This window comes from Ruditapes philippinarum, unplaced genomic scaffold (genome assembly GCF_026571515.1).
Source record: "Ruditapes philippinarum isolate M1 unplaced genomic scaffold, ASM2657151v2 ctg1716_1_1_1_1, whole genome shotgun sequence".
In the NCBI taxonomy this organism is placed as follows: domain Eukaryota; kingdom Metazoa; phylum Mollusca; class Bivalvia; order Venerida; family Veneridae; genus Ruditapes; species Ruditapes philippinarum.
In genome coordinates, this window is record NW_026863550.1 from 27,604 (window position 1) to 99,692 (window position 72,089).

A 72,089-nucleotide genomic window follows, 5' to 3' on the forward strand; every position below is an offset into this window, starting at 1 on the left:
CAATTTAAAATTGAAAACTGTTCGCGGCATTCATTAATTTTTAAAGCATGAAAAACTTATATGTCGTGTCAAAAGTTTTGTTATTTCCAGTCGATGGTCAGTGGGCATATTGGTCCAGTTGGACCTCGTGTAGCGTCTCGTGTGGCACTGGAATGATACTACGGACAAGAAGATGTACAAACCCAATGCTCGAAAATAATGGAAAAGATTGTTTTGGACAAAGTTTACAGAGTAGTAGATGTTATAAACCATCCTGTTCAGGTAAAGAATTATAGGAAAAAAACATTCTAGTTGTGATTGCTTCAAAAATTGAAAAGTGGTTTCTGTTTCTAAACCAAACGTCTGTTTTTAGCACTTTTTTGTTCACTCTGTTTCTTTTAGGAAATTGAAACTATTTAGAAAAAAATATCAACCATAATATAAAAATGATCAGAGCATGGGTTTGAGCTTTTATAAACATAGCATTTAATTTTTGATTATTGTCGGGTAATATGTTGTGCTTTTAAAACACTGGTGTAATATTTTATAGTTGTTTCTATTAATTCTATCATTTAAAAAAAAATCATAATATTAAAAAAGATATCTCTGCGTAAAGCATATTTTAGTATCTCTATTTAGTCGTCTTATATCAAAAGCACCATCCAGTTAACTCAATTAGTAGACCGTTGGACTGTGTATCGGGAGACATGAGTTCGATTCCAGGACTCGGCATGTCACTTTCATTGTGATCGATCACGAAATTTTTCTTACATTCTCTAACGTTGCCCTGGTATTTACAGAAGTACAATCAGTTCCTTGCGAATGTGAAGGCACTAGCTAGTACTAGTTAACTGCTTTACAGCTTCTCCGGGAACTATGCAATGACTGAGATTTTCTCTGGTATATTTAAAATTGCTTACTGACCTGAATCATCATCACCATCTTTAGACCAGAGAATTATTACTTAACGTGGATCAACATAGATCTCATCAAAAGTTAAATGAAATAATCGTGATTTAATGGGTTTTAATGTCCCTGCGATTGGAGTCACTTCGTATTATAATTTTTATTAATTAAAACATGTTCTATACATGTGTAATGGATGGGTCTCTTCTCATATTATAAGGCTTATTTGATATTCGGGCGAATTTTGCCAAGCTTATGTGGTGCTTCTGATGTAGGAAATGAGACATTTCATTTCCAATGGTTATTTTTGACTATGTACTCTATTTTCGGACAATCCATAGAATCTACTCTTAATGTTGTTTGTTTGATTAGCTCAGTGGTCTTAAATATTATTTCCGAATTATTACATATAGTATTTATATCATTTATTATTTGCCAAAAAATATTTGTATAATATATATTTTATTTTAGCCGGAATGTCTGCTTTCTCTGTAAAAGAGCCTAAGTCCTACACTAAGATAGACCGCGTTGATAGACTGACTTTTTCAAGATACATTTACCAAATTGGAAATGATTTTAGTCCCTCAACTGGAACTTTTACTTGTTCTATACCTGGTGTATACTACTTTTCTGCAACATTGGTGAAAAAACGGGAATCATTTAGGGTTGACCGAGTTTATTGTAGACTGTACAATGGTGGAGAGCATCTGGCTACCATATCACTCGATCCAACTGACGATGATACAGACAAAGGAAATGCTGCTATAACCCAGTCTGTCGTAACTCATCTTAAAGTTGGGAACAAAGTGTATCTTACTGATTGCATCAGTCAACCAAGCAGAAATATGGAAGATTGGACCACTTTTACCGGATTCCTTATATTTCATACCGATTAACTTTTGAATTCCGTTTTAAAATAAAATATTAATATTGCTTTTGTTATCAAGCTGTGCACTTAATGTCATTACAACATATTTAGTCCCATTTGTAATAATACCAGGTATTAGCCAATGTAGATAAACAATTATTGCGTATGCTGAATGATATGTCTAGTCAAATTAATAAACCAAAATTCTAAAGAGTAAATTCATGTTAGTGTTAAATCGCTCTTTTGTGAAACCTATGAACAAATGTGCAAGAACAAGACTTATCATTATAATTAAGTATTATACATGTGTGTATTATTTTACTTTAGAGTAGATTGAACTCATTAAAGGGCAATGATGCTCTTTTTTAAGTCTCGCCAATACACAAACTGTTCAACTTTCACTATATCTGGCCTAGGCGCTTAGGTACCTTACAAGTAGTAGATTTGTCTTGTCTTGAGTATTCATATGTTTATCAATATGTTTAGTTTGATGTTTATATCTAGTTTATTGTAATACTTATTTTGTAAAACTAAATAAAAACTTAAACTTTGTTCAAAATCTAAATTAAAAGTATCCTGCGCATTACTAGATTAAAAAAATTAAGTTAGATATCATATGGTTTTGGTGAGATGAGAAAATACCTGTTTTACTAATGGTATAATTGTTAACAATATTATGCTACATTATAAGTGGTTAGTATTGTTTATCATCTGTTATTCTGTTATACCAATTTTTCTGATAATTGTATTTAACATAGTAGTGTTACTGATTCTGTACTAAAACATTGGACATTAAAAGTAAAATTTATAATTTATTCAATAATAAGTTGGTGTTCTTTTTCAAGAAATGTTTTGTAAAGAAAGTGATAAAGAAAATTCAAATAAAGTGTTATATGAATAGTGATATAGTGTTATATGAATAGTGATTGAGAATATCTAAAGTGTAAAAGCCGAAATGCATAACACGCAGTGTGAAATCAAGCATCTGAGAAATAAATCAATAAACCGTGCATATGAAAAACAAAATATAAAATCGTGCATCTGGGAAACAGATCAAATAAAAGTGACAAAATCTAGTGCTAAGACATTGGGCGCTATGACCATTTCCGGCACTTGTGCCAGCTCACTAGTAACCATATACATGATGAAAAAAGAAGACCAATGATGAAAGAGAGAATAACATTATAAATGGTTACTATGTTATAATATTATAATAACATTACTCTCTCCAGAAAAAGACATTTTAATTATTATATTATCATTGTTCTATATTTACACAATGTAAAGATTATATTGAAATATAATTTTGTTTCCATGTTATATGGGATTAATGATAATTGATTATAACTTGTATGTTTTTTTTATCTTTTTTATTCATTTTAAGTAGATTTCCTAGTAAATTGTTTTATACTTTACAATTTCATTCATATATCATATTGACGTGAACATTTTTACTATGATAATATGCTATTTCTATGAGATATCTTTAATACAGTTGAAAAAAGTGTGTATTGCAATATTGTTTTTCCGAAAAGCGATGTGTCGTAAAGTTGCATTTCACTTACAACTTTTGACATAATTGTTATGTTACATTGTATATTATTTTAAGAATTACTGGACATAAAAGTGATTAAAAGAAGCAATTGTTTTAAAATACACTATTCATAAACATTTACTTTTACTCAGAAATGAGGGCTTAAACGGTATTATTTTATATTAGAGTAGATCGAACTTATTTATTGACAATGATGGTATAATTCCCTTAGCCTGGCCAATACACAAATTGTTCAACTTTCAGAGTAGCTGACCTCGAAACTTAGATACCTTACAAGTAGTTGTCTTTTGCCTTAATATGTTTATAAATATGTTTTGTTTAATATTTACTTTCTAGTCTATTGTTATATTTATTTTGTAAATCTGTACTATTTTTATAATCATTGTAAATGATGCTGCTGCAAATTTGTAATGAATCATAATCAATTTTAGAATTGTAAAGGAATGACATGAAACACCTTAAGAATTTGTAAAGTAAATTCTGGTTGGTTGTCCGCAGACAAATCAGATAAGTTGTTGCATACATTGCTACCTGTATGTAGATGTGAGCTTCCTTTGGGATTCAGAAGTGCATTTAATCAGGCATCTCAAAGAGTTTTGACATTCTGCTTCTAATTTTTGAAACATTGACGTCTCTAAAAGTTGTCATAGATTAATTATTAATTTAATTTATTTTAAGCACTTATGCATATTTATAAATAAACATTCGAGATTGTCTCAATTGAATAAAACAGTGTTGATATTTTTTTTTACAGAAGTAATAGACGTCCTGCAGAATCGTAGGTCAATTTAAGGTCACTCATGTTTAATCTTTTTTTATTCAGGTTTATTTTTTTATTAATATTAAGCATATTAGTGTATGGTGAATAAATAGAGGATAAGTTTAATACTAAATTTATTGAACGAGTTGAATAAATGTATATAATGCGAGACTCTGGCGAGCATAATATTATTTCATTCAACGAGTTCAATAAATTTAGAAATGAACTTTTGAATTTAATATTCTCTTTTTATCACAAACCAAAAAAGACCGTTTGGAGTGATCAAGAAACATTTTTCATTGACGCGCCTATAGTATAATGCTAACATTTAGAGCGTCTTAACGCTATGTTTATATCACGCAAGTGACGTCACGTCAAAATATATGCGGTGTCGCAAAATCGGCACGAGTATGTGATAAAATAGTTAACGTTTATATAAAATTTAAACATATTATGTTGCTACTTTAATGTGACATTATGCTCATCCAAAGGTATGTATTGAGTGAAAAGGTGAATGTCATAACACGTTTACATTAAGCCATAATTCAATTTAATTTTATAATTTAATAAGCATAAAAATTAATGACTCATGCGGATAAAGGACATTTCTTTCAATTTCATTTCAATTTACATTAAAAAGTTCAATTTAAAAAATAAAAAGAGCGTGGCAGATTTTTATTTTAACCAAAACATTTTTCAGTATCAACTGTTGCTCAATCGCCGTTATTTCAGTTAATGTTTTGAATTATATAATCAATTCAGCTTGACTTAAAAAAAAAAGCATAACGTCACTTTAAGCACTATAAGTATGTATTTAAAAAGTACCAACATATCTATATAGTATGGGCTAATTATTCTTTATTATTTATGTTGTTTGCTTAAAAAGGCAATACACAGAAAACACAGTGTCATTACTTAGATTCCTAGATACTTATTTTGGAGAAGGGAAGCATGGACGAAAGCTTTAAAACGATTGGACCAGGACACTAAAAGCTCTGGCAACAAGAAATAATTATGTCTATGTATTATACATTTAATACCGTGACAAATGATTTGCCTCATGGTCTTGACTATGTTTCATGACAGAATAGATTATCAAGTATATAGTGGGTTTGGTAATTTCTCCATTCCACATTGTAAAGAAATGAAGTTTTTCTTTTGACAGGCGTTTATGCAGAAGTCCAACTATTTAAAATGACTAGGATATGCATTTCAGAAATAGAAAATATGTGTATAATTTGGATAACTGTTACAAAAATATATGATTGACTGAATTGTAGTCATGAAACTTCGTGCATGCCTTAGGTTACATATAAAGGTAACATAAAATACATCTTTGACAATTTAGTTTGCATGGATTTGAGCATATTTTACACTATCAAGTAAGCCTTGTAAAGTTTGTTGTATGTAATGCTTGCCAACATTTGTGTGTTTCTCGTAACAGAACTGGCTGCACATGTCCATGTACGGTACCCATCCATCTATTTCATAAGCGCATTTGAAAAGAAAATGGCACATAATAATTATAATAATAATAATAATAATAATAATAATTATCATCATCAACGCATCATTATCATCATAAATACTTTATTCTAGCGGCAACATAGTTAGGCAAGTCCAGACTTCCTTTTGAGCCTCTATCAAAATGAACATACAATTACACACAAAAGATTTATATAAAGTTTATAAACAAAAGAATACTTAATGTATACAACATAGAAAAGTAAAGTTATTAACTGAATCAAATGAAAATAAACATTTAAAGCATAAAATTGTCGATTTTATAAGATATACATGTACAATTATGTGTGATAATTAGAACATAGCTAGAAGTGTTTGATGCCCACTAGAGAACCACCATTTGAAATTATTATTTTTAAATGTTGTAAATTGGTGGAATGTCTTAATTTAAAGGGTGGGAGTTCCAATGTGTTATTGTACCAGTACATAAGAAAGGTGATAAGAATGATGTTAACAATTATAGGGGTATTACACTAGTTAGTTGCTTTTCTAACTTATTCACTATAATCTTAAATAAACGTATCACGTCCTTTTGTGAAAATAATAATGTTATATCTGATGCACAGTTTGGATTAAGAAAGGGTAAATCAACTGTAAATGCTTTATTTATACTGTTTAATATAGTGCAATATTATCTAAATGAAAATAAAAGATTATACTGCGTATATATTTGTTGATTTAAACAAATGTTTTGATACTATATATAGAAATGCTGTATGTGGAATTGTATAACTTAGGAGTACAAGTTTAATTATTAAGAATTATAAGGGACATGTATACTAAAGTTAATTCTTGTGTTAGGCCATGTAAAGATTATTCCTCGTATTTTGAGTATGCTATAGGCTTACGACAAGGGAAGATAATGTCTCCAGTATTTTTTTTCTCTATTTGTAGAAGATCTAGAATTGTTTTTACAGGAAAATATCAACTCCGGACTTGATGTAGAAGAAATTGTTTTACTTTTACTTTTATTTGCTGATGATATGGTGATATAAGGTAAAACCCCTCTGGAATTACAAATGCATTTAGATAAATTATATGAATATTGTCAAAATTGGGAATTAGAAGTAAATACAGATAAAACTAAAATTATTGTTTTTAGAAAAAGAGGGCGTGTATTAGAAAACGAGTTTTGGTCATATAATGGTAATGTATTTGAAGAACTGAATGATTTTAATTATCTTGGAACAGTTTTCAATTAAACTGGTAATTTTACACTAAATCAGGAAACATTACAGGTAAAGGGTTAAAAGTGCTGAATGTTTTGCTTTTAAATTGTAAAAGTATGATTTTAAACCCAAGTTATTATGTCAGTTATTTGATTCTGTTGTTGGCTCAATTATGAATTATTCTTCAGAAACATGGAGCTTCACAAAATCAAAACAGATTGAAAGAATACATTCGAAATTTTGTAAAATGATTTTGTCAATAAGAAATACTACCTGTACTGTTGGTGTATATGGAGAGTTAGGAAAATATCCTTTGTTCATATCCCGTTATTTACGCATTATTAAATATTGGTTTGAGTTGCTGTATACAGACAATATTTTTGTACGCTCAGTTTACCATAGCATTAAATGATTGTAATAAAAGATTATGTAACTGGGTAACATATGTTAAAAAGCTTTTGTGTGACTATGGTTTTACAGATGATAATTGATGTTAAAAACATTATTCCAGTATTTAGACAACGAATTGTTGATTGCTTTATACAATGATGGCATGTATCGAAAGAATCAAGTTCTGTACTAGATTTATATAATGTGTGTAAGCTAAACTTTTATTACGCAGAATATCTTGATTTGATGCTTACTCACTTGAGACGATTTTCTTCTGGATGAAGAACTTCTGCACATAGCCTAAGAATACAAACTGGAAGATATGCTAGAAATAAAATACAAAGAAATGAACGTTATTGCCAATGTTGTTTTGTAAGAGACCTGGAAGGTGAATTTCATTTTATTCTCATATGTCAATGTTATTCAAGTATTCGTAGAATTTATATTAAAATATACTATTTTGTAAATCCAAGTATGTTTAAATGTATAGCGCTGTTACAAAGTAAAAATAGGAATGAGCTTTGCAAATAAGCAGTTTATTATAAAAAGCTATGACTATTAGAAATTCAATAGATCTAATAAATTATGTTCAATGATAAAACAAAATATTTGTTGATATCTTCATCCTCGTTTAACTGAGGCTTAACAACATATTGTGTTTGTATATTAGCATCATTTTTGTCTTTAATATTATTGCATTGATTGCTCGCACTGAAATGTATTTGTTTCTCTATAATTATATGATGTATATGATGATGTATTATGTACAAATCAAAGAAATAAAAGTTCTGTTCTGGTCACACTTACAATGCAAATAGAAATTAATACCTAATAGATTTGTTTGTAAAATCAGGTGAATGAAAAATGCCATATAAATAGGACATGTCCGAATAAAGGATTGTTAAATTACAGGGGTCAGTTGTTTTAATTCGTAAATTGGGTCTATTATGTTATATGGATTTGAGCTTTAGGGCTTTCAGCACCAGCAATGTAGAGGAACATAAACAATACAAAAAATTGCTTAAATATTATTCAGATTGAATGTATTCATGCAAAGATGCTATTGAAACATCTTGAACATTTATGCTTGAATATACCATAAAGAACAAAACGCAACAATTATTCTTTAATGTGTACGCGTAATTAACAGTTAACGAAGCTAGTCATAAAATATTAGTCTCAATCTATTTTTAGATTGGTAACATCCAATTTTCCCTGTGAATATGATACTACATCCAGTAAATATGATTTGATTTATTGACTACTGTTTGCGACGGCTAGAAACATAATTTCGCACTGTAATATTTCTTAATAAATAATCTAAAGCATAAATAGAGTATATATGGGACTTAGATTTATGTGTAAGTTTATTAAAACAAATCTTTACTTTCTAATACTTACACGCAATTACCTACATACCTACAAAAAACAAAGAAAATAAATGCTTCGTCCAATTTTAGTTTTTCGTCATTCTTACTAAATGGCAGTCATTTACCCTGTAAAATATCTCCAATATGACCGTAAAACATGTATGCCCGCTATCGGCAGCCACTTAGTCATGTGATAAGGTAATACTGAATGACTTTTTACTTAGTGACCAAAAAATCAATAAGGGTAATGTACTAGTCACTAGCTATTGTGACCGCAAAGGTTGTGTGCAGCAATTTTATCACAAAGTTAAGCCAAGTTGTTTATATTACATAATACTTTGAAATGTGTATACCAAAAGCAGTTTTAGTTTAATAAATAAATATCAACCAAGGCAACTTGAGTTTTTTAGTTATTGGTATTTACGTACAAGGTCAATATGACATTGACCTTGACCCTTAAATTATAGGGGTTATCTACTGGCCAAGACCAATGCACCTGTGCAATTTGAAGGTAAAGGGCCCATGAGTTGTTGGGGTTTTAATCTAAAAACGTTTTCACCTATAAGGTCAATGTGATCTTGACCTCTGACCCCTTAACCCCAAATATCCATTGAGGTCATCTTCTGACCAACAGCAATACATCTGTAAAGCTTGAAGGTCAAGGGTCAATGGGTTTTCCAGTTTTTGATAGAAAACCGTTTGGACTAACAAGGTCAATGACAATTTGACTATTGATCCTATGACTAAAAAATCAACAAGGGTCATTAACTGACCAATACCAAGGCACCTACAAAGTTTAAGGGCCAACAGCCCATAGCTTGTCAAGTTATTGATCGGAAAACGTTTTTACCTACAAAGTCAATATGACCTTGACCCTTGACCCAAAATCAATAGGGTCATCTAATGGTTAAGTTTAATGCACCTACGACGTTTAAAGGGAGACACAGGCAAATTTTTCATTCCTTAGTTTTGAATATTCTGTAAATGCCCTCAAAATGAATATATTAGACTGTCAAAAAGGAAAAAAACTTTACTCCATAATAAAAGAATAAAATGGTGATTTCCTAACTTGACCCGCGTGGGTCAGGTTAGAGTGCTAGGATTTCACAATAGTTATCAAAATAAACACGGGAAACGTTAAAGAACAAGTCAAATGAATGACTTAGACTTGTTTCAATCATACAATATCCACAATATCTGTCATTGTAACTTCAAGGGTTTGTTCAAGTCACCTGACTTGTTTTAAAACTGTTTGGAGATTCGATTGGTGTCTAAATCTTGTTCAACATATATAGATATATTTACGCCTCAAACCCAAAATATATAAAATTTAAACAGAAACACATGCTGAAACTTCAAGAAATGTCATTTTAGCGTAATATGAGTACATAAGATCATTTTAATATGTTTGTCATTATTTTGCCTGAATATCCCTTTAAGGGCCAACAGCCCATAGCTTGTCAAGTTATTGATTGGAAACCTCAATAATGGTATAGGTCATCTACTGGTCATGAGCAATCATCATTCCAAGTTTAATGTTCCTAGACCTAAGCGTTCTATTGTCATTGATCGGAAACTGTTTTACCTACAAGGTCAATGTGACCTGTCAATGTGACCTTGACCTTTGGCTCTCGATTCCACATCACTACGGGTCATCTACTGGTCATTTTTCATTTGTGCAAACTGTTTTATTATTATGTAGAACTTTACTTCTTAAAGATTGAAGAGCTGGACGTGTTGTTTCCTTATTCCGTCAACAAAGTTTCAGTTTCCGTACTCACTGCCATTTGACTTATAGGTTCCGAATTCTAAGCTCTTTGTTACATATACTTAAAATGAAATCATTGAATATGAATGCAAAATGAAATGGCCCTTATAGGTTTCCGTTTACAAATCGTAACACACAAGTTGTTGTCTGACACAAGAATGTTTGGAAAATAATTTGTCTTTATATCATTCTGAAAATCTGTAATTTAAAACAATCGGGTATTTTGTTTTGTCTTAACCTTATTGCTTTAAGAAAGATATAAAGATTAAATACTAATGTTCCAACTCCAAATAATTTTTTAATATCAAATTTAGTGTAGGTTAAATTTATAATCCTGCAAAATCCAAATGGAACTGAGTGATATTGAAATGGACATTACTAGATGAAACGATGAAATGTAAATGAGAACTTTAGAAATTGCTGCCGAAAGTTGTTCTACCGAATCACAGTCAAAGAAAATTGAAGAGGACCATTATGAGACATTACAATTTGATGATTCTGATAAAAGAAAAGTTGAAAGTGGAGATGACGATACTGTGAAGCGACTGAAATGTGTGATTTATGTATTGATAGTGTTGATAAGTGTTCTTTACATCACTCTTATCACGTTGGTCATTGTACTGTTCGTTCCGAAGACACCAGGTACTTTTATTGTATTTTATATTTGTAGCACTGTCACAAATATCAAAAGCTTAAACAATTTATGATGATTTAGTTCAAAAACAATTGCAATAATTTTTAATTTATGCTTGCTTAAGTGTTTTTTATCTAGCTGTATACATTGAATATGTTTTTTATTATTATACAAATCTAGCCGACGGTCGTTGAGCACAATGGTCAAGCTGGACCTCCTGTGACGTAACGTGTGGTAACGGAACACAACTACGAACGAGAACATGTACGAATCCAGTGCTTGCGAATAAGGGAAGTTACTGTATTGGAGAAAGTTTGCAGAGCAGTGAATGCTCAAAAGACAACTGTCCAGGTGTTTACTTAAAATCATATAATATAAAACATAAACAAAATTTTAGAGACGGAGAAGAAAAAGCATATCATTTTAAATTCACTTTACTTGAGAATTTTTAAAATAATGCTAAGTTGCTGTACTGAAATTTAACCATTGCACATACAAAATTGTATAGTTTCAGTTGCTTTGCGGTTTCCGGTTAATGTTTATCTATTATTGTCATCATAACATATTATTACAAATTGTACACATTACTAGTATTTTAAAATATATCATGTATATATGAAAGCTCATAGATCTTTTCGATATATTATTTATTGTTTTCCTTGAAATACAATTTGCTTATTTGTTTTGGGTGAAAAAAAACACTTAAGAGCAATTAAGTTTAAATGTCTCCAGTAGATATCAAAAAAACAAGTTTTATTTTTCATAAAACAACTTTCACATTTATTTTCACAAAACAAACACATTCTAAATCATATTTAGTCGATGGTCAATGGTCACATTGGTCAGGCTGGACATCTTGTGACGCCACTTGTGGACGTGGTACTCATCTACGTTCAAGGACATGCACAAATCCAGTTCCGACTTATAATGGAATGGATTGTACTGGAGAGAATTTACAACGTGCTGAATGCTCAAAAGGAAGCTGTCAAGCTATTTGTATTATAAAATTATAAAATATAAGAATACAAAAATTGCTTTGGGTGTGTTTGAATTTGATCTTTAAATTATTTATTTTGGGAAAGATAGGAATGATATACATTTACTGGATGAAAAGACTGAAATTTGATTTGAAATAGGCACAGTCTGTTTCAACATTGTTCAGAAATATTATTTCAAACGGTAACATCCAAGGCATAAAAAATTCGTATATACGATAGTTATTTATAGGTCACCTTTTTGATTGATAACGTTTAAGGGCATGAATGGTGATATGTCCGTGGTCCGTACTCACAGTGCCTGAAAGGGCTGATGGACCCTCATTAAGCCTAGAACAGCCTCCGGAATAAGTTTGCAAATCCGGAAATTTCGCAAACTCAACTACCCTTTTTATAATATAGTTTCAATCAAACAGTAATTTTGATAAAAATAGACGAGTATTGGCCGTTAATAGAAAAATAGCGCAATAATTAAAAACCATTTGAACAAAACAGTGGGAGGAAAAAGTTTTTTTTTCTAAATATTTTTACATGTGTTGAATATATAATACTTATAATAAACTTATAAGTATTCGAGGAATGGGAGGCTAACATAATGGGAGAATTGACATTACGCCAGAGAAGAGATTGCTCCGCCCACTGGTTCACGTGATCCGGTCATTCAGAACCTTAGACAAAAGACGGTGCCGACGTTTACGCAAAACTGTCATGCCACTTAAGTGACTAATGAATTTACCTTATATAATTTGGTATATATAAAACTGTAATGCTTTTATTGAATAGTTCAATGTATTATGGTATTCAAAAAAGTAACAAATAACTGCATTCACGCATTAATGATGAATAAAACGTTTGGCAAAGATTTTGTTATATTTCTCGCTGACTTCAAGGAAGATGTTACTAACAAAACATAATTTTAGTTTACAAATTCAAAGATAGTTAAAATTGATGTAGCGGAACATATAAAAGTAAAGTTATATCAATGAAACAGTAACATTTACAAATGTTTTTGGGATTTTATGTGCAAAATCACTTATATGTAATGCATGAAAAATCTGCAAAAGGTAAAAGACAACTTATTATGTATTCATGATAATATTTTAAAGATACGCAAGCAATTGTTACATATTTATTGTCGACTTTTTAAAATATTATCAATATATATTGTTTATAGTTTTGGCCAAGACATATATTCATTATTCGAACGTTTCAGGTCAGCAAGCTAAGTACCATCTTGCAGGAAATGGGCAATGCGTGATTAACTAATGGTTCTTTTGCCCAATAAAACGGATGAAGCTAATGCACACTTGTTCACCTACAGTTTTTAGGCTATACATATCCATATTCAATCACATCATGTATCTTTGAAAGCTAGCAGATTTTGTATAAACAATATACTACTAAACTTTGCATAGACCAAGTCTATAAGCATAAAACTTCATATTAATTGTGAAAACTTCATGGGCATATCTTGACATCCAAATAGAAATAAACTTATAACATTGTTAACATTGACATAGAATGTTTCCAGTCAATGGTCAATGGGCACACTGGTCAAGCTGGACTTCATGTGATGTCACATGATTGTGGAAAAGGAACTCGGCAACGTTCGAGAACATGTACAAATCCAGTTCCAGCTAATGGTGGACTCGATTGTACAGGAACGATAAGAGAAACAGATGAATGTTCCAATGACGCATGTCCAGGTCGTTGAATTTAATAATAATAATAATAATAATAACTTTAAACAAAAAAGTTCGAAACTGTTTTTATGAAGTTCTGTTTAATAATGTTGCCTTCGTGAAAATATCTATTACAATCAAATACAGAATATACATTTTAAATATATTAAAACAGAATGTCGATCGACAATCATAGGACAAGCTTGAACTTATGTAACGTCACGTGTGGAAATAAATATCTATATATATGAAAGAATATATAAAGTGTACTTTCCTAATACCATACTATTAATTCTTGTCTACCCCTCTTATTAGCAAACTTGAAAGTCTAAATGTAAAGTAATGTTGTTATTCATTACAATGAAAGATGATAAAATTGAAAAGTTCTTTTAAGTCCGAGATAAAATTGATGAAAAGTAGTTATTTACAATCGCCGATAATAATCTGAAAAAAAAGTAAAATGAAATCGCGTTGTCCGTCCGTACTTTCCCCCGGAACCATACATTAAAACTGGTCGGTTAATTTTTTAATGAAAAAAAGGAATTGTTATGAATGTAAACAATATAGAAATTAGGCTGATCAACAGGATCTATCTATAAGGGTTTTAACGTAACTTGGTTTAAGAAAAATGTCTATCTTGAGAACATAGATAAATGTAGTTAAAAGAAGTAATGATTATCAAATACCATCAAAATAAAAACTATGCATAAATTCGAAATTGCCATTTTAAACCTGTTAATATGCATTTACAATGGGAAATTGTCATTGTTAATGTGCTAATGTGTGATAATAATAGATCTATCTCTGCAAGTATGTGAATTTCAATAACGAGTTAATTCATATTAATTTTCATTTTTAAGTTCATTTCTGTTTAACTGTCTGCTTGAAATTGAAAGAGACAGGAACATAAAAGTTTATTATCTTTATTGTACTTTCAAGAAAACTGAAATGAGTTAAACACATTCAGCAAAAGAAACAACTCAAGCATATGTAGCAATATTTGAAAATAGTATTGTAATAGCATCAAACTTTTTTATTTCAAGTCGATGGTCAATGGGCATATTGGTCAAGTTGGACATCGTGTGACGTCACCTGTGGACTACGGACAAGGAGATGTACGAATCCAATGCCCGAGAATAAAGGAAAGGACTGTATTGGAGAAAGTTTACAGAGTCAGCCATGCTCAACAGGAAACTGTTCAAGTACATAATTAGAGATTAAATAATGACTAGTTTAAATAAATAGGGTCAAATTTACATCAATTACATAGCGATTTCCAATTAATTGCTCTTACATTTGACGCAATGTTGTGGCAAGGTAGACACTTAATTTCAAATGGTGTTTGGTATAAGTTTTAAGTTTACTGACAAAATCCTTTATTCATTTGTAATCATAAATGTTAATGTTTTTGCTCTTATATCATGATGCACCTTTTAGATGTTAACTTTACAACCATCATTACCAGTTTAACAGTTTTTCCTTTATACTCTTTGTATTACATTTAATATACAGTGTATATACATGTAGTTTGTTTAAGACTATTCAGTGTTGCCAACACTATGCATGTGTATTATATATTTTCAGCATTCAAGTCTGCATTTTCTGTCAATCATCCAAATACCTACAGGAACATTAATGGAACTGTGAAACTGATATTTTTAAGTACCATTTACCAGTATGGCAATGATTTTAATATTTCGACAGGAACTTACACCTGTAGCAAATCCGGTGTTTACCATTTTTCTGTTACATTGGTAAAGAAGCGGTCAGATTCAAGGGTTGATCTTGTTTCTTGTCATCTTCGCAAGAATAGTCTGAAGCTGATTGGCATACGAACTGATCCAACTGACGATGATGCAGACAAAGGAAATGCTGCTGTTTCTCAGTCTATCGTGATTAATCTTGATGTTGGGGACACTGTGTACCTAACTGGATGCAGCAGTCCAAGTTCAAGCATGGAGCATTGGTCTTCGTTTACCGGATTTCTTCTATATGACAATAATTAAAATATGTGTCAGTCCACAAAATATTGTTCTTTGCTCGATTAATCTTATTTTCAATACAGTGTTTAGGGAAATAATTTTTTTCGACATTGATGTCAGACATTTGATGGATCGATGTTTATTTCACACTAATTGTGTTTGTCATAATGTTATTGGAGAGCATGTGTATTAATCAAATAACACATTTGAGAACAAGATTTCAACCACAGAATTTGGTTTACAGCTGTAACAATATCACTACACATAATAGTTAACACCAAGTGATAAACCAGTTATGTAACTACACCTATGCTCCAATATCGTAATGATATTAGGTTATCTATTTCACTTTGTCTTTACTTTTTTTCCTCTGAAACATGTATCTTATTATTATATTGAACTATAATATAGTGTACCTGTTTTTTGTTAAGTTGACAGCATTGCCATACGGTAGTTAGGTTGTCACATTTCTTAAGACATTTATGTGGACAGTCGTTTATTGCTTTTGCTTCGTTTACATGGACTTACCGCGTTTCTTGTTAGATTATATGTTACACAAGGTCGGCGTTGCTATTTCAAAATTCCTGCGTTGTAACACATTCCTGCGTTGCTTGATGTTGTTACACTGTTCACACTCGGTAATATACATGAAGTAAAATAAGCACGTTTACATGTATTAGAAATGCTAACGGTGTAGCGAGTGTTTTCCGTTTACTTCATGCAGATAAACAAAGGAAGTAAAACTGTACAAAAAAAGTTATTTAACCTCTGCATGAGTTTTCACATAACTGAAAATTAATTTTTTAAGCGAAGGAAATGGGGACAACTTTGCACTTAAAGGACAAAAATGGCTAAAACATCGTACAAAATGAAAAATTGGAAGGAGACAGTAGCCGTAAGCAAATAAGGAAGATAGGGGAAAATACTTCAACTATATTTCCGCTTAATGTTTTGTAGAAACTTTTTTACAGATTTTTTTGAATTCAAATTAATCATATCATGACACCACTATTTTATAAATGTCTAACTGACTTTGTATTTTATCATTGTCCATATCTAAAGTGTCATGTATCCAACTGATTGTTATGGATAAAAATGACAGTTATCAACCTACATTGTTACAAAAAGGAGGAACGTTATGTTTTAACTTTTAATAGCGGGGAAACTTAGCTTCTTATTTTCTATTTATCTTTGTCATCGGAAATGGAAAATGATGCTGCAGAATGGATATCAGAGAACCCAGTGAATGCGACAAAGCTTGTATATTTAAAAACACAATCTTTCTAATGGGAGAGCCTGTCGAATATCTGACGCATAAGTGATAAAGAGGAATGTTATGTGAATCAATAGAACATGGAAATTCACAAAAAAATGAAACTGAAATGAAGAACGATGTTTGAAGCGGCTGGAAGACGTGATATATATCATGGCAGCGCTTATTATTATTATTATTATTATTATTATAATGTTCTTAGCACGTGGAAAAGCATACCACTGGAAATGTGGTGTTTTATGGACATGTGCTTTCACTTAAACGTATACAAGCAGCAAGACTTCTTTCATTTTATTGTAAAATTATATTCGAAATTAACAAACTATGGCAAATCGACAGGTAAGACGTCGTCTAAGTGAAGATGAGATGAACAGGGGTATTGGAATGTTGGAGGCTGGCCGTTCACAAAGGCACGTTGCCCATGTCCTTGGGGTATCCCAGAGCGTTGTCTCCTGGATGTAGAACCGATTCTAAATGACTGGAAATGTCTTGAAGTCAACGACTCAAGGCCAGGACAAATTTATTGTCCTTCAGGCCAGGCGTCAACCTTCTCGAACGCTACGACCTTACGTAACGATTTCCAGAATGCAACTAGTGTGCGTGTAAGCACATAAACTCTTAGAACATGTTACATGATGCTGGGTTGAGGTCACGACGGCCAGCAATTCGCATTCTTTTAACACAACGCCATATTCAATTGCAATGGGCGCAGACTCATGTCACATGGACAGTTTATGTGTGGACCCAGGTCCTCTAAACTGATGACTAAAGGTTTTGTGTGGACTTCAAGGACCGACAGGCAAGGCTTTGGAGAAGTCCAAATGAACGCTAAGCTCAGCATACGTTGCAGAACACGTCCGTTTTGGCGGGGTTCAGTCATAGTGTGGGCGGGAATAAGCGCTCAGGGGAAAACGGACCTACACATCATTGAAAACGGTACACTGACGGAAGTGAGGTACGGCAATGAAATCTTAGACGTCTCTGTACGCACGTAAGCTTGCGCAGTCGGCCCTGATTTCATTCTTATGGATGACAACGCCCGAACACACAGATCCCACATCACAAACCGATATCTTGAGGTGGCAACTTTAGTCCGCATGAATTGGCCAGCGATTCTCCGGATTTAAATCCAATTGAGCATGCTTGGGATACACTGCCGAAAGCCATTTCTAGACGCTATGGCCAACTAACAACAGTTCAGGAGCTAAGCCATGCAATCATAGAGGAATTGGCTCAAATTCCTCATCACAAGGTCCGCAGGTTCATCAGCAGCATGCGGCGGCCATGCCAGGCTGTAATTAATGCCCGCGGACACCATACTTGGTATTAAACACGCTATGCGAATCATTTTTCGATTTGCAAAATTATTTTTATTCCACTATGTGATCTCCGAAATGTTGATTTTCGTCCAGTACACTCCTTTTAATCAATTTTTGCATTTATTACAAATACACAAAAGTAACGCACTGTAGAAAAGGTGATCCTAAGCAAATTTGAGTAGTATAAATATAGAAATGATAGAGTAAATACACACACACTACCAAATCGATATGCTAGTCCAATTACGGCACAACACAGCGCCTAGCAGAACGGTCATGAAAGCATAGCCACTGCAAATCCACCATCATAAAACTGATGGTTTCAGATTAGAATTCAACAGTCACAAAATGAACTACGCATTGAAACTGGCTCAAATTTGCATATATAGAGCTTTTTTATTACGATATAGGAGCATGTTTCAAAGATGTATGTTCTATATAATAGTTACTATGTTTCTTTACATCTTTGGTGAAAAAGTGTACCTAGTATATTTTACGATCATATATTTACAAGTTCTTATCTAACACCGTTATATCCGTTTGAAAAAATAAAAGACGGATCTGCGGATTTTTAATGTTAACTCGTTAGGTCATCTTTATATTTTTCAATTTTATCTGTTTTCATGTTTGATAAAAGGAGTGTCGAAGTACCAAACAGAAAGTGTTAATTATATACGATTTACTTTAATATTGGAATGTTTTTTTTTCTTAAGTATTTCATTAATGTCACGGCATAACCTTGTTGTAACCAATGTTTGAAATGCAAGGACATACAGTTCTGACATTATTTTTATACTTTATTAATGTATAATTGAGATAAACGCGGAGTCATTTTATTGTATGTATTTTATAATATAAAACATTTGTATATATATCAGTATATTGTTTATTAAAGATGATTAAAACAGGTTTAACCGGAGGCGCAATTTATTAACTATCCATCCGTCTATCTGTCCGTCAGTCCGTCTTTCCGCATCTCCTGTAACCTCAGAAAGTACTGAAATTATTTTAGAAAACTTATTTTCTTCCTATCCATAAAGGAACTCGACTGAGGTCTAAAATCCTTAAAACATAAAATTTGAATTTCTTAAATTGATCACATGGGAAAACAGAGAAAACAAATTAAAAATCGTATAATTGTTCTCTTCTTATCCCGATTTGAGTAAATAATGTTGAAACGCTTTTTAGTGTTGTGTAAATTTTCACAATTGAAATAATCATTCTGGATAAAACGGAGTGAGCGAATAAACTGAAATATTGTTCTTGGTCTAAAACTACATCAAATTGAACAATAATCTTTGGAAAGTATTGTCAGTCATAAACATTTACAACTGTTTTAAATGTTAAATAAAGTTGTTGCATAATCCAACTTCCTCAAATGGAAGAATCCAACTTCCCTGACAGAATTCGAGTCCACGACGGCGATGAGAAAGTTATTTGAAGACGGCGACCTCAACCGCACGGTCACGGAAGCCCAAGCGTATTAGGTAATGAATGTTGTTCTTCAACTCCGCTCTCTGAAAACGCATAATATGACTGAAAATTGACTGCTCTCGCTGTCGTATTGATCTGAAACCGGCTGCTGTATGTTCTTGGAATGACATCGAAACCGGTCAGCAATGCAAAATGCAGATCAGTAGTTTCATGGAACATTTACTTCACTTTTATTTTGATTGCCATGATGGAATTTTATGAACAGGTAACCCTTCGGTAATTTGTTTTAGCCGGTATCAAGCGCAGGCGAATAAGTGAACTTATAATTTGCTATATATACAAAACATAAAAATGTCAAGGAGACTTTCAATATTTTACCCGTAACACGCGAACATATACTTAATATATTAAGTTATCTGACAATACCGAATACATGTAGTATTAAATTTTTTAAAGACATTGCTACCATTTGATTTGGGCATGCAATAATGTTTGTAATAGATCATAAAATACCTCATTTTTCTATTGATGCAGGTTTACGCGGCACGTTTTTTGTTTAAACTGAATGTCGCGTTTATTATGTGGTTAACGCATTATATAACAAATAACTCTATTTACTGAAATAGATATCTGAACCGATAAAATACATTATATTGCCAACAACTGATTTATTTGAAGTCATTTTCAATGATTTTATATGTAATTTGATCTTTCATTTTTATTTAAAGTTGTCTTGTCGAAGTCATCAACAACAACTGTGTCCAATTATAATTGAAATGTGAGCCCTTTTAAATATATTTAATACATTTAATACTATTAAGCCGTTGAAAAGTATATAATTTTTGATTTAAAGCGCGCTAATGTTAGCGTTCCATTGAAAGGTGCGTCAATGAAAAAATACTCTTAACTGCAAACCATTCATTTATGTGTATGTGATAGATAGAATATAATATATGTGCCGATTCAATGTTTAATTCATTGAAATCGTCGATTTATACAATATAATGCTCCCCGGAGGCTCGAAAATTATGATTTTATTTCAACTCGTTCAATAGAATTTAGTAAATTATGTTTATATTATTTCACACACTTGAATGTTGTACGTAAACAAAATTAAATGTTTCAGAGAAACATATAATGATGCTGTTAAAAGTATTTTTTTGTTAAGCAATGTTTTTCGTGCATGTGTTCATTTGCTGTTGTAGATTATAAATATGTTTAAATCATACAGTTAAATTTGGAAGTATTCTTTTTCGAAATTCGAACAATTGTTATTTGTAAACTAAATACAACAGCTACAGAAGTTAATAAACTTTAAAATATATTTACGAAAACAATTATACCAAAGGTAATGTTACTGCATTTTCAAATCGTTTACCAAAAATGAAATTGCAAGTACTGGGTTGACAAAACAGCAATGAAACAAGTCACTGCGACATGTCATTTTTAGAGTGTTGCAATTGCTAAGTACGTTCAGGAATATAAACTTATTTGTCAATTCAAACCGTATACAATTATAATTACGGAAGGATATATTTGTCGGTTTTATTATAACTTAAATAACTTTGGTATTTAATCTGCACTCGTTCAGTATCCTTTATATATGTATAACAAAAGGAATTTGATGAATTCATACAGAAAGATAATTATGAGTAAGAATAAAGATATTCTATGCATTTACTTAAACCTTTATATAAATTAAGTTTCCTTCTTGAATAAGAAAGTGATATATTACATGTATAGGAACAATGAATTGTATAAACTTATGATTGAGACATTAATTTCTGTGAATACTTGAATAAAGTATAACTTTTTGAAATTTTATAAATAAAATTTTAACAGACCTGTAAGTTTATTATTAACTCAAACCAATATACGTACCGCTTGATTGACTTTGACGATGAATATGCAAGATGTGTCGGTGGTTATTCAATTAATAATCGATCGATATATATTTTCTATGGAAGCGCATTGTGGTCACATCAACCATGCCAATTGATATTAATGCTTTGTAATATCAGGAGAATACAAAACGCAATATAAATAAGAAATGTTTATAAATCTGAGCTTTAGGATTTTAAGCAACCGCAATGTAGAGGGACATAAAAAGTACAAATATTTGCTTAAATATCTTGTATATTGAATGTAATTAATGTAAATATACTATTGAATCTTTTAAACATTTATGTTTGTAAGTGAAGTATCAAATATTAGTTAAATATGCCTAATCTGCCTCGAGATAGATTTATATAACAATATGTTATATGGTGCTAATTTATAATGACTCTTTATAATAGAATATAATAAAAAAACTGGTCAACTGAATTGAAATTTAATAATAATAGGTTTGAATAGATAAATATATGAAACACAGTATGTTGCTAACCAAGGTTATGTTTACTTCAATATGTACACTCTTTAAAGGATCAGAGCTTTGAAAACTGGCTGTTAAGGTGTAATTGAAAAGTTAAGCTGTCGTTATTATTGTGAGGTTGAAGATTTTACCACTGATATAACAATTGATGTATGATTTATGTATTATTGTCAGTGCCCGTCTCTAGAAATGTTTTTTTGGATTGATGTCAATCGACATTTGAAAGCTTTTGTAAGTAAAGTTATACCAATCCGTGATAGTACATTTGCTAATAGCACATGTCTATTATGCTAGGCTTCGCATGAATTGCAGAAAACTAAATCATCACCTTTTCATTCGTAATCTAGTCCAATTGCCACCCCTTTATCATTATGGAGAACTTGGAAACAATTATGCTTATCTTCCCGAATGTCACTTTTATAGTAACTTTCGTATATGCCTTCTTAAGCAAAAGTGCGACGAATCACTCAAAATGTCTCTCTCTATATTCTCATGTCGGGGATGCTTCTCTTTTTTCAATCAGATCTGATCTAATTTTCTCTTCGTCTCTTTCTGTCTTTAAGTTGTTGTCTGTTAATATATACTAAAATATTCATAAATAACTTATAGTATGAGTTCCTTACCACAAAACATTGATTTGTGCTTCATTTTTCAAGGTATTTTGGCATACTTTTTGGCATACAATCAATAAAGACGGTTGTTGTACACACTTTGCAATATGATTGTATACTATTTACATGTACATCAACCAGGCATGTATTATTTTTTGTAATTAATCAATTATGGAGATTGACTTAAATAAGCACCTAATGCTTTCGTCAAATTCGTATTTATGATAGTATGGTTGTTTTAATATATTTTATGTTGTAGATCTAGTCTGATCATATAGCATATGCAATAAATATGTTTAAACTAAGTGAAAAATGTAATTTCAACTATAATTTTTGCAATTTGCATTTTCCGTTCTTTTTACTAGTTAAACAACTATCTTAAATGCTTAATCGAACATGAAATTTAAGTTTATATGAATAAACATAATGGATCGTGTTACTCATATGTTTTATATATTGTGTTTACGGCAAAGCCATCTAATACAAATCAATCAAAAATTAAATTAAATATTTGGGATTCTTCAACAATTCCGGCCTTTTGCAGAAATCGTACAAATAGACAACAATTCTAATGCCTTTTCATGTAAACAATGTTAAAAAACTAAATTTGAATGATATCTCCAAAAACTACAATGCCAAGAGCTTGGGTATTTGTCATGTAGCATCACCTTATTATCATTTAGTTTACAATTATTGGGGAAAATAATGGCAAACCCAATGTCACCTTATCACTGGCTTTAACATTTTAGCAATGTGTCTCATGTGAGCAATAAAGGACCATCACGCCCCTCTTGTCTTTAGTACATTCATCTTTCTTAGCCAAAATATCTAATGTTGCTTAGGTGTCTAATGTTCTAACTCGAAGTTTGACGGAAAGTGCCGAGAAGTAACAATTTTAAATGGTATAGTACAAATTTAATCAGTGCAAATTATTAAATAATTTGTGCAAGACTTATTTTATCCTTTAGATTGTAGAGCTTGACGTGTTTTTTCCTTCTTTCGTCGACTAAGTGACTATTTCCGTACTCACTGCTGTCTAATTTCTAGTCTCTGATATTTTTACTATTGGTTACATAAACTGATAATGAAATTATTGATTATTAATGCAAATGTAATGGCCTTTATACGTTTCCGTATATAACAAATCGTTGCAAACGAGTTGTTGTCTGGCAAAAGGAAGTTTGAAAAATAATTTGTTATTAAATCATTCTCAAAATCTAAAATGTTTAAACTCGGGGGTTGTGTTAAGGCTTGTACCACAATGGCTTTGTATAAGATATAATGATTAAAAAATAATGTTATATCGTTCCACCTGCTAATGATAATTTTAGATCAAATATATTATAACTTGAATTCATCATTTTAAATAAAAAATATAAAATGGAATTGAGTGATATTGAAATGGACACAAGTAGATCAAATGATGAGATTGTATATGAGAACTTAAAGATTTCGACCGAAAGTTGTACTACCGAACCACAGAAAATAGAAGAGGAACCTTATGAGACATTAAAATATGGTGACTATGATAAAAGAAAAGTTGAAAGTGGAGATGACGACACTGTGAAGCGACTGAAATATGTGATTTACGTATTGATAGTGTTGATAAGCGTTCTTTACATCACTCTTATCACGTTGGTCATTGTACTGTTCGTTCCGAAGGAACCAGGTACTTTTTAGTGTATTTTATATTTATACTGTCACAAATATTATAAGCTTGAACATTTAAGATGATTAAGTTCAAAAATAATTCCAATAATTTATAAGTCATGCTTACATAATTTTTTTTAAATAGCTGAATACATTGAATACATTTTAATAATTATAAAAATCCAGCCGACGGTCGTTGGGCACAATGGTCAAGCTGGACCTCGTGTGACGTAACGTGTGGTAATGGAACACAACTACGAACAAGAACATGTACAAATCCAATGCCTGCGAATAAGGGAAGTAACTGTATTGGAGAAAGTTTGCAGAGCAGTGAATGCTCAAAAGACAACTGTCCAGGCGTTTACTTAAAATTATATAATATAAAACATAAATAAAGTTTTAGAGGCAGAGAAGAATAAGCATATCGTTTTAAATTCACTTTACTTGAGAATTTTTAAAATAATGCTAAGTTGCTGTACTGAAATTTAACCATGACACATACAAAATTGTATAGTATAGTTCCAGTTGCTTTGCGGTTTCCCGTTAATGTTTATCTATATTTGTCATCAGAACATACTTTTAAACATTGTACACATTACTAGTATTACAAAATAAATCATGTATCTATGAAAGCTCATAGATCTGTTTAATATATTATTTATTGTTTTACTTTAAATAAAAGTTGCTTCTTTATTTTGGGTGAAAAAACAAACTTTAGAGCAATTAAGTCTCTAGTAAATATCAAAATAACAAGTTTTTTTTTCATAACACAATTCACAAAACAAACACATTCTAAATCATACTTAGTCGATGGTCAATGGACTCCCTGGTCAACCTGGACTTCTTGTGACGTCACTTGTGGACATGGAACTCATCTACGATCGAGGACATGCACAAATCCAGTTCCGACTAATAATGGACTCGATTGTACTGGAGAGAATTTACAAAGTGCTGAATGCTCAAAAGGAAGCTGTCAAGGTATTTGTATTATTCAATTATATAAGAACACAAATATCGCCTTTGATGAGTTTGGATTCAAGTGTAAGATTATTTATTTTGGACAACATAAGAATTAATGAAGAATATACATTTACTAGATGTAAATGAGGTATTGTATAAATAAAACTTTGATGCGAAATCAGTAAAACAATATATTTCAATATTGTTCAGAAACTATTATATTTAAAAGAAAAAAAAAACAATAACAATAAAATTCGTATATAAAATATGATAACCAAGATAATGATAACATACAAATAAAGACTATGATTAACTCGTGAATGCTAGACTTTTAGAAAATCAATAGTGTAGGGTTTTTCCATCTAATCCGGTTGTTCAAACATTTTTTTAACCGTAATAGCTTTTCGGTGACATTTGACATGTCGGTCATCTAATAAAAGAAGATACAATTTGTATGAAAGTAACCGTTAATAATGCGGAAATATATTGTGATTTTATGGCAATATTGAACTTAGATTTATATTTCGGGAGAATTTTTGTTAGTTTCTGTAATTCATTATGATTTACGCTTACGATCTTAATGATACTATAGATCTCGATACTTAAATCAATAAATACTGCTCGATGGTAAAGTGGAAAGAATGACGGAATGTGGCCACGTAGTTGCATGTTCGATTGTGTATTTAATTTCTAGCATTCTTTTTCAATTTCATTATTTTGACAAATACATAATTTTTTAATTTCATAAATTTCAATATGAGAAGTTGTCAAGTTTTCCAAAATATGAAACAAAAAACATATTCGAAAACATAAAAAATCACATGTTGTACATTTTCCGTTTTGTTATAATTATGTTAAAATCCATATAGCTTACTTCGGAATCCGATAATATCAGAAAAAAAGTTATTACATATTCCGATTTTTCAGGTTAATATTGCCAAACATTAAATGTTGACTGCTTCTTAAAGGAATGTTTGTTGACGCTCTGATGAACCAAATACGGAGTTTCTCATGCAATCAGATTGTGTACTTTCGATATCGCCAAAATGTGGTCGCAGACATTCGCACTTATGAAGCTCATTTTTATCATCTTAGTCGATATAAAATAGAGAAATACAGAATCCCTAAAGATCTTCCAAAACGACAAATGGGAAATTTGCAGACTCGGTTTGATAGAGCCTGCTTATGGAAAACCCAATTTATTTGCGAAATGTAGCTATTTCTGAATTAAGGAAAACTATAAAATGCAGCTTTCAGCAGTGTTTAACATTTTTCATGGCTATTGTGAAATTCAGAATTAAGAAACACCCGCAGATGTGTTAATATCGTAGTAATTATAGAACTTTAGGTGTGCCACTTTCGTTCCATTCCATATGAAACGGCATATTGACCCAATGTTTAAGAATGCGTGTGTTCTTAACGAGAAAACAATGAGTGGAACAATTAAAAATGAATTTTGAAAGGTCAAAAATATCGCATTTCTGATTGAAACGATTAAATGATAAAAAAAATCGAAGCATTTCATTGACATCAAAAGATTTTCATGACGGGTGGAAACAACTTAAAATAGGCCAACAGCTTTCCAATCAAAGACGATTGACATGGTTGTCACTTTTTGGGACATGTTCCCGACTTAATGTATACTTGACAATGTAAAATAGATAAAGAGATGTATGTAAAATTAACAACGTAATTTGAAATTAATGGGGGCGCTTATATTGAGAATTTAGGGGTATCTGGTTGAATTATCAGAAATTGGACGATATCAATCGTTGAGAGATTAAGCACGGATGCGCCGAACTACTACCCCCTATTCAAATAACCATAATATTCGTGCGCCGGTTATGTATAGATAGGATACTTAAACTTCCGTATGTAGATATTTAGTATTTATTTCGCATAGACACGCATAAAAGGTGTATTGATTTTTGATTAGCTGCCTTATTCCATTTTATAACTGATTGAGAAACAAGATTTGTTTACACAACATCTAGTGACAACCCTCGTATATACACAATAATGCTCACCTTAGTGATTTCTTTCTATTGCAAGTTTCATTTTGATACAATATATTCAGTATACTTTTTCATAATAAATATTCTGTCAGTAAAGTTATTCTTTTGATTCTGGATGACCTCTTTTAATTTCAACCACAGTTAATAGGAATGTACAAATAATGAATATAAATTTAGTACTCTAAGAACGTTGACGTGTGTGTTCAGTTTTCTTGTGTAAATAAAGAGTCTAATTAAATAGTACTATTACAAATATTGAAAGATTGTTTGTCAAGCAAACAACAATTCATACTTACTATGATTTTGTATAAATGATTATTATCATTTTCCAGTCGACGGTCAATGGGCTGAATGGTCAATATGGACCTCGTGTGACGTAACGTGTGGTAATGGAACTCATCGTCGTACAAGAACATGTACAAATGCAGTGCTTATGGATAAGGGAGTTGATTGTACTGGAGAGAGTTTGCAGATTAGTGACTGCTCTAAAAGCATCTGCCCAGGTGTTTGCTTCTTATAATTTTATATATGTAAAAGACGACATAAGTTTGTTGTAGGTTTAGTTTTCAAATTGAAACGTATAAAATAATTATCCTGCTTTTCTGTTTTAAACTTTTATTCAAATAGATTCGTTTGAATTCAAAATCTAAATAACGTTTTAAGACAACTAAACGTTCATACATAACCTTTCATTGAAGGAATTTTTCAAACAACGTTAGCTTATCTAGTTCTACATTATAATAATAATAATAATGATAATAATAAAGACTTTATTTAAAGAGGCAACATAGTTAGGCATGCCCAGTCTTCCCTATGAGCCTCTATAAATCTGCCCAGGTGTTTGCTTATTATAATTTTATACATTCAATGTTTCATTCGTTTATATTGTTAATAACTTTTACATTCTAGATAAGACTTGCGTTAGTCTCTATCTCTGTCTCTCTCCCCCTATCTCAGACACTTTCTGTCTCGCAAAATATTCTAAATAACATGAAAAAATTTTGAGATTGAAATGCAGAAAGAACACATTCTATTTAAGCATATACTATTTTAGTCGATGGTCAATGGGCACATTGGTCAAGCTGGACCTCTTGTGATGTCACGTGTGGACAAGGATCTCATCTTCGTTCTAGAACCTGTACCAATCCAGTTCCAGCGAACAACGGACTCGCTTGTACGGGGGAGAATTTACAAACTGCTGAATGCTCGAAAGTCAGCTGTCCAGGTCATTTCTTTAAACAATAATATGCTTTTCTGACATAATAAATAACACAAATTGAAATGAATTCTCAAAGTAGCATGCCATCAAGATTCATGCTTTTTTCATGACTTGTAATGTTTTAAAAAGTTGAATATTGTGAAACGAACAAAGAAAGTAATTAACACATTGCCAATCGTACTTAAAATCTACGAAAAATTACCAAAAAAGCCCCAAGTAAAATATTGTAATAAATACTGCAACATTAGTCATTAATTGGATATAACATGTAAATTATGTATTTAATTGTGAATATTATTATTTACTATTCTTAATTCTAAGTTTATTTTTTCTCAAAGTTGATTATCTCGAAATATGTTGGCCCATCTGCAGGCATGCAGCCACTAAAAAAACAATTCATCATGTAATTTCACACTAATATTATTAAGTTTATTTTAAATAGTTTAATGCAATGCAAACTTTAATCTACGTTTAAATTACATTTTTTTATAACCTTGCATTAACTGTGCCAAATAAATTGCGGTGTTGTGATAGTTTAACGAGATAAAATTCTGAAGCGCTGCACTATCCTTACGAAATGAATTGCCATGATTTATATACAATACACAAATGTTCTTCTTTGCCATTATTTAATAACTAATATATCCAAAACAGTGATTTATCGCTAAATTAAATACACTGTTTGGAGTTTCCATGCGAGGAATTATATCACGAGGGCGTAGCAAGAGTGATATAATGATGCGCATCCGAACGACAAAATGTTATTTTATCACGCGATAAGATATACACATGTATAAGTTCAATTCTCAAACGATATCAACAAATAAATGCTGCAGTTTCTGATATTACAATTACGCCTGATTAACTTATTTTCAGCGGGTCGCATTTTTAATGGTTACGTCATATGTCAAATGGTTACGTCACATGTCTAAATATAGAATATCAACAGTGATTTTATTGCATAATAACACTCACTTTCGGAAGTGTGAGAATATTGCATAATCATATGACTGGCAACTTTTATATTTATAGGATACATATGGTGCACATTTCATTGATAAACACACAGTCAATTCAGCTATACTATTCATTCTTTATGATCTCTTTCAACAAAAGTTTATGAAAAATATTGCAATAATGAAGTGAATTGAAAACTTCTATTAACGCCTGGTAATTGTAAAAGATCTGGAAACAAAGTAGTAAACCCTCGGAAGCATTAATTACAACAAAATTATATGAAAATTGCAGACTTAGTTTAATTGAAAACCTATAACATCTTTATAAAAAAAACGGGAACAAATATACAAAGCTATTATATTGATTATCATATGGGAATAAAATCATTTTAATTTTGTTCCGAATTGTATTTATTTTTATTTCATATCTTAATTCATACCTAGCCATTATTATTAAATTCCAGTCGACGGTCATTGGGCTCAATGGTCAAGCTGGACCACGTGCGACGTAACATGTGGTAATGGAAAACATCTACGGTTAAGAACATGTACAAATCCAGTGCCTGCGAATAAGGGGAGTGACTGTATTGGAGAAAGTTTGCAGAGCAGTGAATGCTCAAAAGACAACTGTCCAGGTTTTGACTTAAAATTTGTTTAATACAGAAAATTAATGTGACCACGAGACATAGATAGATAATTTAATAAACTTTTAAAAAGAAAATAAAAAAAATAATCCTACTGATAAATTGTTAACCCACACGTACACATACAAAAATGTTTTGTTCCTAAATATTTAGAGGTTAAAGACAACTATGTTAGTATCAAACACATGCTTGTCATGATGATTTTCGAAATATACGCAAGCCATTTCGATAATGAACAATTACAATTGTACATTAATCATTATTGTATATAATAGCTTTTGCAAAGTCGTTTATGAATCGAACGTTTCAACTCAAAAGTCAAGCCAAGTAGCATCTACCAGAATATAGGCAGTTGTATGATTAACTCATGTCTTCTTTTTAACAAAATTGTTCTCCTTCAGTTTGTTGAGTCAATCCATATCCATATTTAGTGGTTCTATTTGGGTAAAACCTTTGAAGCAAGGAGTTAAAATATCTATTGTAAAAGTTCTAGATAAAAATTTATAACACATATCATATTATTCAAATACAAAATAAACTTTTAATACAATCAAAGATATCTTTCAGTCAATGGTCAATGGGCACATTGGTCAAATTGGACTTCATGTGACGTCATGTGTGGAAAAGGAACTCATCAACGTTCTAGAACATGTACAAATCCAGTTCCAGCGAATAGTGGACTCAGTTGTACAGGAGAGAATACACAAACTGCTGAATGCTCAAGAGACAGCTGCCCAGGTTGTAATATTATTCTATATAGATATAATCATAAACAAAATAAAAATGCTGTTCAAAGTTCAACCGTTTTAAAAAAAGATTTCTTATTTTTCACATAAATATGTGTAAAAAAATCTATTTTAATTTTAAATGCAAAACACATTGTTTGGCTGAGTGGTAATGTTCGTTGACTTTTAAATATTTGCCCTCACCGCTTTAGGTTCGAATCCGTTCAGGGACTTTTGATTCTTTTATGTGAGGAAGCTATTCGATAAGCTAACAGAACATCGTTGGTTCAACTCAGGTGCTCGATCTTCCTCCAACAGTAAAGCTGTAACGTTAAGTCGCAATGTGATCTACACAACTTTGCCAAACAATAAAAACTATGTCAATATCACCATGCAATTACGGTGTTGAAATTCTTTTCTTGCCTTGTATTTGAAATACGTTTGGTGAATGATATGACGTTACGTATAAGGCAGATAGTTTTTCAAATACATATGTTGTGACTAATGCAAATGATTATATGATGACACAGGATAGACTAGGTTATTTTTAAGATTGCAAGCATTTCTTATACATAGAAAGAGTTCAATGACGAGTGAAAGTAATTGAAGACACGGGAATGGATGTCACATTTTTTTTTACATTTTTCTGACGTATGTGGTCTATTTTTAAAGCCGAATAAGCTTCCATAAGAAGATAATGAGGGTGCTTATATTGATAACCTGGTTACTGGACGCATTCTTAGTAATTGAACAAATTAAAAAATAATTCATTATGTAATTTCACACATATATTAACAAATTTAGTTTTAACAGTTAAATGCAATGTTTACCTCAATCTACGCTTTTTCTATTGCACCAAATCAAAATGCCTTGTTTTGATATAACGAGTTAAAAATTCGGAAGTGCTGCACCATTCCTACCTGTTCCTCGCTCCATTTGAATTGTCATGATTTATACATGTATATGATACACAAATGTTCATCTATGCCATTATTTAAGAAATGTATATCGCTAAACAAAATACTCTGTTTGGAGTGTCGATACGAGGATTTGTATCAGGAGGGCGAAGTCAGTATGATAAAATGATGCGCATCCGAACGACAAAGAGTTTTATCAAACAATAAATCACTGAATTGGAAATATTATTTCGATTCTCAAACGATATCAACAAATAAATGCTGCCGTTCCTGATATCAAGCTAAAATCCGTACTTATTTTCAGCGCGTCGTATTTTTAATGGTTACGTCAGAACTCAAATGTTTACGTCGCATGTCTAAGTATAGAATATCAATAGTGATTTTATTGCATATCAGTCCTTCTATAATTAATAGGGGAAACTGCGGGTCGTGTTAGAATATTGCATTATGACTGGCAATTTTTATTTTGATGTTAACATTTCAATGATGAACATTCAGTCAGTTCAGATATACTATTCATTCCTTATGATCGCTTTCAACAAAAGTATATGAAAAAGGTTGCAATAATGAAGTAGAATTGACAACTTCTATTATCGCCTGGTAATTGTAAGGTTTTTTTACCTACAATAACTTTATAAATTGAACAGAAACAGATCAAACAAAGCTTGAAAATTGATGATCATATGGAAATACAATCACTTTGATTTTGGTACGAGCTGTATAAATTCTTATTTATTTATATCTTAACACACCTCCTTTACATTATTATTAAAATCCAGTCGACGGTCGTTGGGCTCAATGGTCAAGCTGGACCACCTGTGACGTAACATGTGGTAATGGAAAACAACTACGGTTAAGAACATGTACAAATCCAGTGCCGATGGATAATGGAAATGACTGTTTTGGAGAAAATTTGCAGAGCAGTGACTGCTCAAAAGACAACTGTCCAGGTTTTATTCTTTAAATTTGGTTTATACAGAAAAGCAAAGTTACTAAAAACATAGATAGATAATTACTTCAACTTTTAATGTCATTATTTCTGAAGAAAAATAAAAAAATAATCCTACTGATAAATTGTTTATCCACACTTGCACATTCAAAAACGACGTTTTGTTTCTAAATATTTAGAAGTTAAAGACAACTTTATTTGTATCAATTACATTCTTGTGATGATGATTTCCAAAATTTTCGCAAGCATATGATATATGGTATATGATCCAATATAGATATAATGATAAGAAAATGAAAAATACTTGTTCAACCGTAGAAATAAATCTTTACTTATTTTTTACACAAATATGTGCAAAAAAAAATTTTTAATTTGAAATGCTAAATAAATTTTTGGCTAAGTGTGGAAGTTTGTTGACTTTAAAATACTTAATATCATCGCTAAAGGTTCGAATTTCTTCGGAGACTTTTGATTTTTCTTGTGAGGAAACTATCTGATAAGCTAACAGAACATTGGTGGTTCTACTTAGGTGCTCGATCGTGCCTGAAATAATATACGGGGGCCTAAAGTCTTTCTTCACCGGTAAAGCTGAAAAGTAAAGTTGCAATGTGATCTCTACAGCTTTGCCGAACAATAAAAACTATTTCAATATCATCATGTCTAAATAACCATGCAATTACGGCGTTAAAATTGTTTTCTTGCTAATATAATGTCTCATATTTGAAATACGTTTAGTGAATGATATAACGGTAACGTATAAGGCAGATATTTTTCAAATACATATGTTGTGACTTATGCAAATGAGTACACTCAGAGGCACTTATAACCCGACACTTACATTTTTCGGTATAAATTGATTATTTGTTGACGGATTGTGTCCAACTTTGGACCATAAAACAATTCAACATATCATACTTATAACTTAAAATTTAATTTACAATACATTGGCAAGAAAATAGAGACATAACAAAACAAATATGCTACTGCAAAATGAAAAATCACAAAATGTCTGTAAATATCTTAACAAAATAAAAAGTATCTGAATCCCACTTAACATGTATGTTAACCAGCTCTAATACTTTGCGTGTCCTCCAATGGCTATAACAACGTGTAAACACCTGTATCATGTTAATGACGTAGTTTCTCATGAAAAATTGGGGAGAATATTTCTCCATTACTGAATAAGGGCTTCCTCGAGTTCCAGCAGCTCCTGCATCCCAAGTCACCAGATCTAAACATCACACTTGTCGGCTGAATTGAACAGGCTTGTGAAAAAGCGACCAGAAGCCCCTCGCAATTGGCTGGAACTCGAGCAAGCCCTTGTTTAGGCATAGAGAACTATGAGGCAGAGGTGTTTACGTTGTTATAGTCAATTGGGAGGACATACAAAGTGTTAGAATTGGTTAACAGACAGTTTTAGTGGGATTCTAAGACTTTTCATTTTGTTAGGATTTTTACAGTCACTCTGTGATTTCTCATTTTAAAGTAGCCTTTGTTTTGTTATTTTTTCTATTTCCTTATCGATGAATTGTAAATATGATTCTAAGAAGCAAATCTGATATGTTGATTGTTTTTTTATAATTCCAATTTGAACAAAGTCCGTCCATGAATAACCTGTTTATACTAAAAAATGTAAGTGTCGGGTTATAAGTGTTTATGATGACACAGAATAGACTAGGTTATTTTAAAGAATGCAAACATTTCTTATACATAGAAAGAGTTCAATGACGAGTGAAAGTAATTCAAGGGCATGCATCTGATAGTCATGAAAGACAAAAATGGGTGTCACAATTTCTACATTTTTCTGCTGTACATATACTGTACAATATACACTGTCTTACTTAGAAAAGCAACGTATGTGGGTCTATTTAAAAAGCCAAGAAAGCTGCATTAGAAATTAATGAGGACGCTTATATTGATTACCTGGATACTGGACAAATTCTCATTAATTGAACGACATAAATCGTTGTAAGTTGCAACTAACAACAAGGGAGCGCCGAACCATCCCGTCCTCACTCTATTTGCCATGATTATATACGACACACGAATGATCATCTATGCTATTTTTCTTATAATTATGACTGGCAACTTTTATTTTGATAGGCTACATACGGTTTACATGTGAATGATAAATATTCAGTCAGTACAGCTCTACATTTGATTCTTTATAATCTCTTACTCTCAACAAAAGTTCATGAAAAATGTTGCAATAATAAATTGAAAACTTTTATTAACGCTTGTTACTGGTAAGTTGGTTTTTTCTGCCTATAACAACTTTATAAATAGTACTGAACCAAAAATACAAAGCTTATAAACTGATGTTGATACAGGAGCACATTCAATTCAATTTTGTTCCAGTTGTATTAATTTTATTTATTTAACACTCTACTTTTTTATTACTATTAAAATTCAGTCGACGGCCGTTGGGCTCAATGGTCAAGTTGGACATCGTGTGACGTAACATGCGGTAATGGAAAGCATCTACGGTTAAGAACATGTACAAATCCAGTGCCTATGAATAATGGAGATGACTGTATTGGAGAAAGTTTGCAGAGCAGTGAATGCTCAAAAGACAACTGTCCAGGTTTTTTCTTTAATTATTTTATAAAAAAAGAACATTTCGACGGGACATAGAAATACACTCATTTTTTTCTGAGGAACTATCAAAATTAATTCATCTGATGTACTCTTATTTCTCACTTGCTTACACATACTCGTTGTGTTTCAAAATTTGCAAAGGGTAAAAACAACTTATTATGTATAAGAGAAACTGATGAATGTTCCAAAGACGCATGTCCAGGTCGTTGCATAGTACAATGTAGAAAATAAAAAGGAATAAATAGTAGAATTTCAAATTTAACATTCGAACAATTTTACCACAAATATAAGTAAAATATTCTAAGAATTTTTTTATTACATTCTTATGTAATACATGTCTTACGGCTTTTTTACTATTCTTTATAAAATTGAGATAATCTTATTATTACGGCGCCAAATTATATATTCGTGACTTGCTTTGATAATGTCTTGTATTCGACTTTTGTTGACAAAGAAATACAGATGAAATTGTAATGACAGCTTATAACTCTACTCTTATGCCGTTATATACCAATTGATCATACATTTACTTTTGCCAAGACATGTATGACCCAAACATTGCAAACTTATATGCAGAAGCCGAATATCGTCTTACAGGATATATTTGGGAAAGACCTTTATGGGGCTGTGTTTTATTGTTCAAGGAAACCATCAATTGCAAGCATTTCAAACGTAATTGGTCTCCAACAATAAAATATTTGATGTATGCCCATAGTTTGCCATTCCATCATACCTTCCTTTATTGTAGAATACAATATTTAATTTTAAAGCTTGCATCTTTTAAAGCCCACAAATTTTGTACAGTTAGTATTTTATTCTACATGAATCTTGTTTCAAACGAGGTAACAACTTTCAGCAAAATAAATCAAATCTGTTTTTGTTTTGAAAGTCTGTTTAGTAATGTTGCATTCGTGAAAATATCCATAAAATTCAAATACGGAATATACATTTAAATATATCACGAGGGTAGAGCCCCAAATGAATCTCAAAATTGAGCTTCGGTAAAAATATAAGTGTAAATTTTCGCTGCTTAATATGTGCAGTATAACTCGATATGTGAAGGAGAAAATAGGTCAATCACAGGGTAGGTTTACAAGATTTTAAACATTTTCTTAAAAAAAGCTTTGAATTTTATATAAAATTTATATGTTTAAAATGTTAAAAGCTTACCCTATGATTGGCCTATTTTCTCCTTCAAACAACGAGTTATACTGCACATATTGAGCAGCGGAAATTCACATACATTATTTACCAATGCTCAATTTTGAGATTCATATGGGTTCCACCCCCCGTGTATATAAAACACACTGTCGATCGACAATAAAAGGGCAAGCATGAACTTATGCAACGTAACGTGTGGAAAAATATACATTTGAAAGTGTACATAATGTGTATTTTCCTAATAACCTACTATATATTATTGACTACTCCTCTTATTAGCAAACTTGAAAGTCTATATGTTAAGTAGTGTTGTTATTCATTACAAAGAAAGATGATAAAATTAAAATGTTCTTTTAAAATCCAAAATAGAATTAAAACCAGGCTTTTGTGACACCGAATGAAAACAAAATTTCCATTAAGGCAATTGAAAAGTAGTTATTAAGCAACGCAGATAAAAATCTGAAAAAGGATATTGAAATCGCGTTGTCCGTCCGTACTTTCCCTCGGAACCATACATCAGAACTGATTGGTAAAATTTTAATGAGAGAGAAAATTTTAATGAATGTAAATCAATATAGAAATGGATTTGCTGCTCGACAGGATCAATCTTAACGTAACTTGGTTTAAGGAAAATGTATATCTTGAGCCTTTGTCTGCCACTGTTTTGTTCTATTTACATGAAACTCAAAACAAATAAGTAAAGTTTAAAAAAATAATGATTATCAATTGCTAAGTACTATCATAATAAAACTTTGCATTTATTGTTATAGTGATTTAAACTTGTAAATTTGCATTTCGCACAGGCAATTCTCATTGATAATATGTTATCTTTAAATAGATCTATCTTTACAATTATTTGTAATTCAATTACGACATGATTCATATTAATTTCATTTAATTTCATTTATCTTTTTAACTGACTGTAAGAAATAAATTGAAAAAAAGACAGGAACCAAAATGTTTTCATATACGTGTATTGTACTTTCAAGAAAATTGAATTAGTTTAAAACGTTCAGCGTAAGATAGAACTCAAATATATATCTCAGAACTGTAAATAGTATGAATTTTGCATCAAACATTTTCATTATTTCAAGTCGATGGTAAATGGGCATATTGGTCAAGTTGGACATCATGTGACGACACATGTGGACTACGGACAAGGAGATGTACGAATCCAATGCCCGATAATAAAGGAAAGGATTGTATTGGAGAAAGTTTACAGAGTCGTCAATGCTCAATAGGAAACTGTCAAAGTAGATAATTAGAGATTACAGTTTAAATAAAAAGGGTCTCATTTGCATCAATTAAATAGCGTTATCCAATAAATAGCTCTTAATTTTTTACTTAATGTTGTGGCAAAGTAGATACTTAATTTCATATGGTATTTTTGTCTTTTTTGAATTTCAATTTGACTGACAACATATATTGTTTACAAATATCTTTTTGCTGCTCTGCTATCTTTGAGAATCCTTTAGATATAGTCTTTAATATCGTATCTTGTTATGTTTCATTACCTAAATAGAGTATCAGTTAAACCTTTTTCCTTTATACTCTATGTATTATATTAAATATATAGTTAAAGATTAGTCAATGTTGCTAACATTATGTATGTGTATTATATTACAGCATTCAAGTCTGCATTTTCTGTTAAAAGTCCAGATTCCTACAGCAACATCAATGGAATTGCGAAACTGACATTTTCCAGTACCATTTACCAGTATGGCAATGATTTTAGTATCTCAACAGGAACTTACACATGTAGCAAATCCGGTGTTTACCATTTTTCTGTTACATTGGTAAAGAAATCGTCATCATCGGGGGTTGATCGGGTTAATTGTTATCTTTTCAAGAATGGACAACCTGTAATCTATATAAAAGTTGATCCAACTGACGATGATACAGACAAAGGAAATGCTGCTATATCCCAGTCTATCGTGATTAATCTTGATGTTGGGGACACTGTGTTCCTTACTTATTGCACAAATCCAAGCACAAGCATGGACTATTGGTCTTCGTTTACTGGATTTCTCCTATATGACAAGAATTAGAATTTTGTATTTGTCCGGAAAAATTGTTCTTAACTAAATCTTTTGGTTAGAATAATCTTATTTTCAATACAGTGTTTTGGAAAATAACAATATGGTTGTGAACACATAAATATTCAATGATGACATTAAAAGCACTTTTGCTAAAAATACGAATTCATCATGTTATTGAATTAAAGCCACTCATCGGAGTTTTAGATGGGTGTTGTATATTTCATGTTGTTTTAACTGAGACGTTGATGCTTAGTAACGCATTTATATAGATTTACAGTGCTTGTAAATAACATTTTAGTCTGAAATTTTGCTTTTGCTGAATGCATCAGAATCAGGGAGAGGGTATTGTTTTTTTTATTAAACTGATAAGAATGTTTTGTTGACATAAGATTGACTGATGCTAATTGCTCACTAAATATGTTTCTGATTATGTTATTAAAGGTCATGTCTATTCATGAAATCAATAAATTTGAGTACAAAACTAAGTTTTCAATTACAGAATATAAAGTTTTTAGTAGTTATTATTAAGCTATAAAAATGATAATACATCTAAAGACCGGTGCATGAATATCCGATTTTATCTTCGTGAATTCACAATTTTAACTCTTCAACTTACGGAGTTCACAAATTCAACTTCACGAATTCACTGTTTAAACTTCATGAATTCACTGTTTAAACTTCATGAATTCACGAAATCAACTTCATGAATTTGTTTTCAACTTCCCGATTACAAAGCTAAAATTGTGAATTCGTGAAATTGAAATAGTAAATTCATGGAGTTGAATTTGTGACCAGTTTAAACCGTGAATTCATGAAGTTGAAATCTTGAATCTCGTAAATTCTTTATGTTGAAATTAAGAATTCTGTATGTCGAAATCGTGAATTAATGAAGATAAAATTATGAATTTGAGAAGATGAACCCGAGAACTCAGGAAGTCTTTCGTATTATACTGCCGAAATGCAGTACTTTTTGCAGCAGTTTCATTTTCAGTAAATTGACATGTTATATATATTTAGTTACCATGTCAGCATTGACACACTGACCTTGACATTGGAGCCATTGACGTATCATTAAATATAGCAGATGCCAAGCCGGATGTCTTCATGGAATGTCGTCTTTCTCATAAACTTTACTGGATTGTACTTCCATTATAGCATATAATGTTTTGAGTTTTGAAAATTTGTATTTGTTATATTGTAATATATACAATAGATTTGTTATATTATATTAAATGTTGATTATATATAGATTAAGTAATTTCTTTTTTTACAAGCTAATATTCTATTAACACTCATACATAGTAGAAGAGCATAAGATTGTATATTCAGCTATTCCAATGTTTATGGTATTTTATAATACATTTAAGTAGCAGTTTTAAGGGCAATATTTGAACACTAACTCTGACTGATATTCTACTCACCTGGCTATTCAGAAAATAACTGGACACTCACCGTATAGAACTCCTGGACCTATCAAACCATTTATTTGTCAATGTTCTTTTATTATTCAGGTCCCAGTGTTCTTTTATTATTCAGGTCCCAATGTTCTTATTTTATCCAGGCCCCATGTTCACCAAAAAGGACTGATTATATTGAAACTAACATTGGTCATATCAGGCTTAAATGGTATGGTACATAACAACAATGTTGAAACATTTTGATTTGCTAAGAAACAACTTTTTGTACAGGTAAGTGTTTGTAAGTAAGCGTTTATGAATTTAAATCTGTCTGACGCAACACAGTCGCGATACAGATTTAATTAAAGACAATTTAACAAACACTAACCAATTTAGTGGTTGAAATTAAAGTGCGAGTATGATACGCTGATAAAACGGAGTGGTATTAAATGACAAGTTGGTGCAGATTTACGGATGATACGGTACCAAGAACTCGGTCAGTTGTCACACTTTTATGACTTTTTTAAGAAATAAAACAGCTTAAATTTGTGTGCAAGAGTCTGTGTATATATATCTTTGATGCTTACAGTTAGTTATATTAAATAAATATTTTGATTGACAACATAATTATCTCTTTTAGAAGTTTTCCAAATGCTCATTTGCCAGATCTAGCTGTTTTCATTAAAACAAAGAAATCGTAAAAGTCTTTGATAAAAACTTGCTAAAGACATAAGCTTCAATGATCATAATATTCTGTAGACACACTTTTATGAATACACTTACTTCAAAAGTGTGACTTTCAGGTCGTTTTCGATCATGCATGTTGTGTTTACGTGTTCGTTTTGTCTAAAATGATACGGTGCTACGCGCAGGATGATAAATTATCGACGGTTGCGTATACCCTTGACACCGTGATATCGGGCCAGAACTTTTTGGTACAAAGTATTTTGCTGTATCTAGCCTTATGAAAATAACATGAAGATAAACAAATATTCCTGATAGTGAACCTGTAACCGAAAATGTTTCCAGATAACTTCTAAATGTCAGGTAATATTTGAATGTTCGGTGTATTCCGCATTATGAAGTAACTTACAATTTATATAGTTGTACAGATCTGATACTGTGTCTAATCAGCTAAAAATAAAGATAACAAAGAATGGGCATATTTAATGTAACAGTTGTCATGTTTGTTTTTTTGTGGTTTTTTTATGACCACACATATTTTATGTCCCAGACTATATGTTAATTTCTCACTTTTTAAAAGTAAATCCAGTTATTTAGATATAGTACCTGCTGTTTATCTTATACATCATTGACACGAAAACTATATAGTTGTTAATAATAATGAACAATATTTTTTCCTTCGAGGGTAAAACGTAGTGGTTTTTAATGACAATCAACGTTTTCGAATGTGCAGTTATTATAAATATTGTAATACTACATAGGACGTCAGCTTCATGTATTGAGTTTCACGATTTCAGCTTCGTGAGTTTACAAACTCACGATTTCAGCGATTTCAACTTTATGAATACGTGTGTTTCACTTATCGAATTTGAAATCGTGATGTTGAAAATCGCTAATTCTTGAATTTGATTTCTGAAGTTGCAATCGTAAATTCTGTATGTTGAAAAAGTGAATTGATGAAGTTGAAATCGAGAAGTTGAAACGACAGCACCGGTCTTTCGTATAATACCGATTCATTTCAGTACTATTTGTAGAATGTTATTTACAGTAAATGGATATGTAATATAAATTTAGTTACCAGGTCAGCATTATCACACTGACCTTGACATTGGAGCCACTGACGTATCTTGATAACAGCAGATGTCAAGCCAGTTGTCTTCATGGAATTGCCGTCTTCCTCAAAAACTTTACTGGATTGCACTTCCATTATAGCATATAATGTTTTTAGTTTTGAAAATTTGTAATAGATTTGTTATATTAGATTAAATATAGATAATGATAATATAGATTAAATAATTTCTTTTGTTACAAGCTCATATTCTATTATACCCATGTGTATTGATAGAGCATAATATTGTATATTCAGCTATTTCAATGTTTATGGTATCTTATAATACATTTAAATAGCAGTTTAACGTGCAATATTTGAACTTGATATTTTACTGACGAAAGTGATGGTTACTCACCATGTTATTCAGAAAATAACTGGACACCGTATAGAAGTCCTGGACCTATCGAATAGAGAAAAACAGAATTCCTAAAGAAAGCCCAACACGGCAAAATTGAAAATGTTGCAGGTTCGGTTTGATTGAGCCTGTTCATGAACGGTACTGGAAAGTGCAAGTTACCGTCCACGCCCCCTAGCACCGGCTTAAGCAGAATTCAACCTTGAAACACGAGAATGGTGAAATTTTGAATTTAGAAACATCCGCAGATGTGTTCATACGGCGGTTATCGTGGAACCTTCAATGTGACAAAGTAGTGCCATTCCATGAAAAGCGGCGTATGGTCCCCAATTAAGAAAATGCGTGTGCCCTAAACGAGAAAACAATGGGCGGAACTTAATAAATTGAATTTTGAAAGGGGATCAGAGGTTATGAAGCCTGCATATCACAGATAAGACGTCAAAAGACAATTTAAAAAGTAGACACCATATCCTATGGGTGATTAGACAGTATTCAAGTAGGAATACTAGAACCACCCAAGTTGAAAAAGGCCATATAGAAAAAACTAAAATTACCACATAACATGTATACACAACAATTAAGTCGTGCTGAACGATCTTCAAGGATCGAAAATATAACATCTTTGATTAAATGTGCGGGGAGACTTTTTACGGCCGCCACAAGGCACATATAACACTGATGTGACCATAAAATAGAGAAAAACAGAATCCCTAAAGAAAGCAAAAAAGGCAAAATTGAAAATGTTGCAGGCTCGGATTGATTGAGCCTTTTCATGAACGGTACTGGAAAGTGCAAGTTACCGTCCACGCCCACTAGCACCGGCTTAAGCAGAATTCAACATTTAAACACGAAAATGGAAAAATTTTGAATTTAAAAACATCCACAGATGTGTTCATACGGCGGTTATCATGGAACCTTCAACCATTTATTTGTCAATGTTCCTTTATTATTCAGGTTCCGGTGTTCTTTTATTATTCCGGTCCCAATTTTCTTTTCTTTTCCAGCCCCCATGTTCACAAATAGGACCAAACGTCCTGATTATATTGAAATTCACATTGGTCACATAAGGCTTAAATGGTATGGTACATAAACACAATGTTGAAACATTTTGATTAGCAAAGAAACAACGATTCGTACAGGTGTTTGTAAATAAGCGTTAATGAATTTAAATCTGTCTGAAGCAACACAGTCGCGCGACAGATTTAATGAATTAATGACGATTTAACAAACACTAACCAATTTAATTGTTGAAATTAACAAAGCGCGAGTAAGACACGCTGATTTTACGATGTAGTATTGAATGACAAGTTGGTGCAGATTTAAAGAATTAAATAACTGTATCAAAGATTATGAAAATAAAAACGATTTGGTTGGATAAAATATGAATTCAACCCATAGTTTTGGATGAAATTTATGACTGGTAAAATAGAAATATAACACTGCAAAATACAAAAATAATGACTTCAAAGTACAGCTCAATTTTAGAATAAAATTTCGATCAACTGTTGAATCTTGTAAAGTTATTTTTATTTTATTTTTCTTTAATTCCATAAAATGCTTGTTAGCCCACATTCATTAAAATTAAATCTATTAGATTTTTTAGTGGTCCCAGTATATTGAGGACTATCAACAGTTCCCTACATTCAGTTCATGTAATTTGCAAATTCTTATTTTTTTTCTTTAAAAAAGCCTGAATAAGAAGAATGGCTGTTTAAATAACCATGTAAACATGCAATGTATTTGAAAAGTAAATCGAATTTACTGGAATCCTGGGACGGACAGTTACAAATTCAATGTAATAAACAGATGCAAAATGTTATTAATTGCTGTTGTGCCTGTAGCTTTCATCCAGTTCCTTGTTTTGATGTTGTAAACTATTTACTATTGTTAGATGATATGGTGTTGTACAATTGTATAACCAGATGAAAAAAAATAAACATTTACCTATCTCTATACTTGACATTTGGGTAAAGAACCGCCTTGCATGAACCTCAACTTGACACTTCAACTTGTCTAAAACCAGCTTTTTTAATTTTTTACAACCTTCATTTCTTAACGAAAGCCTACGGTATTTGGTAAACATGTAGTGGTCAGACCATCTTTACTTATACATGCAAGCGCAAATTATTGAATATTGAAGATTATATTCCAGGATTCATCTTTTGTCTGCTAAAAAATCCATGTTCTTATCTCCAAACTTTGTATATATTACAATTCACGGTTGTATTATGCTTTCTGCAAAATAAACTTTTCGTATCCGTTTGCTTTCATTTTGAATTTGATGTCATAGGGGTTAAGGCCATGTGGCTAATAATTTTTGTTGTGTTGTTTTGTTTTATTTTTCTAAATAGAGTAAAATAGATGGCCGTTAAAATATGTTAAGAAACCCAACTTGGGAGAAATGTATTAAGATTTTAGGTAAAACGATTCAAGATTAAAGTAATAATTCACATGTTCGATTAAGACTGGTATTGCAGCATTATTACCATATTTCTACTGCGTAGCTGCATGTTTTGGCCTATTTTTGGTAATTTGCATAGAATGTACGTGTAAATTACTTTCTTTGTTCACTTAACAATCTTTTACTTGAGAGTATGTTTTCAAAATTTTCATGAAAATTAGCATGAATCTGGAAGCATGCTGCTTTAAATTATGGAAAGAACGAAAAAATGTATCTACAAATCAATACAAACATTGGATTATTTCTTCAGAATATTTAATATATCCTTATAAAACATTGTATATCTACATAATAGGCAATAACAATAATGTAAAAATCAACAAACAATAACAAGAGTCAATCCTGGAAGACAGAACACATTGTTTTCAACATGTAAAATCATAGCAAACAATAAGCAACAGCTTATATGCAATTGGTCCAAGTGGCATGCATTTAAAATGAAGATAATTATAATTTTTCCAGCAATGTTGATAGAATGGTTTAGAAATTTTCAAATTCTGGCATGTTACACAGTCTATCCTGACTGGTTTACACAGTCAACCCAGACTGGTTTTGAAACAGAAACTAATCATGAATGTATCAATACGGACATGCTCAAACCCCCTGTGTTGTTAGAGAAACTTTTTTTTTTCAGACATGTTTTTATTGTTGTTTTTCTTTTCAAAAGCTTTTAGTACAATAAATGTACACAAATGAGGCAATTTTGAAAACAATTTAAAAAAAATATAAGTAGACATCTTGAAAAAAATTTACATATGAATTAAGTTTCCTCCTCCCTTTACAAAGTAATTCAAAGCACCAAGGAGCAGTATAAGAGGAAATTTAACATGAGCATAATTTCAAAACTTTAGACAAAATGGAATGTTATACATGTGGAAATGATAATCAACTGACTAGAAGAAAAATCAGACAAAGAGTTCCAATTTCAAGAAGAAATTATGATTTTCATACCTCAATATCCATGGAAAATATAGAATAAAAATAAGTGTGTAAAACATAAATGACATCAAAGATCTCTACAAAAAAAACAGTCTGCTAAAAGAAGAAACAGGAAGTGAAAGGTGTAAGCAAGGGGGACATTTAGTGAAAGAAAGATTTGAGAAAAAAGTTTAGACAAGAAAGATGGGCAAGAGTAAGAAAACTAACACAAAGAAAGCAAAATCAAGAAAAAGTAAGGAAACTTCAGCAAAGACTTTAAATTAAGTTAAAGTACATAGATAGTGACAAAGGATAGATAATGGGACAAAAGAAAGAAATAATAACAGACATATTATGAGAGGGAAATTCATTAACGAACAAAACAGACACAAAACACACTCTGACTACATTTAAAATATATGGGTAAAGAAAATACATTTGAAGAAGTTTCTAAAAATACATAATTATGAACTTAGATGATCATTTGTGGAATGCAGTTTCTTCGAATATGTAACTTAGTTTGATTTACTTCATCTTTTGTATAAATACATAGATTTAGTTGCAAAGAGTGATCACTCTTGATAATTATTCAGCTTAGTTGAAACACAAAAAAAAATTCCAAACAAAAACACTTAGTATGTGTGTGTGTAAAAGTAACCACTATTAGTTTCTTAATTACATTAACACTGCTATCTTTTGTAAGTTACGAAAAGTCATTAAAATGCTTTGGTGTAAAATGTTTAAGTCTTTTTATGGCATTTTGCCAACTTTTGGTACATTTTAATATATAGCACATATTCGTGATAACACATCATCATTATTCATGACAAACGTATCTCATGTTCTTATCTATCGACAAACCACCGTTTACATGACAACGTATGTTAACAATCCAGAAAGCACCCAAGCACGTTTCAGGCACGTGTTGTTTTAACCCCGGATTTATTTCTCTTCTCTATCTATAGAGTCTAATTCAAAGGTTGTTCACACATCACTCTGAAACTTTTGCTTCTTTCGAGTACCGCCAGAATTAACATTCTGTAACAACAGCTCCATTTTCAAACGCCGAATTTCATTGTCGCGTGCCTGAAGTTGCAGATGTAACATTTTAGCAGTCTGTGTCGTTGACATTTCACCTTTGACCTCGGAGAGCAGGCTTTTCTTCAACTGTAATTAGAGTAGCAGAATATTCTTAGGCTAGAAAAATAAAGAATTGTTTGCATATTATTATATGGTGATTTACAAATTTATGCATGCTTGCCAATTAAAAACTCTACCCTTATTGATTAAATTGATGTTTTTTTCTGGCTGCCATAATTGTTTATCCTTTTTTTACTCTAATAACACAAGTATTTCATTCTTGGTGAAAACCGAATACCACTCAAGTCGGTGCTAGGGGGCATGAGCAATGTTGCACTTGTTCACTATCCTTCATGTACAGACTCGTCAAACCAAGTCCGCAATTTTCATGTACTTTTCTTGTGATTAAATGCTTCCAAGGGATCATCCTTTTTCTACATCATTAAAGAAAATATGGCTGTTACTAGAGTTGGGCTTGGGCCTAATATCCAAGCTCATTACTGCATACTGAAATCCTTGATCGGAAAGTTCAGTTTCAAAACAGAACAAATATAGCAGTATAATAATTTATAGCCTTATTTGCTGTACACATAACTATAGCAACTATAGCAGTAACATTGAAAACACAATGTGGAACATCTCTGCCTTTCTCCTTAACTACAATGAAACGACTCCAGTATTTCAAGGCCCATCAAGGCCTCAGAATTGATATCATTTTTATTTTTCAAAAACTTTTTATTTTTGGTATCTTGTTACGGTTTGCCAAATAGATCGAACTATCTTTACTTCTTGTTCTTTGTTGGAAATTGCTATAATTATTGTAATTCAGTATTTTACATGAAGTCAAAATACAACTTTGTTTACATTTTGCTACCTTTACGACACATAGCTGTAGTTCAGCGTCACTTTCTTCCGCTGTTAACATGTTTTGTTTGTTTGATTGGATCTTACGTCACATCAACACAGTATTGGTCATATCGCGACGTTCTAGCTTTTCCTTCCGTGCATTATTTCAGGCATGAACGGGCACCTGAGTAGAACCACCAACGTTCCGTAAGCTAGCTTGATAGCTTCCTCGCATGAAAGAATCCAAAGTCCCTGTCGGGATTCGAACCCACAGCGGTGAGGGGGCAAGTGATTTGAAGTCAACGACCTGTTTAACATGTAACATGCACTAAATTCATTATCAAAACATTACTAAAGAAATTTATACATATGGATTTCAGAGCCACGATGTGCCTTTAACTGAAATTTTGCAATATTTACCTCTGCTATTCTTTGATTCAATTCTTCAGATTGTTTCTGTTTAGCTGAAGCTAGTGAAAATTTGATATCTGACATCTGATTGGAGATATCCGACATCCATGACTCATTTACGGACGATATATTGGAGCAAGCTGATTGGCTCCTTGTTGTGTCAGCCTCGATTTCATCTTCCATGAAATTAACATCCCTTCCGATACACATTTGTTGGTGGTGCTGTTGTTCTAGTAGCAAATTTATCATCTGTTATTCAATTATAAACATTTCATCACTACATAGGCAAATAAGATATATAAACTTGTGTCGATGTCAAAGAACATGTGTAATCATATCTTTATGAAAGACACTTATGCTATAATGCAAACAATTTATGAAGATATAATGTGTATTGTGTTGAATTTAAGCTGTGAAATTACAAATTCCACTGAATTTACACCATCCAATTTACAGTTTTAACACAAATGTTATCATACCATTTCATCAATAACAAACTTTCCATCAAATTTATACGACTGAATTAATAAAACAATATCTAGAAAATTTACACCATTAAAGAAATAACACAAATTTCACAAAATATTATACCATTGAATTAATTATACATATTTATTTTATGCTATTGAAATACATACTTGTTCATTGTATCATTATTCAATACAAAATTCAATACAAATCTGCACCTAATTTATACAATTTAACACACATTTCTACCAAAAGTTATACCAAATTTATACCATTAAAACTCATTTCTACCAAAATCATACCATTTAAATTTACTTTCAGATTTTATAAGTTTTTTTCATTAGGGGCTTAAAATTTATTCCGCCCCTTAGGGTTTTATATCTTTTCACATAGTTTCCCATTTTTTTCACCCCTTTCGACCCCACACAACAGATGTTTTAACTTTCAAACCCTCACATCTATAAACATAATAACAACTGTAACTGACATGTTTCTGGGACTTTTTTGCAATATCTATTACATCAAGTACGAGGGGTTATCCAAAAAGTCGTTGACTTTTTAGATATTTCTTAACGTCAGCGTGTATTGTAATGAAATGTTATCAGCATACCTTGTAGAATATTATCAACACATTTTGAAAGGAACAGTTAACTGCGTCAATAAATAATGATTTTATATTGCTTTTACATATGCAAATACACGCAGAAATTAGAAATTCGCAAAAATTGTTGTAATTTGGGAATGACACCTACAAAAACCTTCCGAAAAAAATCAGGAGGCAAACAGAGAAAATAAAATTTCACAATCATAAGTGGTTAAGTGGGACAAAAATTTAAGTGATGTACATAGCTTTGGGAGCAGTGATGGTCATTGACTGCGTAACGTTGAAGCACATGTTGTACCCTATATAACGTTGACGTCAATAACATTTTGGATTGAGCCGCAGTCGCCGACATGTGTTTATGTAAAATTAAATATTGTTGTAATATAAGAAGCTACTAACATGATTTTTTCTGTGTTTCTTTGTTACTCATTCTTCTAAGCTGTGTAATATTTTCAAATCAATATCTCAAATATATTTTATTCAACAAAGAAAGTCTACGAATTTTTGATGACCCCTCGTATGTTATGCTTTAGCTTACTTTCCAATACATTTACAAGTTGAAGCTATTATACATTAAACCAATTTTAATGAAACAAATGTTATAATTAATTATTAGAATTTTTGTATCACATGATTGTGTAGATCCATATTTTATGTATACTTCATTGTAAATAAATTTATTCATGTAGTAATGTTTTTATTTAAATTTATTCATGTAGTAATGTTTTTATTTAAACATTTTGTTTTTATTTGACAAAGTTTCTATTTTCATTTTAACCTCACGTTTGTTTAGCAAATAGTTAAACGGATGTTTCGTCGTTTGTTATTATTTTATAAACGTTAATCTTGAAGAAGACAATATGTATGAAAGAAAAAAAATGTTTGCCCATTTAAAAAGTACATTACTTACATTTATAAACTAACAATAGTAATAATAAGGTTTCCGTAAGTCCTGGCAGTGGCAGGTTGTACAGACGTTGACGCCCAGAAGGATTAAGAAGGTCATTAAGAAGGTTTGTTGCTGTTCTAAACCGTTCGCGACGGCCCTGGAATCGGTTTTGGTTTGCTGTATTCACCTTTTGTCTGCCTTCGCCATGCCTCCTGTTAGCAGCTTGTCCAGATTGATGATAATGGTGTGTTGAACATAAAGCGCCGCATTAACTTCACGGTATATGCCTAAAAGCTCCGCCATATCTAGAGACCCCCCCCACACACACACACACACGCACACACACACACACACATTTCTGCTTCACTCAAATGTCATTCTCATAGCGTTTACCATAATGTCAAAAAGTAACCAATGTAAAAAGGTGTGACCTTTGAATGACCATACACTTGTATTGTTGATGTATTGGAGCAATATTGTGTCTCTGCTCCCATTTTACAACTGAAAAACGTGGGGTGCATGCTTTCCATTACTACTTGGCCAGGCTTATCCGATATTACACTTTGCATTGAAGCCATCTCTAAAAAATGCTAAATTAAACTATGTTAAATAAAAATGTTAATCTGTTTAATACATGTAATACTTTTCTTTAAATATAAGGAGAAACGCTTGATGCCAAGCAGAAGTTGAGTAGTATAATTATTTATTAGGAAACAACAATAATATTCAAATATAGTCCTACAGTATAAAATAAGTCGGGTTAACGAATCAAAACTGCAGTAACATAACCTTTGGAAAAATTGTTTCCGTAAATATATTCTAAAGTTTAGAAACCTCTATATTTGATGTTTATAGTTTACAAATAATTGTTCGAATTTCGAAAAAGAATACTTTCAAATTACCTGTATTAATGAAATATGTTTGTATTTTTAAAGCGAATGACACATGCACGAAATCATTGCAGAAAAAATACTTTACTTTAAAAAGCAACATTACAGTTTGTTCTAGAACTTATAATGTTGTTTATGTACAACATTAATGTGTGTCAAATAATATAACCAGACTCTAATACAACTCTTTTAAGAATAGACCAAAACATTATAAAAACAAAACATTTAGTTATCTATAAGTTTTACAACTTATGGATTTATACATTTTAAATGACATAAAGTATATGACTTTTTATTAATTCATACAGAAAGATAATGATGGGTTAAAATGAGGATATAGAAATTTATGCATTAACTTAAGCCTTTATATATTTTGAATTTCCTTCTATGAATAAGAAAATTTTCTGTACACATTTAAGTGAACAATGAATTGTATAACCGTATAGTTGAGATATAAATTGTGTGAAAACTTAATAAAATGTAACTTTTTAAATAAAATCTTAACAGAATTTCAAACATATATAAGTAACGCTTGACTGACTTTGTTTACTTCTTTGTGTGAAATTTGACGACAAATGCAAGATGAGCTGGTGGTTAATCCCCATATATATGTTCTATGAAAGCGCGTTATGGTCACAATAACATTGCAAATTGATATGAATATCGAATTACTTTTGTAATATCAGGTAAATGAAAAGCGCCATATAAATAAGAAATATAGGAAATATACTACAGAATCCGATAATCTTACGTGAACTTTGATATATGAAATAAATTTGATATTTAGTGTGAAAGCATTTACAACAAATACATGTATACTGTTTGGTATATTGTGTTTACAGCTGGAGGCAATGTAGTACAAAACAATAAAAAATTCAACTGGACAATTCGACGGAAAGAATTGCGCACAGTAATATTTTTTGATAAGAAAATCTAAAACATAAAGAGCCATAAATAAACTTAGGTTCATATGGGAGTTTATTGAAACAAATCTGCACTTTACTTTCCAATAGTTACACTCACTAAACTACACAGCTCATGCGAAAACAAAGAAAATAAATGCTTCGTGTATTTTTAGTTGTCCGTCATAATTAGTCTTTAATGACAGTCATTTCCCTGTAACTTATCTCCAATATGAAATATCAGCGCCATGTTAACCACAAATATATATTTTTCATATCTCTTACAATCCGAATCATTAATCTAAATCGAAAACATCGTCAACATATAAAATCGTGGCAGGTAATATATCCAGAAAAATCACTCCAAAACCCAAATAACATATAATATATCTCTAAATGTAGTTATTTTTCAGTCGACTTTAACACGATTTTATTTAATAAAGTATGACAGCAAATTCCGATATTTATTTACTGTTTTTAGATTATGTGACCACAAAGTGTTCCGATGTGTGTTTTTGTGGTGCCAGTGTGTCCATGATTCGTCGTCTGTCGTTGCCTAAAATTGCTTTAAACAACATCTTCTCCTAAACAACCTGGTGGATTTCCACCAAAATTTACAGGAATGGCCCTTAAGTATTCCTCTACAAAATTGATATGAACTGTTCCAGTCTGAACAAGTAGGTTAGTTTGCAAAGGCTTATATAGGAAAATAAATTTACGTCTTTTTTATTAAACTGTTTGCCTAGAGCTAAGATATTTGTCTTATAGTATCGCCAAGTACACCTCTACAAAAATTATATAAATAATACCCCTAGGATGAGAATGTGATGCATCCCTGGGATCCTTTTATTTGTATAGTAAAAAACTTAAAAGGCGCCTCGGTGGGAACTAAAATACCAAGAGCTTAGATATTTGGCATGTAACATCACCTTATGTTTTTTTTTAAGTTCTATATGTTATGCCCTAGGGCACAAAATTTGCCGCGCCCGATGGTCACTTAGCTTACAAATATGTAGCCTAGGGAAAATAATGACAAACACAATATGACGTTATTTCTGGCTTTAACATTTTCTTGCAATGTATCTCTGGTGAGCGATTAAGGGCGATAACTGCTCTCTTGGTTTTTTTTTGTATGTTTAAAAAATGTGTTGCCAAAGTATACATACTCATGTTCCTGATGTTCCTATTCGAAGTTTGACGGAACGTGCCGAGAAGTTACATTTTTAAATGGTAGTGTACAATTTTTACTGTGCAAATTATTATATAATTCTGTAGTACTTATCTTATTCGTGAGGAATGTAGAGCCGGACGTGTTGTTTCTTCTTTCGTCGAACAAGTGTCAATTTCCGTACTCTCTGCTGTCTGATTTATAGGCTCTTAGTTTCATATACTTATAATGCAATCATTGATTATGAATGCAAATGAAATAGCCCTTACAGGTTTCCATATGTAACAAATCGTTATGAAGGAGAAACTGTCTGACACAAGGAAGTTTTAAAAATAAATTATTAGATCTTGTAGTTAACATCAAGTTTATAATACCCGGGTACTTTGTTATGGATTTAACCACAAATGCTTTTTAAAATGTATAAAGATAAAAACAATAAGTAACATCGTTTCAACTACAAATTATAATTTTATACTTAATATATTTTAAGTTGAATTTATGATATTTCAAAATGGAATTGGATGATATTGAAATGGACACAAGTAGATCAAATGATGAGATTGCATATGAGAACTTAAAGATTTCGACTGAAAGTTGTTCTACCGAATCACAGTCAAAGAAAATTGAAGAGCAACCTTATGAGACATTAAAATATGGTGAATCTGATAAAAGAAAAGTTGAAAGTGGAAATGGCGATACTTTGAAGCGACTGAAATATGTGATTTATGTATTGATAGTGTTGATAAGTGTTGTTTACATCACTCTAATCACGTTGGTCATTGTTCTGTTCGTTCCGAAGAAACCAGGTACATTTTATTGTATTTCATATTTGTGGCACTATCATAAGTATCAAAAGCTTGAAAAATTATGATATTTTAGAACAAAAATATATTCAATAAATTTTAAGTCATGCTTACTTAAGTTTTTTTATCTAGCTGTATACATTAAATATATCTTTATTATTATATAAATCCAGTCGACGGTTGTTGGGCACAATGGTCAAGCTGGACCTCGTGTGACGTAACGTGTGGTAACGGAACACAACTACGAACAAGAACATGTACAAATCCAATGCCTATGAATAAGGGAAGTGACTGTAATGGAGAAAGTTTGCAGAGCAGTGAATGCTCAAAAGACAACTGTCCAGGTGTTAACTTTAAATAATTTATATAGAAAATAAACTAATTTCGAGACAAAGAAATATAATCATATTACTTTAAATTCACTTCGGGTAGTTTAAAAACATTTCTACTACAGTACTGTATTTAGGAAATATTATATCACAAACAGTGATTTTATCGCTCAATAAATCACTGTTTGGAGTTAACCATTACATATACAAAAGTCTTAAGTTCAAGTTTCTTTGTGTTGTTTTTTCCTTTCAATGTTTTCTTTCAACATTACAAATTGTACTTCTTATTTGAAATATATCGTGTATCTATGAAACTCACAGATTTTTTTCTATATAATATTTATTGTTTTCCTTTAAAAAAAATTTGCTACTTTATTTTGGGTGAAAAAAAACTTAAGAGCAATGGAGTTTGAATATCTCTAGTAAACGTTCAAAATAATAAGGTCATTTCCATGAACTATTTCGATTTTTAAATTCACAAACACACACTCTATAATACTTAGTCAATGGTCAATGGACACCCTGGTCAACCTGGACGTCTAGTGCTGTCATTTGTGGACAAGGAACTCATTAACGTTCGAGGACATGCACAGATCCAGTTCCGGCATATAACTTTAATGTTTAACTTTCCACAATTTATTAAATAGATTTAATAAAACTAATTTAGTTTCATCAGGGAAATTCTTTAGGATATCATAATATATCTTGTCTTCCCCTGGAGTTCTAGATTTACAGTTTTGATGGGTCTTATTTATTTCAAAAATAGTGAATTCTTTGTTATATTCTCAAATTCCGACTCCACTGCACATTAGTTATTGCACGGCGCCTGCCCTCTAGTTAAAAATTATTGTGTATAGCACTGGTTCTACGATTAAGAACATGTACAAATCCAGTGAAAATGACTGTATTGGAGAAACTTTGCATAGCAATGAATGCTCAAAAGACAACTGTCCATGTTTTTACTTTATATTATTTTATAAAAAAGCATATCGACATAGAAATACTTATACCGCATTTTTTTTAGTTATTCTACTGATGTACTCTTATTTCATACTTGCTTACACATACTCCTTGTGTTTCAAAATCTGCAAAAGGTAAAAAAACAACTTGTAATATTTTAAAGATACGCAGGGTCTTTCAAATAGTATGATTTGGAAACACGCTATGTAAAACCTTCTCGCTACAACGGTATAACTCGGTATGATTTACTACACACAAATTATGTAACTGTTAAACAAAAGTGGAAACATTTAAAACGAGAGCAAAAATGAGAATTCTAATGACATGATGTTCTTTAAAAAACATTTAACTTGTGAAAAAAGATAATTATTTCAGTAAGTAATGTTTTCAAAGCCATGATCTGTTAAAAATCATAGTTTATTTTGAAAATACACCAAATTAAACATCAATATTTGTAAATAATATCAAGAAATATTATGAAATCTTCAACAATGTATAATTTAAAAAATAAGCTCATGAAACTCAGACCTATTTTCAAATATAAGCAGTAGATTTTTACCTTCACACTGAGAATGAAAAGTTCCTAATTTCATTGCAAATTTTAAAAATTGTTACATTTTAAAGTAAATACATTTGTATTGATAATATAATGTAGCCAGGATTAGTTTACAGTTTATTTTTTATCATTTTAACAAAATATTATCTGATAATTTGATTTAAATGGTGATACATTATGCCAGATCACGATGGGTAGATAACTTTTTCACGTGACTCAGCCGAGACAACTTTTTTTGTAAAATTGGTACGACTTTAGACCATTCTATTTGGAAAACCCTGAGATACGCAAGCAATTGTGACATATTTATTGTCATTTTTTTTAAATATTATCAGTATATATTGTTTAAAGTTTTGGCCAAGACATATATTCATTATTCGAACGTTCCAGGTCAGCATGTCAAGCTAAGTATCATCTTGCAGGAAATTGGCAATGCGTCATAAACTAATATTAATTGGGTTTTTTTGCCCAATAAAATGGATATGCCACTTGTTCATTTACAGTTGAGGCAATACATATCCATATTCAATCATATCATATCATGTATCTTTAAAAACCAGCAGATTTTGTATAAGCAGCATACTACTTTACTTTGCATAGACTCGGACTATAAGCCTAAGACTTTATAATAATTGTGAAAACTTCATGAACATATCTTGAAATTTAAGTAGAAATAAACTAACTACATTGTTAACATTGACATAGAATGTTTTCAGTCAATGGTCAATGGGCACACTGGTCGAGCTGGACTTCATGTGACGTCACATGTGGAAAAGGAACTCGTCAACGTTCGAGAACATGTACAAATCCAGTTCCAGCTAATGGTGGACTCAAGTGTACAGGAGCGATAAGAGAAACTGATGAATGTTCCAAAGACGCCTGTCCAGGTCGTTGCATTATGATATAATAATAATAATAATAATAATAATAATAATAATAATTATAATAATAATAATAATAATAATAATAATAATAATATCTTTATTTAAAGAAGGTTACACATTAATAAAATACAAAAGCAATCATATATATCTTATTTCCAATGTGGCCTTCTGAAAAAGAAAACAACAACAATTGTTGCATAGTAGAAAATATTAAAGGAATAAATTGGAGAATTACAAATTCAACCTTCGAATAATTTTAACACTATCATAAGTAAAATCTTCTTAGAATATTTTTAAATGAAATTTTTATGTTATACATGTTTTGGGGTTTATTTTTACTATTCTTTATAAAATCGAAATAATCCTACAATAATGGCGTCAAAGTCAATATTCTTGACTTGCTTGAATATTCTTGAATTCGACTTTTCTTGAGAAAGAAGTATGACATATATTTAGAGGATGAAATGGTTATGATAGCTTATAACTCTACTCTAACACATTATTAACCAATTGCTCATACATTTACTTTTGCCAAGACATGTATGACCGAAACGTTGCAAACTTATATGCCGAAGCCGAATATCGTCTAATAGGAGATATGGGGGACTTGATGGGGACTGTGTTTTATTGTTCAAGGAAACCATTAATTACTCGTACATCAATTCAAACGTAATTGGTCTCAAACAATTTAATCATTCAATGTCCACCCATATTTTGTCAATCAGCATACTTTCCTTTATTGTTATACTATCAGTTCTTAGACCCCTCTTATTTTAAACATACTTGATGTCTGTATTTTAAGTCTTGTTTGTATTCATTACAAAAGGAGATTATGAAATTTAAATGTTTATTTTTAATCCAAAATAAAATTTAACACCGGCTTTGTGACATTGTATAAAATACTTGTTTCATTGAGGCAATTGCTGTAAAGTAGTTATTAACCTCCGCCTATCTGAAAAGGGATATTGAAATCGCGCTGTCCGTCCGTACTTACCTTCGGAACCATACATAAAAACTGGTTGGTCAAATGTTTTATTGGAAAGAAAATTGTAATGAATGAAATCAATATAGAAATGAGGCTGATCTACAGAATCTCGTACCTTGGTTTAAGGAAAATGTTTATCTTTATCTAACATTAGTTTGTTAGATTTACATGAAATTCAACAAATATGAATAAAGTTAAAAGAAAAAATTTAAACTAATCAATGTTGCCAATACTATGTATGTCTATTATATATTTCAGCATTCAAGTCTGCATTTTCTGTAAAAAGTCCAGATACCAATACATACATCATTATCAATGACAGACTTACCTTTTCCAGTACAATTTACCAGTATGGTAATGATTTTAATATCTCGACAGGAACTTACACATGTCACAAAGCCGGTGTGTACCATTTTTCTGTTACACTGGTAAAGAAACGGGCACCATTAAGGGTTGATAGAGTATATTGCTATCTTTTCAAGAATAGACAGGATTTGATTTACATATACGTTGATCCAACTGACGATGATACAGACAAAGGACATGCTGCTGTATCTCAGTCTATCGTGATTGATCTTGATGTTGGGGACACTGTGTACCTTACTGGATGCAGCGATCCAAGCACAACCATGAGTTCTTGGTCTTCGTTTACTGGATTTCTCCTATATGACAACAATTGAATTTTGCATTTGTCCGGAAAAAATTGTTCTTAACTAAATCTGTTGTTTCGAATAATCTTATTTCCAATATGTACAGTGTTTTGTAAAATAACAATATCAGTCTGTGGTCGTGAAAAAATGAATATTTCGTGATGACATTTAAAGCACTTTTGCTAAAAGTTCGATATCATGTTATGGAATTAAAGACACTCATCGGATTTTTAGATGGATTTTGTATAGTCAGTTTTTTTTTAATCTAAGATATTGATGCTTAGTAACGCATTTATAGAGATTCACAGTGCTTGTGAATTAACATTTTTGTCTAAAATTTTGCTTTTGCTGAATTCAACTGAATCAGGGAGATGGTATTCTTTTTTATTTAACTGATAAGAATGCATTGTTGGCATAAGATTGACTGATGCTAATTGCTCACTAAATATGTTTCTGATTATGGTATTAAAGTTCATGTCCGTTAACTAAATAAATAAATTTGTTGTTTATTTGACATCTTGAATACTTGAGAATAATATAGATCTATACTATACCACCTTCGACCTAAGAAAAACCTTTTGTCAAGCTGTCAGACCCAGGGATGATGAACCAGAGATAAAGGATGCTTCAACTGTAAAAGACTGTTTGAAACTAAAAAGTAAATAGATTGATCAAGAATTTACAATGTTTTTTTTTTTTTCAATAAAACTGTTAACATGCAAACCTTGATAAATTAAACTTTAATCTTTGCATGAATAAATTTAGTGGTCTCGCACCACTTCACATTACTTCAGTGAGCAGGCCTGCGTTCGACCTAATTGTAGTAAATGAATATTTAGTAGTGTTACACCTAAGATTATAGATGACAACGATATAGTAGTATTCTGGTATTAATTATAGTATTCGGAACTGTTTGGTTTTGTACCTAAAATGATATATAGAAAAACGTGTTTACAGAAATAAAAAGCCATTCATTGAAATTTCTCTACTTATTTTATATCCCTGAGGCAGAATTATAAAAGTGGCGACGAGTATAAACATTTGTTATCAACATGCCTTTGTTTGGGAAGATAAGTGAATTTCAAGAGAGCATGGAAAGCTTTCTAAACTACGAAGAACGGTTGTCTTAATTCTTCGAAGCTAATGAAGTGCCGAATGAAAAAAAAATTCCTGTTTTTCTGTCAGTGATAGGATCGTCGGCATATGGTATTCTTAAGAACCTAGTTGCACCTGCACTCCCCAAGGATAAAACATATGCTCAGCTTGTGGAACTCTTGAAAAATCATTATAACCCTAGGCCTCTAACCATTTCTGAATGTTTCAAATTTAATAAACGCAATCAAAAAGAGGGAGAAAATGTATCCGAGTATGTGGTTGAACTTAACGTTTGTCTACTTACTGTGATTTTGGAACATTTTTGGAGGACGCATTGCGTGATCGGTTAGTCTGTGGTTTAAGGTCAGAAACAATTCAAAAGAAACTGTTAGCTGAGGAAGCCTTAACATTCGATTCGGTTGTGAAGATTAGTACTGCCATGGAAATGGCTGAGAAAGATACAGTGTCCTTTGGTGGTGTTGAAACAGCCACAGTCAATAAAGTGAAAACAAAGTCATTTTCCACAGTGAAGAAGTCTGATACCAAGCCGGGTACTACTTTGCGTAAGAAATATGAGTGTTATCGTTGTAATGGGAATCACCATTCAGATTCTTGTATGCATAAAAATAGTAAATGCTACAATTGTGGAAAAATTGGTCACCTAGCAAACAAATGTAGAAATCGAAAAGTGAAGAAAACTAACTTTGTTGAAGAATCAAGTGATGATGACGTTGTGTTGTTGGTTTATTCAAATTCAGATAACAAATCAAATCAACCATTCAAGGCAAGTTTGATGCTTGATAATGAAAATGTGTTGTTTGAACTAGACACAGGTAGTTCAAGAACTTTGATCAATCAAGCTACTTACCACGACAAGTTCAGTTGTAATAAACGTTGTCCAACTAACAACTAAGCTTAAAAGTTATTCGGGTCAGAGCATAGACACTTTAGGTGAAATAACTGTATATTGTGAGGGAAAGTTATTAAAAGCTATAATCGTCAAAGGAAATAAGCCAAATTTGTTAGGTCGTGATTGGTTGAAAGAAATACATCTAGACTGGAAAACAATTTTTGCATGTGTTAATAAAGTTGATCACTTTAATGACATTAGTTCTGTAGAAATTTTAAAACAAAAATACGCGGAAGTATTCATAAAAAATCAAAAACCAATTAAAGGGTTCACTGCAACTATACACTTGAATAACAACAGCAAACCATGGTTTCACAAAGCTCGTCCAGTACCGTATGCGCTAAAGGACAAAGTGACGGAAGAATTGAAAATTCTTGAAAAAGATGGTATTATTGAACATGTTGATAACAGCTCCTGGGCAAGTCCACTAGTTGTGGTACCCAAGGCAGACAAAAAAAGTTTACGCCTGTGTGGGGATTACAAAGTTTCAATTAATAGGGAAATAAGTGAAGACCAATATCCACTACCAAATGTTGATGATATGTTTGCCAAACTTGTTGGGGGAAAAAAGTTCACCAAGTTGGATCTTACGCAGGCATACGCTCAGCTTGAACTTGACAAGAACTCCAGGGATTTACTAACAATCAACACACATATGGGATTGTACAAATATAATCGTTTAGCCTATGGAGTGAGTTCTGCACCTGCGATATTTCAGTCAGTAATGGACACTGTACTAGTTTGTATTTCTGGGGTTGTGTGCCGTATAGACGACATCCTTATTACAGCTCCATCTGATGAGGTCCATCTTCAGCGACTTGAGGAGGTGTTGCAACGCCTTCATGCTCACAACATTAAGTTGAATGTAAACAAGTGTGTTTTCATGACTGAAAGTGTTATATTTATGGGACATCGTATAGATGCAGAGGGTATCCATCCTACGGACGACAAGGTTCAGGCCATTATGAAAGCACCAGTGCCTACAGATGTGGGAAAACTAAAATCTTACCTGGGACTCTTAAATTATTATGGTTCGTTCATGCCAAACTTGTCCACAATGCTTCATCCATTACATAAATTGTTACGTAAAGGAGAAAAATGGGAATGGTCAGTTAAATGTCAAGAAGCATTTGATCGCTCCAAAGAAGAACTTTCAGGTACAGGGGTACTTGTTCATTATGATGAAAAGAAGCCTGTGATTTTAGCATGTGACTCTTCGGCATACGGTCTTGGTGCAGTTATCTCCCATGTCATGGCCGATGGTACAGAGAAACCCATTGCGTACGCTTCTCGGACTTTGAGTTCGGCTGAAAGAAACTACTCTCAGGTAGAGAAGGAGGCTCTTGGAATTGTGTTCGGAGTGAAGAAATTTCACAAATATACCTATGGACGTAAATTTACACTTTTAACTGATCATACAGCGTTGACAACAATATTTGGTCCTACAAGAGGAGTCCTTACCTTAGCAGCCTCCCGTTTACAAAGATGGGCAATTCTTCTATCAGGGTACCAGTATGACATTAAGTATCGCAAGTCTTCGGCGCATAGCAACTGTGATGGGTTATCACGATTGCCTATAATAAGTGAGGAGGTTGAAGATTCAGAGGATTTAGTTTCCTTCATTGAGGATCTTCCAGTTGAAGCTAGTGTCATTGCAAATGCAACAAGAAAATCTCCACTTCTGAGTAAAGTCATTGATTTCGTGTTAAGTGGGTGGCCTAAACATAATAATGATTCAAGGCTACGACCATTTTTCAGCAAACGATTTGAGCTTAGTTTTGATCATGGAGTGTTACTTTGGGGCTTACGAGTGGTAATTCCAGAGACTTTGCAGAATACTATTCTCACAGAACTGCAAGATCAACACATTGGAGTAAACCGTATGAAATCTCTTGCTCGCGGTTATGTATGGTGGCCTAACTTGGACGCAGAAATTGAACACATTGCGGCCACCTGTGAAACGTGTCAGTCGTTGAGAAAAATCCCGGCAGAAGCACCATTACATCCTTGGGTTCGCGCTTCACGCCCTATGGAACGTATTCATATTGACTTTGCAGATTTTAAGAACCAGTCATTTTTGATATTAATTGACAGTTACAGAAAGTGGCTTGAAGTACTTCCAATGAAAAGCACAACAAGTGAAAAAACAATTGACAAACTAAGATGTATTTTTAGTTACACAGGATTACCCGAGGAACTGGTTTCAGACAATGGTCCACAGTTTACATCAGTTACTTTCAAGGATTTTATGAAAACGACGGGTATTAAACACACACTTACTCCCCCTTATCACCCATCTTCAAATGGACAGGCAGAAAGAGCTGTCCAGATTGTTAAAAATGCTTTGAAAGCAAGAATTAAGGATAATAGTACAAGAATCAACACTTTAAGTCTTACACATCTTCTTGCGGACTTTTTATTAAAATACAGGATAACCCCACATACTACCACTGGGATTGCTCCGTGTGAGTTGTTCATAAATAGACAGTTACGTACAAGGTTGAGTTTAGTAAAACCTTCTAAAGACAGTAAAGTAAAAGACAGTCAAACGAAAATGACGGTCAATCATGATAAATCTTCAAAATTGAGAATATTCGAAAAGGGTGATCGAGTGGCCGTAAAGACCACAATTAATGGGAACAAATGGGAGTGGAAACCAGGTGTCATTCATAAGGTACTTGGAGCCGTTTCCTATTTGGTACGTTGCAACAACCGTCTAAGATTCTGTCATGTTGACCATCTAATTGCGCGATATACAGAGTGGTCATCTAGTGAGCCCTCGAGTGAGTTGCAGGCTCCCAATCAGAATTCTACACATTCTGAAGGTTGTGTCCCAAACCATGAACCTTCGGTGGAGGTCTCGTCTCAACCATCTCAACCACTTGAACCAATACCTAATCAACTACCTTCAAACCCACCGCCTTCACCTGTGCTAACTTCTGGAACAACTGAGTCAAGTCCAGTGAAGGAAAGACCGAAACGTATCGTTAAAACACCACAAAGACTGAAAGATTATGTTTTAACCAAATATTAGTGCTTAACCAAATATTAGTGCATACATTGTGTTTAAGGCTATAATAATGCCGGTGATGCACTACAGAACTCTGGTTCTGTTTAAATTCAGTATTCTTATGGTCATATTGTAAATTTTGCATGTCTCTAAAACAACAAGTTTAATTTTTCAGACAGTCTCACGTATATAACACTGTTCACGAGATCTTTGTAATAGATTAAAATCTAGTTTATTTTGGACAGTTCTAGTCAAGACAAAATAGTATTAATATGTAAACAATATAAAAAGTGTGACTTGTATGTGTATATGAACTCATACTTCTTTCTTTAAAGAGGGGAAGAATGTAGTAAATGAATATTTAGTAGTGTTACACCTAAGATTATAGATGACAACGATATAGTAGTATTCTGGTATTAATTATAGTATTCGGAACTGTTTGGTTTTGTACCTTAAGTGATATATAGAAAAACGTGTTTACAGAAATAAAAAGCCATTCATTGAAATTTCTCTACTTATTTTATATCCCTGAGGCAGAATTATAAAACTAATGATATATTATAATCATATAGCCTTGCTCAATCAATAAATTTTCAAACAAATAAAATGTAAATAAATAATCTTACATCCTTCTAACATTGGTAGAGCTACCGATGAAATCATTTTCCGATAACGGCTGCTTAAACAATGTGATCAAAATTGCCAATCAGCCTAGCTCAAACACTTATAATTCCAATTACCTATTAAATTTCCAGACAATTAAAGTGTAAATATATAATCAAACATCCAAATCTAACATTTGTAGAACTACCGACGCAAATATTTTCCGATAATGGCTGCTTCCTATACAATGTGATAAAATTTACTAAATCAAAATCCGCGTCAATCCACATATAAAACAATGTAAATAAATATCAAAAGTATTCCTGCTTATTTACAAATGTTTAATCCATCCATTATGACCAAAATTTCAAGATACATTTAAACTTAAACATGATTATTTTACAAAAATATACACCCTGTCCAAAAGTTTGACCTTCCCTTGTACAAGATGGCGAATGGAAAGGTAGACTGCTAAATTCCGGTACAACCGTCATCTACCGTAAAAAATTAAACCATCAAGAATTACTCCCCTTGTAACGTGTTCAAGCATATAGGGCTTAAACAGTATTAACTAAATAAATAAATTTGTGTACAAGACATAGTATTCAATTTCAGAATAAAGTTTTTAGTAGTTAACAAATGAGCAGTTATTATTAAGTTATAAATGTGATAAAACATCTAAAGACCGTTGCATGAATTTCCGATTTCTTCGTGAACTCTTCAACATACGGAATTCACGAATTCAACTTCATGAATCACGGTTTAATCTTCACGAATTCACGAATTCAACTTCATTTATTAACTGTTTAAACTTCATGAATTCACAAAATCAACTTCATGAATGTTTTCAACTTCCCGATTTCAAGATTTCATCTTCACGAAGCTGAAATTGTGAAATCATGAAATAAGAATAGTGAATTCACGGAGTTGAATTCGTGACTTCAGTTAAACAAGTTAAACTCGTAAATTCTTTATGTTGAAATTAAGAATTCTGTATGTCGAAATCGTGAATTTATGAAGTTAAAATTATGAATTCGAAAAGATGAACCCGAGAACTCAGGAAGTCTTTCGTATTGTACTGACTAATTGCAGTACTTTTTGCAGCAGTTTCATTTTCAGTAAATGGACATGTTATATATATTTAGTTACCATGACAGCATTGACACACTGACCTTGACATTGGAGCCACTGACGTATCATGGTTACCTCATTTGTCAAGCCGGATGTCTTTATGGAATTGTCGTCTTTCTCATAAACTTTACTGGATTGCACTTCCATTATAGCATATAATGTTTTGAGTTTTGAAAATTTGTAATAGATTTGTTATATTAGATTAAATATCGATTTTTATTATATCGATTAAATAATTTCTTTTTTTACAAGCTAATATTCTATTAACACCCATGCGTATTGGTAGAACATAAAATTGTATATTCAGCTATCCGAATGTTTATGGTATCTTATATACATTTAACTAGCACATGTAGCAGTTTAATGTGCAATCTTTGAACACAAACTCTGGCTGATATTTCACTGACGAAAGTGATGGTTATTCACATGGTTATTTAGAAAAAAACTGGGCACTAACCGTCTAGAAGTCCTGAACCTATCAAAATATTTATTTGTAAATGCTCTTTTATTATTCAGGTCCCAAATGTTCTTTTCTTATTCAAGCCCCAATGTTCTTTTCTTATCCAGGTCCCATGTTCCACAAATAGGACCAAACGTCCTGATTATATTGAAACTAGCATTGCTTATATCACACTTAAATGGTATGGTACATAAGCACAATGTTAAAAAATTTTGAATAGCAAAGAAACAAACTAATGTGTAAGTGTTTGTAAGTAAGCGTTAATGAATTTAAATCTGTCTGACGCGACACAGTCGCGCGACAGATTTAATGGAATTAATGACGATATAACGAACACAAACCAATAAAGTGGTTGAAATTAACAAAGCTATAGAGTAAGACTCGCTGATTTAACGATGTAGTATAAATGACAAGTTGGTGCAGATTTAAAGAATTAAATCACTGTATCAATGATTATGAAAATAAAAACAATTTGATTGGATAAAATATTATTTCAACCCATAGTTTTAGATAAAATTTATGGCTGATATATAGAAACATAACACTGCAAAATACAAGGATAATTCATTCAAAGTAAGGATCAATTTTAGGATCAAGCACAAAATTTCGATCAACTTGTAAAGTTATGATATTTTTATTTTTCTAAACTTCCATAAAGATGCTAGTTAGTTCCACAGGCAGTTGGTGCGTAGTTCTTTTAATTTCATCCATATATATATACTTTGAATAATTTGTAGAATATATGGATGAAATTAAAAGCAAGCACCGACTGCCTGTGGTTAATCAACATTAATCAAAGTTATTAGATTTTAGTGGTTCCAGTATATTGCGGATATGTAAACGCTTTTTAACTTAAAAAAAGCCTGAATAAGAATAATAGCTGTTTAAATAACCAATGTAGACATGCTATGTATTTAAAAAGTAAATCGAATTTACTGGAATCCTGGGATGGACAGTTCCAAATTCAATCATTTATTAATTTAATATCAAATTAATTTGATAGGTTATATCTGAGTAACCGTTGGTTTGTGTGCTTGTGGTGTAATGTTTTCTTGATATTTGTTTTATATTACTATATTGTTTTATTTAAGGCACATTATGGCCAAAAAATGCTTTAATTCTCATTTCTTAAAATCTTTCTATTTTTGGTGTACTTCTATAGTTTCCAAAACGTTACTCACCTGCCATCTTCTTTCTTCTGTTGATATTTGGCCATAAGTACAGTTAAAGTGATTTAATTAATATTTTATATCGAAGTCAAAATACTACTTTGTTAACACTTTCTTTTCGGTAAGAATCGTCTTACATGCTCAAAAACCATTATTTGAGCCGCGTCATGACAAAACCAACATAATGCGTTTGCGACCAGCATGGATCCAGACCAGCCTGTGCATCCGCACAGTGATCATGATCCATGCTGTTCGCTATCTCTGCTTGTAAGAGGGTTTGTAAGCGAACAGCATGGATCCTGATCAGACTGCGCGGATGCGCAGGCTGATCTAGATCCATGCTGGTCGCAAACCCATTATGTTGGTTTGTCGTGACGCGGCTCATTTAAGCGTTATAAAACAAATGCGTGCCCTCCCTAAAGAAGTAAGTTTATTCGATTCTGAGGCATGATGTGCAATTATACAGAATGTTATAATTTGCTGTTGTGTCAGTAGCTTTTATCCGGTTCCTAGACTACTATATGGTAAAATATTTAATATTGTTATATGGCATGGTGTTGTACAATTGTATAACCTGATGAAAAATAATTAAGAGTTGTCTTTCTATCCTTAGACACACCTTACATGAACCTCTACTTTTTAACTTGTCTACAATCAGCTTTTTTATTCCTCACAAACTTCATTTCTTAACAAAGGCCTACGGTATTTAGTTAACAGGTAGTGGACAGACCTTCTTTATCTTTACTTATACATGCATGCGCAAATTTTTGAATATTGAAAATGTTAATCCACGATTCGTGTTTTGTCTGTTGTAAAATCCATGTTCTGATATCCAAACTTTTTATATATTATTATAATTATGCTTTCTGCAAAATAAACTTTTCGTATACTACCATTTTGAATTTGATGTCATAGGGCCATGGGGCTAATAATTGTTGTTGTGTTGTTTTGTTTTATTTTTCTAAATAGAGTAAAATAGATGGCCGTTACTGCAATATACATCCAAAGTTTGAAAAAGAACGGTCACATGTTCTTAAAGCTGCATGCCTCCAGATGATCCAAATATTTCAAGAAAACCAAACTTGGGGGGAAAATGTATTAAGATTTTAAGTAAAAACGATTCAAGATTAAAGTAATAATTTACAGGTTCGAGTAAGACTGGTATTGCAGTACTTATTACCATATTTCTACTGCGTAACTGCATGTTTTGACCTCTTTTTGGTAATTTGCGTGGAATGTAAGTGTAAATTACTTTCTTTGTTACTTCACAATATTTTACTTTAGAGTATGTTTTCAAAATTTTCATGAAAATTAGCATGAATCTGGAAGCATGCTGCTTTAAATTATGGACAGAACGAAAAAATGTATCTACAAATCAATACAAACATTGGATAATTTCTTCAGAATATTTAATATATCCTTATAAAACATTGTATATCTACATAATAGGCAATAACAATAATGTAAAAATCAACAAACAATAACAAGAGTCAATCCTGGAAGACAGAACACAAATTGTTTTCAACATGTAAAATCATAGCAAAAAATAAGCAACAGCTTATATGCAATTGGTCCAAGTGGCATGCATTCAAAATGAAGATAATTATAATATTACTAGCAATTTTGATAGAATGGTTCAGAAATTTTCAAATTCTGGCATGTTACACAGTCTACCTTGACTGGTTAACACAGTCAACCCCTACTGGTTTTGAAACAGAAACTAATCATGAATGTATCAATACGGACATGCTCAAACCTCCTGTGTTGTTAGAGAAACATTTTTGACAGACATATTTTTATTGTTGTTTTTCTTTTCAAAACCTTAAAGTACAACAAATGTACGTAAATGAGGCAATTTTGAAAACAATTTAAAAAAATATAAGTAGACATCTTGAAAAAAAAATTACATATGAATAAAGTTTCCTCCTCCCTTTACAAAGTAATTCAAAGCACCAAGGAGCAGTGTAAGAGGAACTTTAAAACATGAGCATAATTCCAAAACTTTAGACAAAATGGAATGTTATACATGTGGAAATGATAATCAACTGACTAGAAGAAAAATCAGACAAAGAGTTCCAATTTCAAGAAGTAATTATGATTTTCATACCTCAATATCCATGGAAAATATAGAATAAAAATAAGTGTGTAAAACATAAATGACACCAAAGATCTCTACAAAAGAACAGTCTGCTAAAAGAAGAAACAGAAAAAGAAAGGTGTAAGCAAGGGTGACATTTAGTGAAAGAAAGATATGAGAAAAAAATTAAGACAAGAAAGATGGACAAGAGTAAGAAAACTAACACAAAGAAAGCATGATCAAGAAAAAGAAAGGAAACCTCAGCAAAGACTTTAAATTAAGTTAAAGTACATAGATAGTGACAAAGGATAGATAATTAGAAAATATTTCACATTCAGTGTCTACTAGTTGTAAGCCATTCACATGCTCTAAATTTATTAATACAACATGCTAAAACACATTTTGCTCCTTACTATAGTTAATGTGCCTTTTAAGCAGTGCAAAAAAATCAAATTACAAGCCATCGGGAAGTAATAAAAGCTTTGAATCTATCTTACGACATATTTCGTAACTAAGTTTTTATCTATAAGATTATTTATTTTGTCAATATAAGATAACAGTTTTAACTGTTGCATCAAAACGGAAGCGTTATGTCTGTACGTCTATTGATTGTAAATTGGCGAAGGTGATATTCAAATCTTATGTTTCATAAAAATGGATCAGGATGTTATTGAATCTGATATTACTGAACCCAGTTTATGGAAGGATACTGTTGTATATGAAAACACCACAATCGTCTCCAAAAGACATACCGGATCTAGGACACAAACTGTTGAAGATTCCCTTTATGAAACACTTAAATTAGAAGATTTAAATAAACCTAAAGTTGAAACCGGAATTCAGGAAAATAACTTAAAGCGACTAAAATATGTGATATATATCATGACAGTGCTGATAATTGTTCTTTACATTACACTCATCTCTTTAGTAATAATCCTGTTTGTGCCGAAACATTCAGGTAAGTAATTGTTTTTGTTTATAATTTCGATGAATGAAATTCAATACAAAAATGTGTATATCAATGATTATATGTTCATATAAACATTTAATAAAATTAAATTTATGTTACTTAAAAATGTTTATAGCTTTATTCATTTGAATATCTGTAGATCTATACACATTTTATTTTCAAAAATCAAGTTGATGGTCATTGGTAAGATTGGTCCAGTTGGACATCGTGTGACGTAACATGTGGTAACGGAACACACATACGGACAAGAACAGGTACAAATCCAGTGCCTACGAATAAAGGAATTCAATGTATTGGAGAAAGTATTGAGAGCAATGAATGCTTAAAAGACAACTGTCCAGGTAGTGTGTCTAAAGTGTAATAGAAAATAGCTTAATTACAAGACGTAGGAAGATTTTTTAATTCACTTTTCTATTGAAAGTTTGAAAAAATTAAATTTATTGATTTACTGTAATTTCACACTTGAAAATACGAAATCGCTTGACTTAAAATCTTAAACAAATTCTATTCACTGATTTTGCTAAGACATTTGAGTTAAAAGTTGCAAAAACAGTTTAATCCCTAAACCGACTCTCATCTTGTGCATTATTAACTTATTCAATCAGGCAATGACTTTGCATCAAGTAAACGCATGCGTAACCTGGTATCTTATAATGTGCTCTATCAATATATTTCTAAATCGTTTCGCTCTATAATACATACCAGATTGTTTTGCGTATTCTACATAATGGCATATTCCTTAAAACCTATACTGTTAAAGGCATTTCCTTTAACATTATAATATCCTAAAAAAGACTTTATCTTAAAATAGAAATTATATCTGAAAGAATACTCTCCTGCGCATCGGACCATTCACCTTCTTACGTAATGGCGTGTATTCAATTTGATGCTGAGGGTGTGTAATAAAAGTATAAATAATTTCTAGTCGATAGTCGATGGACACACTGGTCAAGCTGGGCTGAATGTGATGTCACGTGTGGCAAAGGAACTCATCAACGCTCGAGAACTTGCACAAATCAAGTTCCAGCAAATACTGAAATCGATTGTATTGGAGAAACATTACAAACCGCTGAATGTTCAAAAGACAGTTGTCCAGGTACTTGTATTGCTAGAAATAGAGAAAATCCTGTATGAATATGATTTTCAACTTGAGCGAATTATTTCATTATATCTTGTGTTAAAGGCATCTATGATATTTTAACACCAAAGTAATTCTTTCTTTGTCGGTTTTTAATACCAAAATGAGTGACAATTGTTTCACCGTTCTAGAAACACTTTGTTGCTGCTCACACCGTCATTGCCTTCAAGATTGTCTCACCCTTTTCTAAACCCTTTTCTGTGTTACTTGAACTAAATGCTAAAGGATGTGAAACATTAATTTCGTTACACTATCTTTATATTCGTAAGGGTCCGTATATGACCTAAGATTTGTACAAAATTTAATGTAAGGGAGTATGTTTTAAAAGATGATATGACAGTTTGGATTCATATCAAAATGGGTTTAAAACAGTAAGTGACCGGATCATATATGTAAAATAATAGGTTCGTGCGTGTGTGCATGCCTGCGTGCGTGCATGTGTGTGATGAAACCTTTTGTTAATTAACAGTCGATGGTCGATGGGCACATTTGGACATCATGTGACGTAACGTGTGGTAAGGGACGACAACTTCGTACAAGAAGATGTACGAATCCAATGCCCGAGAATAAAGGAATGGATTGTATTGGGGAAAGTTTACAGAGTAGTCAATGCTTCCTAGAAAACTGTTCAAGTATATTATTATAGATCAGATAATAAACCGTTTAATAAAAGTAATCATGTTTTGTCAGTAGTTCTTTGTCTTAGGATATTAAATAACAATTTCCATTTCTTAATTTTTCTCTTTTACAATTTTGTAGAAACTTGGTCTTTGGTAACTTTTTGGTTTTATTTATTTAATATTATAGATAATGAATGAAATTTTTGTTGTTTTATAATAATACTCTTTATTGGACAACATTACCCCAAAATGAGAAGCGTTTAATGGCTTTTAAATCAAATCAGGCTAGGAAACGGACCATAAACTATTTTACATCCAATTTCGTATCAAATTTCTAATATTTTGTTGTAAACAGTACGGTATATTTCATTTAAATTGATATACAAAATATATATGTTTTCATAAAAGTTTTTTGTTAATTTACAGTCGATGGTCGATGGGCGCATTGGTCAAGTTGGACTTCATGTGACGTAACGTGTGGTACGGGAAGACAACTGCGTACAAGACGGTGTACAAATCCAATGCCCGAAAATAAAGGAAAGGATTGTATTGGGGAAATTTTGCAGAGTAGTCAATGCCTACGAGGAAACTGTTCAAGTATAATTATATATTATATAATGAGCCGTTTTAAAAAATCAGGACACGCCGATAAGCTAAAGCAGCTCGGTTTTGCCTTTTGTTAAATCTGGTGCTATGGAGGTTCAGAAAATTATCTTCTATTTCTAATTTACCCTCAATATGTTAAATATATTAACACATTGCCTCGCAATTACATTAGCTTAATGAGCGTACTGATATTATGCATGAAATACAGTCTTTAGGAAAAAACATTCGGTTATACTGATGGATGCATGGTTAAGTCATGTCAACTGTGGAAAATTATTTGGAGCCGTACTCTTTGATCTTAGAAAGGCTTTTACTTTGTTGACCATGAAATAATTTTGTGTCAGTTAAATGTGATTATCCCTCTGAAAAATCTGTAAAAACTATTTGAATTTGGTAGATTACAATCTAAAATGCTCATAATCAGCATGTCCCGCAATGCACCTTTATCATTTTACATGTACTTTAAAATCAATAATATAGCGTCTTTCTACGTAAAGACGTAAACATAGATTTATATGCTGAC

At 31.7% G+C, this 72,089-nt stretch overlaps 4 protein-coding genes and 1 long non-coding RNA gene across 5 annotated transcripts in view; all 5 read left to right on the plus strand.

Moving 5' to 3' along the window:
• Positions 1-1,796, plus strand: part of LOC132722454 (uncharacterized) — a 15,668-nt gene extending 13,872 nt beyond the window's left edge. Inside the window, exons 3-4 of the mRNA XM_060706962.1 lie at positions 91-261; positions 1,357-1,796. Of these exons, the coding sequence (XP_060562945.1) occupies positions 91-261; positions 1,357-1,781 (596 nt within the window). The 3' untranslated portion in view covers positions 1,782-1,796. The remainder of the gene's footprint in view (positions 1-90; positions 262-1,356) is intronic.
• Positions 1,797-23,791: 21,995 nt separating this feature from the next.
• LOC132722455 (coadhesin-like) lies at positions 23,792-58,476 on the plus strand. The gene is made up of 11 exons (XM_060706963.1): positions 23,792-24,262; positions 24,430-24,600; positions 25,051-25,221; positions 27,551-27,721; positions 28,273-28,443; positions 29,858-30,028; positions 30,605-30,775; positions 32,459-32,629; positions 35,042-35,212; positions 55,975-56,145; positions 57,386-58,476. Exons 1-11 carry the CDS (start codon positions 23,974-23,976, stop codon positions 57,805-57,807), a joined length of 2,250 nt encoding a protein of 749 aa, XP_060562946.1. The 5' UTR covers positions 23,792-23,973; the 3' UTR covers positions 57,808-58,476.
• LOC132722459 (complement C1q-like protein 4) lies at positions 36,461-39,624 on the plus strand. The gene is made up of 2 exons (XM_060706965.1): positions 36,461-37,640; positions 38,014-39,624. The coding sequence occupies exons 1-2, from the start codon at positions 37,565-37,567 to the stop codon at positions 38,433-38,435; spliced, it is 498 nt and encodes a 165-aa protein (XP_060562948.1). The 5' UTR covers positions 36,461-37,564; the 3' UTR covers positions 38,436-39,624.
• A 9,756-nt stretch (positions 58,477-68,232) lies between the features above and the next one.
• LOC132722460 (uncharacterized) lies at positions 68,233-70,830 on the plus strand. Its single transcript, XR_009624612.1, has 4 exons — positions 68,233-69,190; positions 69,373-69,543; positions 70,128-70,298; positions 70,810-70,830. It is a non-coding gene; the product is annotated as an uncharacterized LOC132722460 (long non-coding RNA).
• Positions 70,831-70,837: 7 nt separating this feature from the next.
• The window catches only part of LOC132722458 (A disintegrin and metalloproteinase with thrombospondin motifs 5-like), a 2,332-nt gene continuing 1,080 nt past the window's right edge, over positions 70,838-72,089 (plus strand). Inside the window, exons 1-2 of the mRNA XM_060706964.1 lie at positions 70,838-70,972; positions 71,387-71,557. Of these exons, the coding sequence (XP_060562947.1) occupies positions 70,897-70,972; positions 71,387-71,557 (247 nt within the window). The 5' untranslated portion in view covers positions 70,838-70,896. The remainder of the gene's footprint in view (positions 70,973-71,386; positions 71,558-72,089) is intronic.

Coding starts and splice junctions, on each gene's coding strand:
- LOC132722455 (XM_060706963.1), top strand. CDS start 23,974: ATGGAATTGAGTGATATTGAAATGGACACAAGTAGATCAAATGATGAG. Junction 27,722..28,272: donor CTCTAAAAGCATCTGCCCAG/GTGTTTGCTTCT, acceptor ATACTATTTTAG/TCGATGGTCAATGGGCACAT. Junction 32,630..35,041: donor CTCAAAAGACAACTGTCCAG/GTTTTATTCTTT, acceptor ATTAAAATTCAG/TCGACGGCCGTTGGGCTCAA.
- LOC132722459 (XM_060706965.1), top strand. CDS start 37,565: ATGCCCGATAATAAAGGAAAGGATTGTATTGGAGAAAGTTTACAGAGT. Junction 37,641..38,013: donor CTCAATAGGAAACTGTCAAA/GTAGATAATTAG, acceptor ATTATATTACAG/CATTCAAGTCTGCATTTTCT.